Here is a 62,574-nt window from a genome sequence, read left to right on the forward strand (position 1 = left end):
CTCTCTCTCTCTCTCTCTCTTTCTTGCTCTCTCTCTTTATTGCTCTCTCTCTCTCTCTCTCTTTCTTGCTCTCTCTCTCTCTCTCTCTCTCTCTCTCTCTCTCTCTCTCTCTATATATATATATATATATATATATATATACATACATAAATATATATATATGATATATATATATATATACATATGTACATACATACATATATATATATATGTATGTATGTATGTATGTATGTATGTGGTGTGTGTATATGTATATGTGTATTAGTTATGGTCGTATGGCAGTGACTATATATGTGTGTATGTATATGCATATATGTACGCGTTTGTGTATATACGGATGTATACTTTAGTATGTGTATAAAGACTTTTATCTATAGATACACATATGTTTATAGGTACAGATGTGTCTACGTATATGTGAATGGATCACCATTGCTTGTGAGTTATGCATACACACATGTACATGTGTATGTACATGTACGAGAAGACACATTTAGATGTACACATGTACATGTGTATAAATATGTAACGATAAGAATTTGTTGTTATAACGGCACGTTGTAGAATGCGAAAGATGAACAATGCATGGAGTTTTAAGAAAGTATTTATTTATCGTTACGTTACAATACCTTGCCTCGACGGGCAGGTTATGATAAATCCAAAAGCATGCGAAGTAAAGTTTGTGTTTGTGTCCTCTTCATTGTTTAGTAGTAATTACAGAGAGAGATAGAATGATGTTGTAAGAGAACCGAATTAGAGCTAGTGAAAGTTGTAAGGTTGTTTTCTCACAGTTGTTGACAGTAAACTTCATTTCTCCCTCTGACCAAGGTTCTAGCTGGTTAGCTAGACTTCGTTCTCATTGAGTCGTCACCGACTGGTGACTAATTAACTTTTTGCTTGGGGTTTATGCTTTTATAACAATCCAGGATAGACATATCATTGAGAACAATAGATTTAGTTGGTGGTCTTGTTATCTCTATTCTAGCTTTTGGTGAAGTAGAAGAGGTTAGAAAGGGTCAAGTGGTGAAGACATTATTTCGGCCTAGTTAAAGGCAATCTGGCGAATGTCAAACTGCTGTCACAGAAAAACCATTGTTCGACCGTAGGAAAAGTTCTGTTGCAGTGTTAATTTAAATTTGGCTATGGTGGATCGAATCCACTTCATGCATGCAAGATCCACTACAAATATATAAGTGTATATCGTTATACACACATGCATCCCCTACAACAACAACAACAACAACAAGCAGCCCATTCTGAAATAATTCTGTTGATGTAATAATAATTACATTAGGCCGGGTTTATGTAATTCGGCCTTCATTCATCACCGAAACACATGTGGGGATGCTATGAATGAATAATTTCAAAACGAACTCGTCAGTCTTGTTTTCACTACATGCATACATATATACATACATACCTGCGAATGCACACACACACACACACACACACACACACACACACACACACACACGGGCAAAATGAATGTGCGGTGTCACGATCAAACTGGAGTAAAATTGATTATGGACAAACCATTCCTTCTAGTCAGCTGTTGACTGAAGATCAAGGTTATTTCGGCATGTTATCAATAGGATTTCTCATTTTAATGTGCCTAGGAATGGTGTGGAAAACAGGACAATAATTATGCGAAAATATAGGAAAAATTAGGTATAACAAATATTTAAGTCTGTTTATTTAACAGAAGATCAGCTCTTATGATTGAGACAGAGGGAACACACGACGAAGTGACAAAGAACGTCTTTCGACTAGAATGAAAAAAGGCAACAGACCAGAGACGATCGTGCATGCAGCAACGCTTACAACCTTTTAAGTAGGAATTTTTTGAAATCTTGTGCAGTCTGATGGTTGTAGTTTTCCATACTGGAAGCTGGAGATCCTTGATGTGTTGTTGTATATGAGAGAGGAGAGTTCGTAGAAGGGTTCGGGGTGTTGATTTGCTTTAAGGAGACAAAGAATCTAATGTTTCGGTATTCAGTGAGAGAAAATATGTAAAAAAATTTCCTGCCTTGCAGAACCGTCTGAAAAGTATTACAGGCCCCGGATAAATCAATGCATTGGACCCTAAAGTGTTTCACTAACAGAAATCCACAGCATACATAAATCAGAATTGGTCCCAAGGCTCGTGAGGCCCCCGAGCAATTGGCCAGTGTACCCATACCTTAAGACCACTGCTGCTTTGGTCATCAGATTGCGAGTGAAAAATTGAATAAAGTAAAAGAATGCTGTAAAAGGGTTGGTGTTAGGAGAGAGTGAGGGAAAACCAGAAATTGTGGTGGGAAGACTCCTGTAGGTGTACGATCAGTAAAAAAGTAAAAAGTGAAAGAAGAATAGAGTGAGGTGAAATTTGTAGCAAGATCCATTTCAGCTGAAATGAAAGCGGAATGGTGAGTTTCATGTCAAGTGAGGTAGGATAGTCATGAGTGGGAATGCAAGGCACATGCAAACAAAGTGGGCGTGGAAAGGAAATGATCGGGCGAACTGGTAGAGAACTGAGATCAGTAAATAGTGAACGGGAATGTAAAAAATTAAGAAGCTATAAGGAGTGGTCGGAATATAAAGACATAAAATGTCAAACTTCTGGAAAGGGAATGAGTCCACGTTGGCAAAAACTGCACACAGCTTATGAAACCACGCAGTACATCGACGTACATACATTTATTCTTTATTTTGATGCAATTATTGGTTTCTTATGTACGAAGAGGCTTTGTTCATAGCCTTCGTAGTTGCGTGACTAGAGTGGGAGAGGTCCATTCTGGACTACATTTTATAGAGTCGGTACTTTTGGGTCTGCTGTATAAGCCTGTATTAATTTGTGTCCCGGTGTGGGTGGTAAACTCAAGAGCTGCCCCGGGTGGCACACACTGACCGACCTATATACATTGGTTTTTCAAATGTACTGCTGGATTCGTAAAAATAATGATAAATCGATAAATTTGCTAGGTTTGTAATTTATATTATATGCAACTAGATCCACACTAGCGTAATCCGACTTGGTTATAGTGACACATGGGCAGAACAATGCGAATACATAAGCACCGTACAACAAAGAGTAGTTTTTGAGGGTTGATGGGTATTGAGTAGGTTGAAGGTTGAAAGCAGAATCAAATGAAATTAAGGTATGTATTTAAGGTCTTACGGCAGTGTTTTCCAAACTGTGTGTAACGACACATTAGTGTGCCGCCAGCAGGGTGTCGGTGTGTCGCAAACGTACGGGAAACCAATATATAAAATACCCAATACCAATTTGTTTCAGCTTTTCAGAATCTGCTTTTCTTTTTTAGCATAGCGAACATGTCAATGCACGTACCTACCGGTTATCGTTTCCCACTTAATGTTTGGAGGCGAGATTTAAAAAAGGAAAAAAAGGCACAAATAATCTTCATTATATAACGCTCATTTTCATTGTATCTTATTTAGTGTAAAAGAATTAACATATTGCAAGCGCTATTCTCTTGCCCAGAGTAAATGGAAAATCGATTAAGAATTTTCAAATTCGCACCTGTTTTAGTGAGCGAAGCACACTGGAACTGCTTTCAAATTACCTAAAGTTATTGCTCACCTATACGCATTACTGAGGGTGAACTAATAATTATGAAATCACATTAAACTCATGTCACACTTGCTCCTTGTTCGTCAGTCTCGCAGGCTTAGCCTTAGGAACCGAGTGTTCTAATTTTATCGTACTTAGTGGTGGTGATACTAATTACGTGTTTAGTTATCATAACTTTATAATAAATCAGCTTTGTCTTATTCATAAATTGTAATTAAATTACTCATAAAATGAATAAATTTTTAATTAAGAAAAGAAAAGTTGCAGAAGATGGCATTTCCAATGAACAAAATTTAACAGCTATGAAGGAAACAACTCAAACAACTGTTGAACGACCTGCATCAGTGAGTGAGAAGGGCACAGGAAATTTTTTTAAATCTCGTTTATACAACAAAGACTATATAAAACTGGGCTTCAGATTTTCTGGAAATGAAAATAACGCTAGTCCCCAGCATTTAGTTTGTGGGGATATACTTGCAAACGAAAGTATGGTACCAAACAAATTACAGCGTCATTTCAACACTAGGCACGGAAATTTCTCTATAAAACCAGTGGAATACTTCACCGAACTTGCAAAATCTCTCTAAAAAAAGAAAAAAGAAAAAAGCAGGTTTCAATGTTCACAAAGAGAATAAAGATATCTGACAAAGCTCAAGAGGCAAGTTACTTGGTTGCTCAAATAATTGCCAAAAACAAGGAACGACATAGTATTGCTGAAAGTACTATAAAGGAATCTTGCTGTGCTATTGTTCGAACAATGTTTGGACCCGAATTTGAGAGAGAAGTTAGATATGCCTGATGATATTAAACTGCAAATGAAGGATACTTTTCAAGATAATAACATGATGTTTGCATTGCAGTTTTGAGCAGGCCTATGAGCAAAGGCATTCCAGTTCGAGCTGCTAGAAATAGCAGTAAAATCTGGTTCAAATCACACAACTACGGTCTTTGGAAAGGAAGAACACATTAGATAATGTAGTCTTAGATTGTCAGATAAAGACACTCCAGCTGCTGAATCCAAGATTCAACGGCTGGAATACCTTTCATCATTGGTCTATTCGATTAAACTTAGTCCAGAACTAAAGAGCAACAATTATATGAGCAATTAGTCAGTGCAGGAAGTCTCAAAATTTTGATACTAGTATTGAATATCATCTTTAAAATATTCCTGCAGGATATGATGAAATTATATTGGTCTGATGAGCCACAGCTTAATGGTGGACAACCTCAACTAAAATGCTGCAGAAAGCTAATAGTCATGCTACATATTCTATGCATGCAATAAAACATTTGCTTTGTAGCAATTATATTCCGTAGTTAATTAAAATTGTAAGCTAGTATATTTGATGAATGATCAGGACGAGTTAGTAAATTATTGGGAACTGTCTATACATATGATGAGTTGTAATAAAAAAAAACTAGATAATTATGCTGCTTTGTTCTATAAATTATTTCTGTCACTAAATATAATCGATCTCTTAAAAAAAAAAATCAATTAAAAACAACGAAGAGCCAAGTAAAATAATCTTCATCTCCGGAAGTCTTTATTTGGTCTAATTATTTACTGCAACACCGGGTGACGGCTAGACGCCATGTTACACACAGTACAGTGTGTGTTCGTAGATAAGGAAATATAATAGCCGCCCAGTAAGGTTTGATTTATTGTAATCGACAGATCGTCTTTCAAGTAAGCATTGTTTAATTATATCCCTGGCAGATTTTAGATTTTAAAAATAAAAATCTAAACTGAAACCAGAAATTTCAACTTTTCCCCTCGATGAACACACCTCATTTATAAATGTGCATGTGTGTATATATATATATATATATATATATATATATATATATATATATATATGTGTGTGTGTGTATTTGTGAATAATATATCCTCTGTTTACAATATTTCATAGCTTGTAATTAACTTTTGAATGGTCTATATATATACACACACACAAATAGAAAAGAAAGAGTACTTATTGCACTGGGGTACAGTGTTTATACATGTTTTTATTTGAAGCTTTAGTTTTGTATATAAGATCACTTGTCGAACGTGTGTGTACAGGAAAAATAATATGCGAAGCTGGGGCCCATCGTAAAGTTGTTGTTTTCCTTGCTTTATAAATAAGCCCTTGGAAGTTGTTACTGTTTGCAAATATATTTTCGTAATTGTTCTTCGTTTCCTGTTATTCTTGCTCTTTCCTCTGCCTTTTTTTTTTTTTTGTTATGCTTTCTTTTAAAACTATATTCTTCTTAGAATTATCTCATCCTTGCCCACTCCTCTATGTTTCTCTCTGTGATGTTATATATATAGCCTTCTCGATTCTTGGCTACTATTTTACTATTCGCTTTGCAAACATTGAATTAAAACGCTATCTTTTCCAATCTAGTACAGTTCGATTGTAATTCAATGACTTTATATTCTATATTCGATTGCCAAAATTCTACCTATCATAGTGCTATTAATACTGTCATTATTTTCTCATAAATCTCAATAAACATCATCTACATAGAAAGTAATCCACTATTGTATGCAACTCCGGGTAGATGTTTACTCTGGATGCTGGAGTTTTAATGTGGGTTCATTTTTGGAACCTTGGTTTTTTTGTTTTTTTTTTAGATTTCTTTTGTGTATGACACGAAAATTGTTTTTCGTTTACAAATTTCACTAAGTTTTGTTTAAAAATGGAAGAATTTGACATACAGCTATTAGCTATTTTGAGTAAATTTATATATAATCTTAATTCTACCCGCAAAGTTTGCTACCTATTAACTGTGATACTACAGTCTTAATTTAGTTTATTACTGGTACATTTCAAATTTTGTTTATCTATAATGTATATGTACGTGTTAGTCACTGGAAATATCTCACAGGAACCTGTTAGCAACAAACTTAATGCTTATATATATGTGTGTGTGTGTGTGTGTGTGTGAGTAGATACACATATACGCGTATTATATATATATATTAAAAATGGGTAAGTCCTGTTTATGGTATTACCTTAGGTTCCAGTCCACAAAGGGTTTAGCTTTATGAACGGGAACTTAAGGTAATGGCATAAACAGGCCTTCCCTATTTTGAACATATACTGGTCTACATTTTAAAGTGTGCCTCTTTTTTCGGATTTATGTTTTCTGCAAACGTTATATATATATATATATATATATATATATATATATGCATGCATGCATGCATATGTTTTTAATTTGTATTGAACTATGTTTCAAGTAAGCATTGTTTAATTATATCCCTGGCAGATTTTAGATTTTTAAAATAAAAATCTAAACTGAAACCAGAAATTTCAACTTTTCCCCTCGATGAACACACCTCATTTATAAATGTGCATGTGTGTGTGTGTATTTGTGAATAATATATCCTCTGTTTACAATATTTCATAGCTTGTAATTAACTTTTGAATGGTCTATATATATATATATACACACACACAAATAGAAAAGAAAGAGTATTGTTAGATAATGAAATAAATATATATTCAAGAAACTTCAGCTTGTAAAATACACAAACTCTACGTATTCATTATTCTTTTCATCAATCCATGTGTGTGTGTATAATATCCAGTAAAATGAGATTTATTCCATTTTCAACAGCTGACATTTCTCAGGAAATCAAATGCGATAGAATAAATGTTTGTTACTTTCATATCAGCATAAAATAAATTAGAGGCTAATATATTCTTTGTATTTATCCTCTAAAACTGCTTTCTTTTACATTTCCTCGCTCGAGGTAAGCAGAGTACTTATCTAAGTTTGGCTGGCGTTCAATTCCCAATGTCATGTGTAGGCTAATTTGTCGGAAACTTTGTTTAACGTCTGCCTAAAACTTCTGCTAATTCTATACAAAGTTTCTGAAATACAGTAACCTTGTAACTAGTCGTGGCTCAATTTCTGCGTGGCGGCATTTTAAAGCACTTAAATGACTTAAGTTAGTTTTAAATGTCAACACTACATCACTAATCGAAAAAAAGTTTTTCTTTTTTTCTCCTGCAGTTTCTCGCAGCTACGATTAACTTTCTAAAAGCCATTAAGCATCGTAACTTTTCACCCAGTTTTCGGGACAGTCGGGTTTTGAAAATGCAAAACTACTGAACCAGCAAGTGTTAAATCATTGTCGCTTATTAGCGTTGTCATCATTTATTGGCATTATTATTGTTATGGATCTTTTCGTTTATTGTTATAACGGGTGCAATAAATAAGAAGTTTTCTGTCTGCAAACCGATTCTATGAGTTGATTTTGATTTATTTTCCTATAAATTTCAGATATGTATATGTGCAAGAAGTACTGCATTTATTTTTTGCTAAGTGCTTGAGTTAAGATTTTGAAGAACCCGATTCCGTTGCTAATTTCCTTGAGAAGCATGAATATTACAGACTGTATTTCTTTTCCCCTAAATTTATCTTATTTCATATGTATATTAATTATTATTGATGTTTTTAGTGTGAGGTCAGAAGGAAGCTTTATGTTATTTTGCATTTTGCTGAGTTAAACTTTTCTTCGTATTTCATTTCATTACAACTGTAATACTTTGGTACTATATAGTCAGTTAAACTTTGAAAACTTTCTGACTCTCGGGAGAAATGTACTGGCATTGTGGGATTTAGATTCCCACCTTTTTAGTTTTAAGTCTAAATCTCACCGCAATCTTGACCATAGTTCAGTTCTAATCCTCATCCTGGTTCTATTTTTGGTAGGGAAAAAGACAAATTACTAGTATTCAATAAGGAAAATAAGTCATTGGAACCTGTTGCAATTTTACCTATACACATATTTATACATAACTTGAGACAACACAGCAATAGTTCCTTCTTTCGAATATCCAAATACTGAGCAATAATTATTAAGATATATATTCAAATCTGGTTTAATAAATATGTGCAGATCCAATTGCTTGATGTAAATTCTGCTGGGGTTGTCTTTCCCTTTCTCCATTCCGGTATCGGTAAAATTATTACCAAGAAGGACGAGGCAATTCAATCGACTATAATGTGTAAATATTTACAAACGCCTAGTATTTCTACATTCTGAAACTTTACTATGTATAAGCTGTTGGTGTCTTTCTGGAAGTAACTGTATCATTCCAGTTCAGTTACAAATGAAATGATGGACACATTTGTTATTTAGAAATAAATCGAATTAGCTACTTGCATATGACACTCAATATTACACTATTAATAATTAAGACAGTTATGTAAAATTTATACAGGTGTGTTCTATTATCATTTGCTTTAAAATTTTGTCTAAGAAATTTAAATATCCAATCAAGCAGATATGTATGTCACTATCACCGTTGTTTTTAATATCTGTTTTTCCATCTATACATTATGTCACCATTCATCTTGATCTTTTGTCATCTCATCTGTGAAGTCTAGCTTCCTGAGATTTTACGCCACAACTTCTTGTCATACTTTCTTGTGGTACCCTCACCTGACAGTCTCACTCAGCACTCATCGTCCATCACATTAGATGTCTATTACCACTTCTGTTAGCTCTCTTTAGCTATGCAGCACTTATTTCCACAAATATATCTTGAGAAGCAACTGTTGTATCTCCTGCCAAAACATGGAATCTGAGCCATATTTTATTATCTTATATTACAGTGATATATTACACAACTCTAAAGAATTTCATTCAAGCTAGAGATATACATTAATGAACAAGCTACGTATGTTATCTTTCACATGTACTAAATATGTTAGAGCATAACTTTTACAGTTGTTTTTTATGGTCACTCGATTTGCCATATCTACATATTTTAGCTACTGCTGAGGTATAAGATTTTTACTAAAACAAATTATAAAAATTTACTGTTGCAGTAATGCTTGATTTAAAAAACTTTTTCTTGTCATATCTGACAAAGATTGGGGGGGAAAAAAAAAAGAGTTTGACAGTTTGTGAGGAACATTAATAAAATGAAAAATTCAAGCATGGAAGATACATATTAGCCATTCAGAAACACACAATGACTGTTAACCTCACTTAAACATTATTATTTGGTGTCAAAATTTTCGCCCAGCGTCGCCTTTCTGGCACTTGTGCCCGCAGCATGTGTAAGGACTTTCGAGCGAGATCGTTGCCAGTGCCCCTAGACTGGCTTTTGTGTGGGTGGCACATAAAATACACCATTTTGAGCGTGGCCGTTGCCAGTACCGCCTGACTGGCCTTCGTGCCAATGACACGTAAAAGCACCCACTACACTCTCTGAGTGGTTGGCATTTAGGAAGGGCATCCAGCTGTAGAAACTCTGCCAAATGCTGTGTGTGAGAAGACCCGGCAAGCCAAGTGAGACCTAAATCTAAGGCCTCAGCCAGTCCACTTAGGCGTACCTTCCTTCATTGGACACTAAACTCCACTTGTGAAGACCTGTTGAGGCAAGTGAAATCGAAATCGAGTTATTCGACGACTGGCACCCATGCCAACATCGTCTCCTTCATTGGACACGAAACTCAGCTTGCGAAGACTTATTGGGGCAAGCGAAAGCGAAATTGTGATGGCACCTGTGCCCAGCATTGCTTTTCTAGCATTTGTGCCCGCGGCATGTGTAAGGACTTTCGAGCGAGATCGTTGCCAGTGCCCCTGGACTGGCTCTTGTGCGGGTGGCACATAAAATACACCATTTTGAGCGTGGCCGTTGCCAGTACCGCCTGACTGGCCTTCGTGCTGGTGGCACGTAAAAGCACCCTCTCCACTCTCTGAGTGGTTGGCGTTAGGAAGGGCATCCAGCTGTAGAAACTCTGCCAAATCAGATTGGAGCCTGGTGTAGCCATCTGGTTTCACCAGTCCTCAGTCAAATCGTCCAACCTATGCTAGCATGGAAAGCGGACGTTAAACGACGACAATGATGATGATGATAGTACTTCTGCAACTTTCTAATACAATGCCTTTGGTCAGTATAGATAGGTCCCAGGGTTATAAATATGACCCTGAGACCCATACCTCAGTTGTAGTAGTTGTCATTGCCTGGGGCTTATAGTTGGATCTCTGTCAGTTTTCATGATCAATATCTCAGTTGTTTAAAGATAAGGCTGATTGAATTAATATATAAGTAGCTTAGTTATCAGTGGACCTACTGAGAGAATCGGTGTGATATAGGTCCAGCATATCCATTACAAGCAATTTCCATCTACCCAGTTTTACTCTCAAAGCTTGGCTTGACTTATCATCATCATCATCATCATTTAGCTTCTGTTTTCCATGCTGGCATGGGTTGGACAGTGCTTTTTAAACACTCAGGGAATGGCAAAAAGATTCTTACCCAAAATGTCCCACACATTGGGATTTAAAATGGAACCTTGTGATTGTGAAGACATGATACTCACCAAACAGAAACCTTCATTATGCCAAGTTCATTGTGCAGAATATTCGCAACTCTCAATGCTAATAGCATTGGCTATTTGATTTATAATCAATCACCTGTCATCCATCAGCATGTGGTGAACACGATCAATGGTTTCCTTGCTGATGGTTGTTGCAGGATATCCAGACCTTGGATCATCTTCAGGACTTTCTCTCCCCTCCTAAATTCAGCCACCCACTTTTGCACTGTTGATAAAGCTGGAGTGTCATCCCCTAATGTAGCAACCACGTCAGCATGTTGTTGGGAGCTAAAGCTTTTTACTGCAGGTACTAGAGGTTGCTACCAGTTACTTTTGAAGTCTGCTTTGAACAGCCAGTTGTCAGTTCACCTGGAAAGAAACAATGCAGTTATTAATAAGAAGAGCTGGAAATAGTGTATGCAAGATTTCACAGCTCTCCCATTATTTCTTCATAGTTAGCCTATGAACTTTTCAGCCCACTTTCATATATGACGAGCTTCTACATAGTCTCCCTCTACTAGATTCACTCACAAGGCTTTGATCTGCCTAGGCTATAGTAAAAAAAAAACTCTTACCCAAGGTAATGCACAATAGAACTGAACCTGAAATCATGTACTTCCTAAGTGAGCTTCTTAACCACACATCCATGCCTATAGTTTAATTTTTTCATAAATATTTAACCCATTAGTATCCAAATTTTTTAAATTTAATTTATTACCAAAAATCTTTTTTATATATAACTTTATCTGATACTAAATATATAAAAAAGTTTTTATTACGATATTTGAAAGACATTCCAGTCTTGAATGACTAACTAAAGATTTCTCAGAAAAATACAGGTTTTGCAGAAATATGATGGATTAGCCTTCTGGTCCTAAAAAATGAACCATGGGCACTAATGGCTTAATGTTAATATGCCTTTTCTAAGTTTGTATGTAAAGTGCATCAGTATTTTTTTTATTTCTGCAGTACAAAGTCAAAAAGATTGAGAACCACTAACCCAGAAGCTCCTTCTTTGCTCATTTGTTGATTCAAGGTCTAATTATTACCTCTCCCTGATCAGTTGATAAGTTGTTATCATTGTAGAAAATTAATCTTTATCTCCCACTTTCCTCATTCTCACTCCATTGTACCCACATTGGTTTAAGTTCAAGTGTTTTCTTTCTGGTTTCTCATTGTTTACATGATAGTTATCTGTTTCCATTTTACTAACCAGAATTACTGTGGATTTCGATTTAGTTTGTAAGTATCTGAATACTTGTATGACTTTATTTCATGAAATTAGGACAACTCCAGTATATATAAGCTATTACAGATAAAGTACACAAGGAAGTCTCTATGCAGTCAGTCAATCTACTAGAAAAAGCAGCTAAATATCAGCCGATATTACAACTTTTCACTGTCTTGAGCAAAAAAAAAACAAAAAAACTATAAATTAGATCATGTAGTTCCTGATATACAAAGAGATAGGACTGTAATTCCTGGAACACCTGATTATGTGCCTGCTTGATTAGGATTGTCTTGGTACCAAACAATAGATAGTTGTTATCTCTGTTCATTTCAAACATTTTTATTTATTTAACCCATGGAAGATTTGGTGAGCTTAATATATAAATGACCTTTAATCTATGAAAAGTTGTTGTGCCTAAAAAAATTATTCAGTCAAAAGTAAACATTTTCATCTATTTACATCCATTTTTCCATGTTTGTATGATGGATATTTTACTTGTTGGAGCAGTTGTTCTTATAACTGGATGTTCTTTCCTTTCCATTAATGTATTCTGTCTAAGTCACTCAAGTCAAAAATATTGCTGTTCGTGTAGCTGAAAATAGGTACCATAGAGTAGGAGCCAACTGATATTCCAAAAATTGCATAAAAATACTTTGCTAGTATTGAGTTCAGCATCTGTTGTGATTATATTAAAGGATGAACTCACCCAAGCTGAAAGGATGAAAGGACTGCTTGATTAGGGTTGGCCTGGAGCGACACAGTGAAAACAGCCACAATACTGTTGACAAAATTCTTAAACCACTGCTATAGAAGCACCACTGAACATACTTTATGTGGTATATTACTCACAAATCAGCTTGGATGAGTTCATCCTTTAATATAATCACAACAGATGCTGAACTCAATACTAGCAAAGTATTTTTATGCAATTTTTGGAATATCAGTTGGCTCCTACTCTATGGTACCTATTTTCAGCTACACGAACAGCAATATTTTTGACTTGAGTGACTTAGACAGAATACATTAATGGAAAGGAAAGAACATCCAGTTATAAGAACAACTGCTCCAACAAGTAAAATATCCATCATACAAACATAGAAAAATGGATGTAAATAGATGAAAGGTCGACTTTGCCTTTCATCCTTTCAGGGTCGATAAATTAAATACCAGTTATGCACTGGGGGTCGATATAATCGACTTAATCCGTTTATCTGTCCTTGTTTGTCCCCTCTGTGTGTAGCCCCTTGTGGGCAGTAAAGAAATAAGAAGCATGGTATAACAGGGAATATGATTTGTGGGTCATATCTCAACTACCTATGCCCCATAGGACTGCTTGATTAGGGTTGGCCTGGAGCGACACAGTGAAAACAGCCACAATACTGTTGACAAAATTCTTAAACCACTGCTATAGAAGCACCACTGCAAAGTCGACCTTGGCAGAATTTGAACTCAGAACGTAGTGGCAGACAAAATACCGCTTCTGCTTAGCTGTGGACTATACTGAACATATCGGCTGAGCTGAGGACATAATAACTCCATGAGGTGCAGTCTGACAGTCTAGATATGTTACATTATCTCTACTAAACAGTCTGATCTTGAATGTCTGTAGATTTTGATGGTGGCCATAGTGGAGGTAGGCAAAACAGACTCAGCACAACAGTTGTTATCTGCACTTTGTTGGTGATGCACATCTCAGGAGAATCTCTAGCCGCTGAGGTTACTGATATTGCAAACACAGTGGTACCTTGACATATGAGTTTAATTCGTTCCATGATGGAGCTTGTTACTCAAATTATTTGTATGTCAAATCAAATTCCCCAAAACGCTACAATTTTTTTTTGCTATTTGTTTTTAAATAAGAAAAATGTACTTATAAATAATGAACATTGTATAAAAAACAATACAATAGAATGTACTGCAAAAAACTGGTTTATTTGGAGATCAGATGACTTGAAGATGTTGATGGAAGGGGAGGAAAAAGACTGAACTGAATAACTGAAACTTATTCACTGATTTTTGCCCATTTCACTACACTTTCCTCACTTTCATCTGTAGGAGTTTTTGATAAAAACCTGTCCAATAAGGTCTGTTTCATCCTCACTTTCAGAGTGTTTCTGAGTTAGGCAAGTATCATTAAATAGCGTCATCATTCCCCCAGTTGCAACTTTGGGCGTTTCTTTTGAATAAAGTCTGAAAGTTTTTCATGCATTCCCAACGTTTCCTTTATCGCACTGGTAGAGATAACCTCCTCCTCAGTCTCCTCCACATCACCTATTTCGTGCTGCTGCATCTGTTGTTCCTTTAGCTCTTCCATTGTCAGTTCTGAGTGCTCCTCGATGAGCTCATTGATGTCACCTTCATCTATGTCCAGGCCCATGGACTTGCCAAGGATACAATCTCCTCCACTGCTTCTTTGGGTTCAAGTCTTTCAAAGTCTGTTTCAAACACAACCTCAGGCCACAACTTCTTTCATGCAAAGGCCAAGTCCTCTTTGTAACACCCTCCCAGGCCATATCGATAATTCTGAGGCATATCACGATGTTATAGTGGTCCTTCCATGAGGTTGAGGTTTGTACTCTCCATCACCTCAAAGCAGCGGTGGAACAGGTGCTTGGTGAAGAGCTTTTTGAAATTAGAAATCTCCTGTTGGTCCATGGGTTGCAGGATAGTGATGGTGTTGGATGGAAGGTAGAGAACCTTTATAAACTTGAACCCTTCAAGGATGTTATCTTCAAGGTTAGGTGGGTAAGCAGGTGCATTGTCCAGGACAAGAATGGCCTGCAGAGGAAGGTTATTTTCATGGAGATATTTAACGTCAGGACCAAAGACCAAATTCACCCAGTTCACAAAGAACCACCTGGTGACCTACTCCCTTGGATTTGCCCTCCACATAACCTACAGATGTTCTTTCAGAATCTTATGTGACTTAAAGTTTGTGGGGTTTTCTGAATGAGAAATGAACAGTGGCTTAATGTTGCAGTCGCTGCTTGCATTGGCACACAGTGTGAGGGTTAGCCTATCTTTCATGGGTTTGTGGCCTGCCATCCTCTTCTCCTCTGCTGTTATATAAGTCCTCCTTGGCATCTTCTTCCAAAAAAGTCCTGTCTCATCACAGTTGAAGACATGCTGGGGGATGTATCTTTCAGCTACTATAATTCCAGCAAAAGTTTTGAAGTAATGCTCAGCTGCCTTCATATCCACTCTTACTGCCTCACCATGCCTGAAAAGGGGGTGAATACTTTTTAAAATTCTCGAACCAGCCCTGATTATCTATAAATGGCTTGTCTGATGCTTTGTCCGTATGTACCTGAGGTCTTCTGCAGCAAATCAGCGTAAATAGCTTGTGCCTTCTCGCAGATTATAACCTCTGTTATGGTATCTTCTCTGAGCTGCTTCTCCATCAGTCACACCATCAGCAACTTCTCTGTATTTTCATAGACAGATGTACACTATTTAAAAATTATTTTAATGCCCTTGGCTGACATTATAGTCTTTATTGACTCCTGCTTCAATATGGTGCAGATCGTAGAAGTGCTACGCTCATACTGCTTCACCATGTTGACTACATACACACACCTTGGTCATGTTTTCCGATGTTTTCTTTCTTTAATTCAATGCACATCATCCACTTCTCACCACTGTCCTTCACACTCACTTTCTTTGAATCCAGAGTTGGAAAAACGAAGTTTTGCAAAACAATTGTGAGCACAAACTGATGCTTCTGTAGCCTGCAATGACTAAGTAAGCATTTTACCACTTGTCTAGCTAACAATCCACTAATGACCTTTGCACTTGCTAATGTGCATGTCTATCTTGCTATCAATCTACTAATGATCTTCGCACTTACTAATGTACATATCTTTCTAGCTATTGAGTGAGACACGAGATGCAGGGCAGATGTTACGGCATTCACTGTGGTGTTTGCTATGCCAGCTTGCAGTGGGGTATCTGAAACTGGCTCATAACTCGAATTTTTGCTCGCAACTCAAAGCAAAAAATTGGTCAAAAGATGGCTCATATTTCGAAAAACTCGTTAGTTGGGGCACTCTTAAGTCAAGTTACCACTTTATTCCCAAGTGTATGTATTCATAATGCTTGTCTGGGCTGAGTGGGTGAGTTAGTGTTTTTAAAATGTAATAGTATTCCAGAGTGTTGCGTATGTGCTTGGGCATTTGGTACTTTTCCATGTAATAACGTGGACTTTGAGGAGTGAAGCCTGCTTTGGCAATAAACTGTTGTAGGTCATCTTTCAGTTTTGTGTTTTTGTTTTGTCACGTAGGTGTTGGTATGAAATGTATACAACCTGTTATGATGCATAGGGCTGTGTTTTGTATTCTTTGTTGTTTATTGTCGAGAGATTGGGAGTGCTGGTAAGACAGGCACAGTTCATAATGGATCTTATGAGTTATTTGTACACCATTGTTGTTTCTTTCTATTGGACTGCTAAGTGCTCCCAGTTTGTTTGGTTTGTTTTCCTTACTATGCCATCCATATGCTGTGAATATTATGGATAAGTTTTACCTAACACCTAGCATTTTCATCTTCTGTAACTATGTGCATGTGTGTGTGTGTGATATGTTGTTAAGCCAAGGTTAATACCTCAGATTTCAGATAGCAAAATCTCAGAAAAATAGCAAAGGATATGACTCTAGGCTTTATTAGACTGCAAAACTGGAAATATTTCACTAAAATGTGGACATTATCCTTGTGTAGTTGGGCATTGTTGTAAAATCAACCATTTCCAGCATGTTTTGTGTTTTTATCAAAATGACATCTCTGACTATGAGTAGCAATCTTTAGGTCATGTTATCTCCGAGAATAATTGATGTAATAGGCTGAAATTTTGTATGTGTATTACTTTGATACTTGCCTAGATACTGTTATAGTGTAATTAGATGCACTTCATTTGTTCATCTTCCAGAGACACATGAATGCTACTACCCAGGGGTCAAAAATGCTTGAACTGCTGCATATGGCTATGAGCAACCCCTCAACAAAATCTAGGCCAACTTCATCAATGTCTTTGATTCAGCATCTAGTCTGTACCCCAATCTGTTGGTATTCCAAGCTAGAGCATATTATCTTTGATAGTTTGGTAAAAAAAATTGTTTGCCTTGTCAGTCATTTTGAATTTATAATTAGGTCATGAATAGATAATGTGGAAATTTCAATATTTTTTGATGGAACTAACATTGTTCTTGATGTATGTCATATTTGGTTTGCCTGGGTTTTGTTCCCACTGAGTAACAGCATCTTCAATTTAGGAGTGTTTTCCTACATCTGAGGTGTTAGTCTTGCTTTAAACATGAAGGTTATGGTTGTATTTGGTGTTCTCTGATTTTTCTGATAAGAAAGGAGACAATAGATTTGGCAGGTGCTACTTTTAAGCCTTTTGTTTCAAGGTAATTTCGTTAGGGTTTGGAGTAATTGTGTTGCAGTATCTGGAGAATGGTAGAAAGATGTGTTTGATGTTATTTGCACATGAGGCTGTCTGAATGTATTGTGGAGCTGTGGAAGGTCGTGTAGCTTTAGGTTGAAGAGTGTGGATGAGAGGTTGTCATTTATTTTATTTCGTATTATGCTCTATAGTCAATAAACACTTTATTCTAAAGTGAGTTATTGCTATGCCTAAGTGAATTGTGTGTGTGTGTGTGTGTGTGTGTAGGGTCATCCCATAAATAATGCAGTTCTTTTATACTTCTTTTATTTTTCAAAATTTAGATAAATTTCTTTTTTAATCTAAAATATACACTCCTTCAATTTCTACAATGCTCTTCCATCTATCTAGTAGACTTGCAGTGCCCCTCTTCCAAAATTCACTTTTTTGTGACAAAAAATACTCCTCCAGTACTGTTCTGACCTTGTCTACAGAATTCATATTTTTTCCCTCCAAATGATTTTGAAGAGTGTGGAATAAATGATAATCAAATGGGGCAATGTCTGGCGAATATGATGAGTGGGGCATCGTTTCCCATTCAGACTGCTCCAGCCTTTGGAATGTCATCCTTGATGTATGTGGCTGAGTATTATCCTGATGGAGAAACACCTTTCGTCTTGAAACGAAAGATGATTGATTTTCTTCTAGCACTTGTTATCATTTGGTTTGGGTTTAAAAGTTCAAAGTGGACTAAACCTTTCAAATCCCAAACAGATAATGCACCTTATGTGGGTGAAGACCTTCTTTAGCCTGAGGTGCCGATGTTTCTCCTTTCCCTACTTACTGTCTTCGGCACTTGACATTTTTATAGAGAACCTATTTCACGTCACCAGTCAGTATTTGGTCCAAAAACAGTTCATTCGTGAGACATGACAGCAAATAAGAGCATACATTCACTCTCTGCATGTGATTGGACTCGGAAAGTTTGTGAGGAACCTGTTGACCCAATTTGCCAACTTTTCCAATGGCACACAGGTATCGATGAATGGTTGAATGACCAAATCCAAGCTTCTCAGCTAGTTCCTCAACAGTTACAATGCAATTTTATCCCACCAGGGTTTGCAGGATATCTTCGCTGAGCTCTACAAATCTTCCAGGAGGAGGCTCGTCTTCTAGGCTGTAGTTTCTGACTTGGAATTTCTGGAACCACCATTGATACTGGCTTACATTTATTGTCTGACCCCCATATACTGCATTAATATTCCTCACACTTTTCATTGTGTTGTTGCCTTTATTGAATTCATAAAGCTGAATATGCTCCTTTGTCATTTCCGTAGTAGCTTTGAAAAAAATGACTGTTGAAATCGAACTGCACTCTTCAAAACTTGTACTAAGAATAAGGAACAAGGTAAAATTACTACCTGCTCTTATTATGGGATTATTTATGGGATGTCCCAATATAGGTGTATGTGTGTGTGTGTAGTATACTTTTACAAGAAAATGGTTGACAGTGTCTTCAAAATTTCAGCTTGCTAGCTTTTGTAGGACTGTTCAACTGTGTTTGTGTGTGTATGTGTGCCTGTTACACACCCTTTTCTTGACGTCATGATTGTAGATGATCATCACTGTCATAGAAGCGATGTTATTTTCTTTCCAGTCTTCCATGAAGAACATATCTAGCCATGGGGAAATACTACCTTGCTTGGAAGCAGATTAGGGTTGGGGAAAAGAAGAGCATCTAGCCATAGACAAATCTTCCACAATGAATTCAGTCTGATCCATGCAAGCATGAAAAAGTGACTATTAAATGATGATGATGATGGTTATGTTGCTGTTGAAAGTTGTAGAACAGATTTTAATTTTAGTTTTTACTCAGTTCCTTTTATCTTTGCTTCCTCAATTCTCAGCCTTGATTCACCTGACTCGTTTCTTAGTTGACTGCCCACTTCTCTCTTCTTGGTTACTCTTACCTATTTTTTTTACAGTAGTCATTGTTGCCAGGTGATGTTCCATGACTGCTTACTCTTCCAGGCAACACTAATACAATTCTTTGTAATACTGTTTCTCACACAGACATAGGAATATTTATGTTGTTAGATGGAGAAATGGCGAAATTTTAATTGTAATTTACAATGAGACCATAAACTGAGAAGTTGACACCAAATCATGCCAACCACCGTTGACTCATCAATATAATTAGTCTTCATTTCTATTTCTGTGATCATGGAATTTATGCTTGCATTCAGTTTTTAGAGGTTGAGTAGGAGGAAGCAAGATGGCTAAAGAGATAAAGAAAAGTCATTGTGTCTGTGGTATGTCACTCTATGTAGTTTTCCTGTTGATGATTTATCAGTGTTTGTGGTTCTGTTGTTGATAGCCGGTTACTGTGTGTCATATTCTCTCAGCATTAATAGGTCGGCTGTCTCATATTTCAGTGTTAATAGATAAATTGTCTTACATATAGATAAACTGTCTCACATATGTGTGTTAATAGCCCAACTCTCATCCCAGTATTAATACATCAAGTGTATCATATTCTTCCAGTGTTAATAGGTCAACTGTCTCACATACTCCAGTGCTAATATTGTCCGTCTTACATATCTCTGTGTTAACAGGTCACTGTGTCTCACATATCACTATGTAATACACTTCCATACATGCAGTGTCAAATGATTACTGTCTCATTACCACCCTAGTGTCTTTATTTTATTTCTGTTATCCTATCATAATGTATCGACTTTCAATTGTTGAGGTGATTTGAGATTTCTCTATTAAAGAAACACACTGAGTAATGTGATATATTAGTGGCTTATTTGGTGTGAGAACTGAGTATACTCAATTCCATATACAAAGTCTGCAAAAAAAAATGTATGTACACTTCAGGAAAGGAAAAATCTGTATGAATATTTTAATTCAGTGTTATTGGAATTTATTCAGATACACTAGAAAGGAACTTACATGCATCCAGAGCAAGTGCAGCCGGACAGAGGACAAGGTGACCCACAACACACGCTTCCTAGAGATATTGAAAACTAATGGATACCCTATATCCATTGTAAATCAGCTTAAGTACCCAAGATGACAAACATGCCGAACACACAGAAAACCCAGCAACACATGCTTCCTCCAAATACCCCATTTTAGTGAGAGGATAACTAGACCCATAAGAAGAGATGGATTAGACATACAACTAGCCCACTCCAGCCCCTCTCTGAGAAGACACCTAGCAAAGAAATGAGCAAGGGACAGCAATCAATACACACTAGCTAACTGCCCCATCCGTGACACAGATTTATGCCAATAGATAAATGTTGTGTATAGAATATAATGTAACAAATGCAACAAGTTCTATGTGGGTAGCACAACAAGACTGTTACACATTCGCATCAAAGAACATTCAGACATGCAAGCCGCCTCCTTGAGAAAACATCTAGACCGATGCTGGAACACCGACAAAAGCATAACAGTTGCAATTGAGGCCAATGACAGAAATTTGGGAAATCTAAGAACTAAGGAAGCTATCCTCATAGACAAACTAGGGCCCCAAATTAACAGGCTGGAAATTAGCAATCATTAGCTACATTTGGATGCATGTAAGTTCATTTCTGGTAACATGCTCATGTTTTATTAAAAAAAAAAAACTGCATGTATAATATATAACTTAAATGCAGTGCTGCGGGTATGCCAACACACACAAGCTTGAGACATGGTCGCCCTCACGCACTTCTCATGAGGAATTCCAGAAGGAGCTTCATGAGACCACTGCAGAGTCGCTTCCAAAAAAAAAAAAATTTCAGTAACTGTTGGGAAACTGATTATAGCAGTGACTCGATCAATTCCTAGCAATATCTGAAGAAGGAATTTTTATATTCCGAAATATTATATCAGACTATGAATAATAAAATTATAACAGTTATTATAGTCTACTCTGCATTGTTGTGCCATTCAAGACACATTATATTTCACAATTTATTCAATGTTATTGCAATTTGATAAAACATCGAAAGAGATATTTATATTTGTAGGGGTACTCATACAAGTTAAATATTTATACAGATTTTTCCTTTCCTGAAGTGTGTATACATTTTTTTGGTGGACTCTGTATGTGCACATAGAAACCAAGTTAACTCGTTTTTAATTGTAGGGTACTTTTGGGGATTCTCCACATTTCACATGTAGTACACACATTTTATTTTGTGCTGGACAATAGATAATGACTGAGAACTGATTTACATATGGTTAACATGTTGCATCACCAACAAAACTTTAATCAGCACTGTGAAGGTCAAATCCAACACTTGTTCAGTTGGAAAATAGATAGAACTTATGTCATACTTCTGAGTTTGTTTAGTTGTATATCCAGGAAATCATTTGTCTATTATTTGGTTAATACTATAAAACTGTGGAAGCACAATGGCCCAGTGGTTAGGGCAGCGGACTCGTGGTCATAGGATCGCGGTTTCGATTCCCAGACCGGGCTTGCGAGTGTTTATTGAGCGAAAACACCTAAAGCTCCATGAGGCTCCGGCAAGGGATGGTGGCGAATCCTGCTGTACTCTTTCACCACAACTTTCTCTCACTCTTACTTCCTGCTTCTGTTGTGCCTGTGTCACGCTGAATATCCTCGAGCACTACGTTAAGGGTACACGTCTCTGTGGAGTGCTCAGCCACTTGCACGTTAATTTCATGAGCAGGCTGTTCCGTTGATCGGATCAACTGGAACCCTCGACGTTGTAAGCAACGGAGTGCCAACAACAACAACTATAAAACTGTAACTAAGAAAGCCATCTTACCAATACCTTAGGGTATTTATATTTAAATTATACCCCCTATTTCTGCTACTCTTTACTTTGATTATAATGATTATTTCAGATTTTGGCACAAGGCCAGCAATTTTAGCGAGAGGGAATAGTTGATTACATCATCCCCAGTACTTGGCTGGTACTTATTTTATTGACCCCCAAAAGGATGAAAGGCAAAGTCAACTGCTGTAGAATTTATCCTTGATTATAGTGATAAAAAAAAAAAAATGATTGCTAATAGAGCCACAAAGCCATGGATTTTAAGATGTTAATTTAACCGAACCCATTGCTTAGTGGTAAGAAGTCATAAATTTTGGTGTGAGGTTTTTGGTTGATCAAATTAACTCTAGAAACTAACTTATTTTATTGATCCTGACAAAATGAAATGTAAAGTTGACTTCATTTGTATTGATCTTCACCTTTCATCCTTCTGTGATGAATATGGTAAATTCAAATTTCTGACTTTGTGTACCAGCATAGTAAATCATTATTGTTGTTGTCATTGTTGTTATTATCATTGTTGTTGTTGTTGTTGTTGTTGTTGTTGTTGTTGTTCTTGTTATTATTATTATGGCAGTGAGCTGGCAGAATCGTTAGCATGCTAGGCAAAATGCTTAGCAGTATTTCATCTGCCACTATAGTAGAAAGGATTATTATTATTATTATTATGGTGGTGAGCTGGCAGAATTGTTAGCACGCTGGGCGAAATGCTTAATGGTATTTTGTCTGTCAGTAGTTTGTCTGAGTTCAAATTTCAGTAGAAAGGATTGTTGTTGTTGTTATTCTGGTAAGCATTTAAGAACAGGGTTAAGCAGCTGGTGAAACCTAGTTTCACTATTCCACTTCCTTTATGAACATAAAGGGTGCATGTGTGGCTATGTGGTTGAGGTTGCTTCCCAAATATGTGGTCTAGGGTTCAGTACCACTTTGTGGCACTTCAGCGAGTATCTTCTACTATAGCTTTGGTCTGACCAAAACTTTGTGAGTTGATTTGGTAGACAGATACTAAAAGAATCCCATTGTACATGTGTGTGTATGTATGTACATACATATGTGTTATATATATATGTGTGTGTGTTAGGGTGTACTCTTGCCCAGGCATCGCATAATGGTTGTAAATGAGCATCAATTTCATACAAGCAAAGCTGCTTGTGAGGGTTGGTGGCAGGAAGGGCTGGTTGTAGAAAATCTGCCTCAACAAATTCAGTTGAAACTGCAAGCATGGAATAGTGGATGTTAAATGATGATGATGACAGATGGCCACAAATTTGTAAGAAAACGCCATTTTCAATTTAACTAGCACCAATAGTGTATCACTGGTAGTTATTTTGTTGGTCTTAACAGGATGAAAGGTAAAATCTGTGCAGGGTGAATAGTAATGATAATAGAAGTGGTATTTTCTTTCTCCAATAATGTATATTGTTTTATTTCCATAATAAACTTTGTATATCAGATGAAAGTATTTTGTCTGCTATGTAAATTGATTTCCATCATGATATGGCTAGCAATTTCCTTTCTTAATGCTTTACTCCAAATTATCATAATTTCTTGCTCTGATATATATATTTTTGCCTTTCTTGGCTGACAATGATAAGTGTTCATCAAAGTATAATGGAGTTGGCAGTGATGGTAAAAAACCAGACCATATACTGTATGGGATCATCTCATTCACTGTTTCCTATTCTGTTCAAATCCCTCTGGGGGTTGTTGAAATAAGAGTACTTCTCATGATATATATTCAAGTTAATTTGATTATCACTACCCCAACCCCACCACCTTACAGAGTTAGCATTGTATCTTATAAAGAGATTATGTGCTCATTAGATCTTTGAAAGAAAAAATGTCATTAATAGTCTGTGAACTGAAAGCTAGTTGAATATATTGCCAAAATTGAAACAGCAGCTTGATATTATTCCAAATTGGTTTCAGTACAAAATAGATGTTCATCAACATTAATTTTGTAATGGTTGTATTTTTTTTTGTTTACAATTGATAAACCATTTTTTAAAAAATAAGGCAATTTTTTTCATTTTCTCTATAGTATTCTTTCTTTTTAAAAAAAATTTTGATAAAGGTTGGGGCTTCTGTGGTTGTATTGTGATAATTATTGATGGATTTTCAAATTTACCTTGTCCTTCTTTTGCTTCCTAGTTCCATACCTAGTCAGTTAATTATATACCTATCCACAGTTTCCTTTTTTTTTTTCATTTGTTTGGTCAGACTTAGTTTTCTCTACTAGGTTCTGTGTCTAATCTCCTAATTCTGTACTTAACTACATACTTTTCTATCTAATCCTTTATTCTGTACCTAACTACTTAGTTCTATATTTAAACGCTCAATTCTGTACTTAGCCACTTAGTTCTGTACCTAGTCACTAGGTTCTGTATCTAACCACATAGTTCTAGTCATAGCTATATAGTTCTGTACCAAGCCACTTAGTTCTGACCTAACCATTTAAGTTTGTACCTTGTTGCTTACTTCTTTCCATGGTCACTACAGTAGTAATTTAGTTCTGTACCTGACCACTTAAGTCTGTATCCTGTCATTTTGTTTTGTAGTAAAAATAAAAAGTAGAAACTGGTGAAGTCTTTTGTCAACAAAAAGTGACAGTAGAATGTGTAATACTCTGGACTTCTGTCTTTTGTCAGTAAGAGAGTAAAAATGTAGATCTTGTCATTGTTAGGCTGCAAAACTGTGGATGAGAAAATGAAGAGGAGTGATGCTGAGGGATAAGTGTAGAGAGAGAGAGTGGCTGTGTGGCAACAAGTTTGTTTCCCAGCTACATGGTCTTGGGTTCAGTTACACAGTGTGGTACCCTGGGCAAGTGTTTTCTTCTGTAGCCCTGGGCCAATCAAAGCCTTGTGAGTGGATTTGGTAGACAGGAACTGAAAAAGGCCTGTTTGTGTGTGTATGTGGTTGCATGCTTGTATGTCTTTATTGTCACCTTACCTTGATTTCACTTGATAGTTGTAAATGAATGTTACTGTTATGCAAATGGTATTGTTCATTTCCAATCTTCCATGAAAACATGTCTAGTTATGGGAAATGTTATGTTACTTAGAAACAGGAGTATGTGTGTGTGTGTGTATATATATATATATCATCATCATCATCATCATCGTTTAACGTCCGCTTTCCATGCTAGCATGGGTTGGACGATTTGACTGAGGACTGGTGAAACCGGATGGCAACACCAGGCTCCAGTCTGATTTGGCAGAGTTTCTACAGCTGGATGCCCTTCCTAACGCCAACCACTCAGAGAGTGTAGTGGGTGCTTTTACGTGTCACCCGCACGAAAACGGCCACGCTCGAAATGGTGTCTTTTATGTGCCACCCGCACAAGCCAGTCCAGGGGCACTGGCAACGATCTCGCTCGAAAATCCTACAGGAGCCAGTCAGGCGGTACTGGCAACGGCCACGCTCAAAATGGTGCATCTCATGTGCCAACCGCACAAGAACCAGTCCAGGGGCACTGGCAACGATCTTACTTGGCTTGCCGGGTCTTCTCACGCACAGCCCATTTCCAAAGGTCTCGGTCCGTAGTCATCGCCTCGGTGAGGCCCAATGTACGAAGGTCTTGCCTCACCACCTCAGCCCAGGTCTTCCTGGGCCTACCTCTTCCACGGGTTCCCTCAACTGTTAGGGTGTGGCACTTTTTCACGCAGCTATCCTCCTCCATTCTCACCACATGTCCATACCAGCGCAATCGTCTCTCTTGCACGCCACAACTGATGCTTATATATATATATATATATATATATACCAGCTCTTGGGCCAGGCATTGCTTGTGTTTTCCGTGTTGAAGTTAAGCCCACCTCTGACCTTGTATTGAAATCTTCTACGTTCCTCGTGCCAACTATTACCCATTAAGATGTTATATCTGGTTTGGCAGGTTGTTGCAAGTGGAGGAAAAATGGTCAGAGCAGGTGACATAGTTTTGTTGACGGAGCAGAATTTTTGATGCTGCCGCCGACATGTTCAGTGGTGCAGCCATATACTGATATTAACTCACTGCCATGAGCCTCACTCACTTATCAATTTTCATCAAAATCAGACAAAAAATGCAAAAGCTGCAGGAAAAATAACATCATTATGGGAATTTACATTCAAACACCTGATTGAGCTCACAAAAATTGATGCCAACTGAGCATTATCAAGTTTTCAAAAAATTCCAGTCTTATTTGAACTCCAGGGCATGTGATCTACCTATGTGCCCCAAATCATTAAGATCAGTTGGACGGTGTGGGAGGAGTTAGAGTAACTTCAAACACACACACAGACAGACACCATTACACATTTATGTATATACACATAAGAGGCTTCTTTCAGTTTCAGTCTACCATATCTACTAACAAGACGTTGGTTGGCCTGGGGCTATAGTAGAAGTCACTTGCTCAAGGTACCACACAGCCATGCCTGCAAGTTAGTGAAAATGTTGATGGTCAAGTAGGTGAAGTCAGATGTAAGAAAGAAAGATGGGTATGGAGGTAAGGGACAAAAGAACATAGACACGATAATATGGTCACATTCATGCTGGAGGAAAAAGGAATGAGCTGATAGTTCTGCACCTAACCACTTAATTTTCTGCCTTATTACTCTGTTTTCTGTTGCCTTCTTTTTACATTTGTTTGGTCAAAATACATTACTTATTGAATTCTTTATAATTTTCAAAAGTAATTAAAATAAATTATAAAATTGTTGTTTGCAACATGTACAGCAATATGCAGATAATCATTTGTAAAGTAAATTAATTTGGAAAATTTTAGTAAAAAACTTTGTTTTTCAAACTGATTTTTGGGATATAAATTAATGTGAAATTTTGATGGAAAGTTTAAATTTAGATTACTAAAACATGGAAAGTTTGTGTTTTAGAACCAAAGTCAGTCTGAATGGATTGGTATCAAAAGGGCTAAGAGTGGCTTTGTCCAGCCTGTGTGTAGGACAACAGTAAACCCTGGTTGAACTGTGTCTCCATTCTGGTTACATCCCCATTATCCAGCAGTGTTTGCAGAATATTTTATGTTGCTGATCTGAAGAGCTTGTCATATTTGATGTAAGCAGTCTCTTAAGGACCATTAACCATTGTTAATGTATGCTTATTTTGCTCAGACCATATGCTACCTACATTAAATGGTTTTATAATGACATTATAAAATCATTTAATGCGGGTAGCATCTATCATCCATTACACAATCATTGACGATCTACAGAAGTCTAATCCCTCTTACTTTTATAGTTCCTTGTCAATAGGCACAATGAGGAATGAGACTATTCTTCCAGTTATCTTATTGTCATAGTTCTTATCTTCTACAGTATATGTTGGTCACAACTGTTATCTTATACATTATCATTGGTTATGCATCTTCCAATGAAAGCGATTATCTTGTGACAACAGATCTCATTCAATCTTACAAATGCTTAATTGTAACCTATTTTCTAGTATATCTCCCACATCATTCAATTTGGCATCTCATTACTTTATCCACTCATACTCAACTCTTTTGATACCAAACTGTCTGAGGCTGGCATTGTTTTAAAGTGATCTAAATTAACACCTTCCATCAAAATCTCATGTTAATTTATATTCCAAAGACAAGCTTGATAATGATAAAGTTATTTCGCTAAATTCTTCATTATTTTCAAAATTAATTGAAACAAAAGCAGTATATATTAGTAGAAATATTTTTTTTTAATGTTAAAACACTTTTCTATATATTTTTCATTAATGATCTTAATTTGTTATATGACACATAAGATAAGGTGTGAGTTTTATTTATTTATTTATTTATTTATTTCATGCTTTATAGTGGAGAAAGGTAGCACCTATGATCTTTTCAGGTGTCTGAGTTTAGCTGGGGAATAGGAAAAAGAAACCATGTTGCTATCCTTAGACCAGATATCTGGTTCAAATACATACAAGATAGTGGACTCGGCTTAATGTATCTAAAGATCAGGTGGTGGTTAAACTAGGCAATGGATTGGTGTTCTCTTGTCTCTTCAAGTTTTGAGAGAAGTGTGTCTCTGTGTGATGTGAGAAGTCAACATTTTTTTCTTTAGTTTTTCTTAGTTGTTGCTGTTTTGCCCCAGGTCAGCTTTGACTGAGTAGACCGATGATCAAAGACCTTCCAGCCATGATCATCTCATATTGTTTTTACAACAGTAGAGTGTGATTTAAGGGAAATTAAATTTGCTTGTTACTTTTTAGAACTTGAGTGATCATGTGGAAGCTATCGTTTAGTTGTGAAAGGAGAGGCAGAGGCCACGACCTTCACAGACCAAAGAATTATTCTTGATATGTACAATGGACCTTACATTGACCATAATTAAGTGTTCATGATTGATATTGCTCAATTATAAATAGGAATTGGCTGTGGATATTGTTGTTCCAGCTCTATACTAATTGAGTAGAACTATGTTCAAAGGCTGCCCAACTGTGCTTATCCTATATTTTTAGAGATGTTTCCAAAACTACATTATTGAACTTGTTTTTCCTTGATATACAGGTTTAATTTAAAGAAGCTTTGGTTGCTATTTTTAGCACGTTGAATGACCACATGGTGGTCACTTTGTCTCTGATAGTTAAAGGTGTTTCTCTCCACTATATCTAACTATATCTGCTCTGTATTAGCCATTTAATATTCAGATTACTTTGTCAAATGTAATGCTTATTTATTTGCATTGTTTTGAATTGATCATGTACTTGACTCATAGCTTTGAAATTTCAATATGTAATTGTTTATTTTTAAAAGGATAGGTGTGAGAGGCCAAATTTGGCTGATATGAAGATAAAGCTGATAGAATATTTGGGCTGGATATGGCCAAGTTAAATGTTAAAGGGTTAAAGAAATACTTGTGTCCGCACACAACTTTTCACAGTAATTGACTATTCCTAATCCCTCAGTTGCATCAAGACTAGAATTACTGTTGCTTACATTGTAAGTACAAGAACAATGTTAAAAACTTAGGATAAACAAAAGATAAGAGGGGGAGAAAGGGAATAATAGCAGTGAGAAGAGAAGGTATTAATGTAATCAACAGTTCAGGAGGAAATAGAAAGTTGTGATTATCTGAATATGTGTGTATTGTAGGTCTCTGTAGTGTATTTCTTTGAATGTGTATGTATATTTTCATTCATGTGTGTGTTCAAGCCATGGATGTGTGTATGTTTTCATCAAAGTATGAAGTGCTTAGAAAGTGTACAATGAATGTGTATTGTTTATGTGTTTATTAACAGTTTGTGACCGTTCATTGATTGGTTATATGTCATTATTGATATATGTTTTTATTGTTGCTGTTAAGCAGTGGTTTGTAGTTGTCCAAGTGGTCATATGGTGTTTTGGCTGTAGCAGCAATGGTAGTGGTCACACTAGTGGTGGTTGCATCCATCTCACTAGTAGAAGCAGTAGGTGCAGCTTAAGGAGTAGTAGTAGTTATGGTGGACATTGTAGCTGTAATGAGAGTGATTTATTCCTCTCCTTCAGTAGCAAGAATGGCCATAGTGGTAGTAGGTGTAGTGATAGCAATAGTAGTAGTAATATTTTCTCTTCCATAGTGGTTAAGATGTGGTGTTTGATTATGAATGCTGTTTCTTTATTGATGTCTTGTTGTTACCATGTAACACTGGTAAATTGATATAAAGAAAAGATCATAAGATTTGGTTGTTTCTGACTAGCAATTGTGTCTATATGTTCACTGAAACCTAATTGTCTGCATTCTGCTATTTGAATTTGAGATCTGTGCAGTCATGCATTGTCTTAAAGACATTCCAGATTGTCCTATGTAGGTTTCTCTGCATCCTGAGCATGTTAATTTAAATTAGGTTTTCCAAAAATCAATAACTGACCAGCTATGAATACCCAACTAGAATGACTGATCTCTCCAAAAAGTAAAACAAACTATCCCCCCCCCTCAAAGAAAACAATGAAAATATATCCCAGAGTCTTACAAAACTATGTTTATGTCACTATATAAGCCCATAATTTAGATGTGGTGCAACATTGTCAGTGACCAGATCACAGTTTCAATTGATGAAAATTCTAAACCATATTACCAACAATAAATGTTTAAGTGAAATTAACAATCTTTGTTTCTGAATGGCTAACATGTATCTCCCATGATACAATCATTACAGTAATACAAACTCAGCTGCATACTAGGAAGTCATATCATCAACTGCAAACCAACTTTATCCCCAACATTTAAAATTTTCTCTAGATTTATTTGTATTGTCTTCTTAGTTTGATGATTAATGAAACAGTAAGAGTTCGAAAGAGTTGATTTACTGGATTCACTTCAGTTTTCCCCAGATTAATCAGTTAACCACTCATTCAATTTCATGTGAATCACTTGCGATGATTTTGTAGATAAGTTTGATAGGTTAAGAATATATTGAAAATATTTACGGAAACAGTCTGACTGGTAAATTATTTGATATTATCTTTTTTTAAATGCTATGGATATTAAGTTAGCGATTGTAGGTGTCTTGGGGTTTTTCTTTTGTATTTTTTTTATTATTACTAAATAGACTGGAGAAATTTACTAAACCATGTCTTTGTTAATGATACCAGTTACTTTAATTTTTATTCATGGCTTTTTTAATTACTTTTTATTTGTGAACTTAAATCTGTGTTTTAACTAGATTTCAGCCCAACAATTTGTTTCCCAAGCAGTTTAACTTTTTGTTTTTGTAACCTTTTGTAAATTTTAATAAATTTGCATATCAGAATTGTTTTGCTTTTAACTAGGGAAATATTCCTTATGTCATATTGTTTATAGTAACTGCATAAAGTATTATTTTGAATGTAATCATTATCAGATATACTTGTTTTGTGAAGCCATAGCTTTCTATTGCTGCCATAATTACATTATTCAGCCCTTCAACTTCTTTTTTAGTTTAATCCATTTTGTGTGTATGTTTGCGCTTACATACATACATGTGTGTGTGTGTATACAGGCGCAGGCATGGCTGTGTGGTACAAAGCTTGTTTCCCAATCACATGGTTCCGGGTTCGGTCCCACTGTGTGGCATCTTGGGCAAATGTCTTCTACTATAGCCTCAGGCCAACCAAAGCCTTGTGAATGGATTTGGTAAATGGTAACTGACAGAATACTGTTGTGTGTGTGTGTGTGTATATCATCATCGTTTAACGTCCGCTTTCCATGCTAGCATGGGTTGGACGATTTGACTGTGAACTGGTGAAACCGGATGGCAACACCAGGCTCCAGTCTGATTTGGCAGAGTTTCTACAGCTGGATGCCCTTCCTAACGCCAACCACTCAGAGAGTGTAGTGGGTGCTTTTACGTGTCACCCGCACGAAAACGGCCACACTCGAAATGGTGTCTTTTATGTGCCACCCGCACAAGCCAGTCCAGGGGCACTGGCAACGATCTCGCTCAAATCCTACAGGAGCCAGTAAGGCGGTACTGGCAACGGCCACGCTCAAAATGGTGCATCTCATGTGCCACCCGCACAAGAACCAGTCCAGGGGCACTGGCAACGATCTTACTTGGCTTGCCGGGTCTTCTCACGCACAGCACATTTCCAAAGGTCTCGGTCAGTAGTCATCGCCTCGGTGAGGCCCAATGTACGAAGGTCTTGCCTCACCACCTCAGCCCAGGTCTTCCTGGGCCTACCTCTTCCACGGATTCCCTCAACTGTTAGGGTGTGGCACTTTTTCACGCAGCTATCCTCCTCCATTCTCACCACATGTCCATACCAGCGCAATCGTCTCTCTTGCACGCCACAATTGCGCTGGTATGGACATGTGGTGAGAATGGAGGAGGATAGCTGCGTGAAATAATAATAATAATATTAGGGAATAAAATCCCAAACTTACAGGGAAAAATTCAATTGAGCAAACTAAATCAAATTTCCCAACATAAAATATATGTATATAATTTAAAGAAAAACTATAATTCAATAATGAAGAATGTAATTCATACCCTCTAGAAAATAGATATATCATAAAAGCCTAATTCTAAAAATCAATAAAGTACATAAAAGAATAACTAGTAAATTGTCGAATTATTTAATAGTTTTTCTCTAAATTATATATATATATATATATATATCTTTACTCTTTTACTTGTTTCAGTCATTTGACTGCGGCCATGCTGGAGCACCGCCTTTTAGTCGAGCAAATCGACCCCAGGACTTATTCTTTGGAAGCCTAGTACTTATTCTTTCGGTCTCCTTTGCCGAACCGCTAAGTTATGGGGACGTAAACACACCAGCATCAGTTGTCAAACGATGCTGGGGAAACAAACATAGACGCATAAACATATACACACACATGCATATATATACATATATACGACGGGCTTCTTTCAGTTTCCGTCTACCAAATCCACTCACAAGGCTTTGGTCGGCCCGAGGCTGTAGAAGACACTTGCCCAAGGTGCCACACAGTGGGAATGAGGGGGTTGGACAAAAATAATGGAAACAACTAGCATCATAATTTTGAAATATCTATAAAAACGTCAAAAGCTTGTTTATTTTTATGTTTTTTGATTTATTATTAGTGTTGCTTAAAATGTTTTGCTAAAATTGCTGTTTCTTTTCAGATATCATCAGAAAAAGGTAATTAATATTCATTAAAATGACAGATCTATTGAACATTCAAAGAGGTCAAATTGTTGGTGCTCATATGGCAGGTGCTAGCATAACGAAAACAGACAAAATGTTAGGTGTATCAAGAAATACTGTCTCGAAAGTAATGACAGCCTTTGAGAAAGAGGGAAAAACCTCGTTGAAACAAGACTCCGGAAGAAAACCAAAACTTTCAGATAGGGACTGTCAGACTCTTATGTTAATTGTTTGAAAGGATCACAAAAGTACAGCTCCTAAGATTATGTGTCTTGCTATAGAGGAGGTACATGGTTATCCAGTGAGAGAGAGAGAGAGAGAGAGGTACAGAAAGAGACCAGAAACAAGTGTGCTGGTGTAAAGGTGATACTTGGTTACCTAGTCAGAAGAAAAACAAGATAAGGAGAGAATGAGTGATCTAAGGGAAAGTGAGAGAGAGGGAGTGAGAGAGTGATCAAAGGGAAAGAAAGAGAGAGGGAGAGGAAGACTTAGGAAACAACAAAAGTGTGTAAGAGAGAGCAGAAGAGAGATGGTGTAGTGCTAGGGTTTACTCACAAGTAACAAAAATATGAGCATAGAACCTGGTTAGAAAAATAGGGAGTGGGTGGTGGGTTGTGTGGGGAGCAGTGATACAGTGAGGGCAAGAAAGGGGATTGGAAAACAATTACAATGTATGAGGACATGTGTAAGCTCGCAAGAAATGAAGCCAGTATGCTCTGATGGATGTGTAATGTCAGTGTGCATACTCGACAGAGTGTAAGTACCTTGAGAGAAAAGTTGGACCTAAGAAGCATCAGCTGTGGTGTGCAAGAGAGACGATTGCGCTAGTATGGTCATGTGGCGAGAATGGATGAGGATAGCTGTGTGAAAAAGTGCCACACCCTAGCGGCTGAGGGAAATTGTGGAAGAGGTAGACCCAGGAAGACCTGGGATGAGGTGGTGAAGCACGACCTTCGAACATTAGGCCTCACCGAGGCAATGACTTGTGACCGAGACCTTTGGAAATATGCTGTGCATAAGAAGACCTGGCAAGCCAAGTGAGACCATAATCCGTGGCCTCTGCCAGGGATGTAGCCAGCCCACTTATTCATACCTTTACTTCATTGGACACTAAACTCCACTTGCGAAGACCTGTTGGGGCAAGTGAAATTGAAATCGTAATTGAACCAAATTCAATGACTGGCACCTGTGCCAGTGGAGCGCTAACAGCACCATCCGAGCGTGATCATTGCCAGAGCAGCTGTCTGGCTTCCATACTGGTGGCACGTAAATAGCACCATTTACTGGCACTTCTGCTGGTAGTACATGGAAAAACATTCAAGCGAGGTCATTGCCAGTGCCGCTGGACTGGCTCCTGTGTAGGTGGCACATAAAGAACACCATTTGAGCGTGGCCGTTGCCAGTACCGCCTGACTGACCCTCGTGCCGGTGGCACATAAAAGCACCCACTACACTCTCAGAGTGGTTGGCGTTAGGAAGGGCATCCAGCTGTAGAAACTCTGCCAGATCAGATCGGAGCTTGGTGTAGCCATCTGGTTCACCAGTCCTCAGTTAAATCGTCCAACCCATGCTAGCATGGAAAGCAGATGTTAAACGATTATGATGATGATGAGGAGGAGGAGGAGGAAATGTGTGGAAGAGAAAGGAGTTGCAATTTGATTTCTTAGGGCGGAAAGTGTGTTGTTACATGTGGGTGTGATACAACACTTCTAGCACTCAGTTTCTTGGAAGGGTCTTCCCTAAGACCTCATATTGCCAAACATCTTGGTCTACCGTCATTTCTACCATGAGCCCCAACATCCTAAGATCAGTCCTCATCACTTCATCCCATTTCTTCCTGGGTCTCCCTTTTCCACAGGCACCATCCACTTTCAGTGGCAGCTACTTCTGTATACAGCTGTCTTTACTCATATGCATCACTTGTCCAAACCAATGCAGTCTCCTCTCCTGCATGCCACATCAATCCCTCTTATGCCGAACTTTTCTCTCAACACAGTTGTATTTTGTCGATCATGCACACTGATGTTGCAAATCTAATGGAGCATACTACCTTCATTCCTCTCCAACCTACGCGTCATCAGCAGTCAGAGCCCATGTCTCACAACCATGTAACGTAGCTGTTCTCACACAAGCATCATACAACCTACCTTTCACTCTGAGAGAGTTTTACTGTCAACAGAGGTAGTAGTTCTCTGAACTTCCTCCACTCTATTCTTATTCTAGAAACAATACTTTCAGAGCATCCACTGCTGTTACTAATTTGGTCACCTACATAGCAGAAATTATCTACTACCTCAAGAGAGCCTCCTAGGCATTTGAGAGAGTTGAAGTCCCTCTTAGTACTTACTGTTCCTGCGCACCTGCCACACGAAAGTGACCTTATCTCATAATCTTCCTATGATTCCACTGCATCTCTTATGCATCCATAGATTACACTTGGTGCAGCGAATGGAATTACATCCCACTCTTTTCCTACATATTGAACAGAGCCATTTGCCAACCAGAATGAGTGTCTTATTTCCTTTCTCGATAACAACTATGGATGCAAGCTGAGCTGTAGAACCTTTGCTATCGAGAGAAGCCTCAAGATACATCAGGGAAAGACTTGTTAGAAGAGGACAGAGTAGTGTGAATCATCTAATCGGAAAACATGTGGCAAATTTTCCCCAGACACAAATCACAGCGTATCAGTAAATGCTACAGCAAAAACCTCTTTCCAACCGGAAACTACAGGTTATGAGACTGATGCATGCACTTGCAAGAAACCGAGGGTTCTGTTGCCTGCTGCTACTGAAAAAGTAAGATATAAAGAATTTGAGAACAAGGTATGTAAATCTCTATATAAAATGACAGGATCTACAATGGAGAAACTAGGGAAGTTAGCAAGCTGAAGACAGGAATGAAATTATTTGGAGTAAAAAATCATGATCCCTGATTGGCAAAAGGGAAGAGTGGACCAAGCAGGAGGAACAGAAAATGCAGTTGAGGATGCAAAAGAACAACTTAAGAAAGTGATGAAAATTTGTTTTGCATCTATGGTAAGAGATCCCTTACTAGAAAAAAAAAGCATAGGTTAGTGACAGGAAAGGCATCCAACTGAAAACAATGCTTCAACAATATATCTAAGCCATGCTAGTATAGGAAAATGAACATTAAAAACAAATGAGCAAAGAAAAACTTCCTTTCAAGAATAATATTACAATCTCAATCAACTTATGAAACTGCTGTTACTACATCCTTAGTTCTTTTAGCAGCCATTCTCTTCTAACTTTCAATAGTTCAATAATTATGTCACAAAGCAGCAAAGCCTTTACATAATTTGCCACCACCTATTCCTCTGTGGATCAACATAACCTTTTGTTGTGGACAGTTGAATTGTAAAGTTTGCAAATGCTGGCATTTGAAAGAACACAAAGAATAACAAGCCACAACACAAAACATTTTATTACTATTGGCAGAATAATGTGTTAAAACTGCATTGTCAACATATGTCTGATGTATTCCGACTATTGTACAAAACGTGGAGGCGCAATGGCCCAGTGGTTAGGCCAGCGGACTCGCGGTCTTAGGAACGCGGTTTCGATTCCCAGACTGGGCGTTGTGAGTGTTTATTGAGCGAAAACACCCAAAGTTCCACAAGGCTCTGGCAGGGGTTGGTGGCGAACCCTGCTGTACTCTTTCACCACAACTTTCTCTCACTCTTACTTCCTGTTTCTGTTGTGCCTGTAATTCAAAGGGCCAGCCTTGTCATACTCTGTCACACTGAATCTCCCTGAAAACTACATTAAAGGTACACGTGTCTGTGGAGTGCTCAGCCGCTTGCACGTTAATTTCACAAGCAGGCTGTTCCGCTGATTGGATCAACTGGAGCCCTCATCGTTGTTACCGACGAAGTGCCAACTACCATTGTACAAAACAAAAAAAAAACATTTTTCTTTGCCTCTATCTGTGTGCTTACTGCAATACTGTTTCTGTGCTGCATCCATAGAAATGAATACTGCACCTTATATTGAATTTGACAAATGTAAGGTGTCAATGTAGCTGAGGTTGTTTAGGTTCACACTACAGCATTGCGGCTACTCTGATGTTAACACATTCACTCAGTAACCACATGGTCCTGGGTTCTATATTACTGCGTGGAACCTTTGGCAAACATCTTCTACCATCTTTCTTAGGTCGACAAGTACTTTGTGGGTTTAATTTCAAAGGGAAAAACTATTTAGAAGTCTGTCACATGCACGCACACACACACACAGACGTGTGTGTGTCTTTGTGTGTAAAATGTACAAGAACAAGTCAGACATAGGCTCTACAAGTTACATTGCAGGCTGATCATCTAGGCATGCAGTAACTTCAAATAAGGTAGAAGAAACTTTTTGATCCTCTCACATGGGACTTTTTCAGTACATGTGACACAAAATAATACACACTATAAAGCACAAGACTACAAAGTTGGCTTGTTTTCTCTGTTACTATTATGTACCTTCTACTGCAGCACACTATCAGATATCTCCTTCTTCCCCACTCACTTCTGACACCTCTGCCCCACTAATTCCTACCCAGCTCCACTATTCTCACCCACTTTTCTAAAATGTGAATAATCATGTCTCTTCTACAAGAAACTTGTTCTGCTCCAGCAGCTTTTCTCTCACACTTTGCCTCTCTCTCTCTCTACTCTTTATTCTTCTAGCATAAAGGCTCCCCACCTCCTTGGGGTTCATTGTCTGGCAAGCTGCATGGTGACCTCAGTAGTGCCGGTGGCATAAAAAAAAGGTGCTCAGTACACACTGTAAAGTGGTTGGCATTAGGAATGGTATCCAGCTGTGAAAATCATGCCAAAGCAGATAGTGGAGCACATTGCAGTTCTTAAGCACTTCAGATCTATCCTGATCGACACATGCCTGAATGGAACATGGATGTTAAATGATGATGATAATAATATTGATGGTGATGTAGACCATGAGAAATGATTGCAAGATAATGATAATGATACTTGTTGAGATATATTGATTTGGAAATCTCAAGTAAAGTACAAGTCAACTGGTTTTGTTACATTGTAAGCGAATGAAGTTGTGGGTATGATATTATGTTGAAATTTGATGAATTAAATGAGTGTATGAACTGTTTAATTGACTTGTTAACTTTATTCTGTTGTGGTAAAATGGAAAATGGATGAATATTTGGTTTAGAAATAGTTTCTACAGAATTTGTTTAGGATTTCTTCTATAACATTTCTGTTTTCAAAATGTAGGGTTTTGATGGGTGTTAGTGGTTGTTGCTGTTGTTTGGCACCTAGTCAGACTTGATTGAGCAAGTAAAGTATATTTCAGGGAATCATTCTCTTATCTTAATAACAACCAATACATCTTTCATAAAGACAAATCTACTGGAGACCCATTGTTCACCAATGGACTCTCAACCTCAAGAAATTTTACAAATGCCATATTATTGCACTTGTCATCAATAGAAATTTTGGATGTGCTTGCCTGTTGTCTCCATGTTTCTTATTCCTTGGATTTAAGGCAGATTGTTTCATCATGACATACTATAGGAGCTTTTTTTACCCATATTCTATGGGTCCCCCTCGTTCTTTATGAACTTCAGTGTACCCCAAAGTTTGGCTTTGTCTCCCATACGCTTCTTTCTTACCTACTTGCCATCATCTCCAACAATGTCCATTCTTATACAGAAAATACAGTCCATCATTCCTCTTGGAGCTTAGCATAATCCATATGCAACCTAAGTGTCTCATGTCAGACTGTCCTGATTCCATGAACATAGACCGTAAAAACAGTCTGCAATGGGATCATGTCAGTATTGTCTCACTAAGACAGTCACATAAAAAATAATAATAAAGTACTCCAAACATGAACAACATGCAATTAGACCCCTCAAAATCACTATAAATTTTAGGCCTTACCATTATTGGAGGATATCTCCTCACAATCTCATCTCCTCAACAGCAATGATTGCATCACAAAACCTGACCTTTCTCTTCAGGGTCAGAAAATACTTCACACCCTTTGCCTAGGAAATACCCTTTCACCCTTGCAAGTAAGAGATCTACAGTGGAATGCTGCTCCTACGTATTGGACAATGTTGCTGTTACACTCAGACATTCTAGACTGCAATAGAAAAATGGTCATATAACTAGTTAGCATGAAACAACTTTCTAATGCACTCCAACTTCTGGTCCACAGTTGTACTATCCCTATACTGTTTTTCTTTTCCTTGAGGACACCTGTATAGAGAAGTGTGCTTAATGTGGTTGGAACTTGCAGAAGAGGGAGACCCAGGAAAACTATGATGAAGGCTGACCTCAGTTTCCTTCATGCTAATTTAATTTAATTTAATATCAACTTTAGTAGCCTATGGCTTATTATGCAACAGATCAAGATAAGCTTATTGGTATTATGGAAAAAAAAAGCCAAGTGCAGTTTTTTTCTCCTTTTTTTGTAATTTATCCAAGTTGAGTAAAATTGGAAAATATTAAGATCTTGATGAAATTCTTTTAAGAAATAAATAGCAGCTTGGTTTGTGTCAAACAACAAATCGATCTTATTAAAAAAATTTTTTTTGTTAGATCTTTTGAAATAATTTGTTTAGTTGCATTTTGCTATTAACCAATTATTGACTTTGTTTCTTCTTTTGCAGATACCAACCAGTTTTCAAATGGCGTAGTACTTCTGCATCCTGCTAAAATTGTCTTGAACAGCCACTTAAACATCTGTCAAAATGGTTTCATTACAAGCACTGCGCAAAGACAAAAATGGATTATATTTATTCAGTTTTATTATCTTTGTTTATTTTGGAATTATGGATATAATTTTGTACATCACACTTCAAAAGTCTGTTCTAAATGAGAAGAAAAACGGCAGTTTCTCCCCTTTCCGGCCACTTACAGTGAAACTGTTAATGACAGATCCTGTTGATCACTACATTCTCTCTCCTGTTGCTGAATACTTTGATGAAATCACGCAATTCAGTCATGTCTTTTACTTTATTACCCCAAATATGATTAGTTTTTCCCACGTTTTCATTGCTATTATTGCTGGCAAGCTGATATCTTCGGACTCTCTCTACAACCGTCGAATGGGTGTTCTTATCTACCAGTTTCGTTGCTTCCTTGATGCCTTTGATGGTGTTGTCTATAGAGCACATGTTGGTGCTGGCCATATCTACAAATCTCACCGTTCATCGTTAGGTTACCTGGTGGATTCTGTCTGTGATATAAGCGGTGGTACTGCTTTGTGTATAGGAATGGCTGTCTATGTCTGTAGATACCCACCTTTGAAAAATCAGCAGGATATATTACCATGGACAAAACCCGTTGAAAACGGGACTGGAAATACTAAAAAAAATGGTCATGTAAGCAGTTGGATGGCCTTTTGGAGAACTTTCAGTTTTGGCATGCTGCTTGCAATGTCTGCATTTTCATGGGACAAAACTGTTGAGAGGTTCTCAGGTATTCTTCAAGTGCCTATTTCAGATGCTCAGGACAAAGTAAGTACAATTTTACATTCTCTTTTACATTGTTGTCCATATGTAACTACATCTCTACAAGTCTTTATCTTTTTCTATCTCTATCTTGCTGCATCTCTGCTTGTCTTTATCTCACTACCACAGCCCAATCTTTATCTCATAACATTTTATATACCATTTTCTCAATACATTTTGTTTTAAAAAATTGTACATCAAGAATTAATAGTACTGGTGTCCTTTGCAAGCTCTCTTTCTCTCTCTCTCTCTCTCTCTCTCTCCTCTCTTTTATCTCTCTCTCTTTTCTCTCTCTCTCTTTTCTCTCTCTCTTTCTCTGCTCTCTCTCTTTCTCTCTCTCTCTCTCTCTCTTTCTGAACTTCTGTGATTGATGTCTGTTGGATTAACAAAGATAGAGTAAGAATTTTTTACTATCACATTCAAGAAAAATGTTTAACTTTTTTGCTTTTGTGGCAAGTTTTGTTTAATTTCTGGATAAACAGAGTGGTCATGGTAAATGTATCTTTGTCTGTAGGTTGATTTATTTTAACTGAATAAATTGATAAGAAACAGTTACTGAGAATCAAGTTGTTTTATTCAGCTGTAACATTCAACTTCAGTATACAAAGCACATATCCATTTTTATATCAAATGACTGGCTACCAACCTTCAACTAAAGTATGCCATAATGCTCCTAAATTAGAAGTTGTGAAAAATTATGTCAGAGGTATTTAACTTGAGTTCATCAAAAATTTTGTGATGTGAGGTTATTAACTAATGTGACAATTACATTTTAGTGTGGGGTATATATTTTAGTGTGGGTGCTGTGGATGGAGAGAATTTTGAGTTGGATCTTGGAAAGTACATGAAATGGAAGGTGGCACAATATTTTGTTATCTAGGAGACATGTTGAATGGAGAAGGTGGATCAGGCATGGCTATGGTGGCTAAAGTGAGATGCACATGAAAATTCCATGAACCAAGCAGTGTGCTACTGAGGAGGAAAGTGTTAATGACACTGAAGGGAACGGTATATACTGCATGTATAAGAAGTGCTAAGCTTTCTTGGAATAAGACATAGGTAACAAATACAGGGCAGTAGATAAGGCTACAAAGAGCAGAATGAGAATGGTTCAATGGATGAGTGGAAATATCATTGAGTAAGAGGAAGACAGACAATGAATTGCAGAGTATGGTGGGAGTAAAGCCACTGATGAATGTTGTGAAAAGAAATTGGATGAGATGGCTGGATCATATGCTGAGGAAGAATGTGTAACGACCGTGCGACCAGGAGATGGTGACGAAGGAATGGCTCCTTTAGTGCATCGCATGGTTGGCACAAATATAAAAAACAAAGGACGTTAGTAGAAAGTCCAGACACAAAGATGGGAAATACCAGTTCATAGCTAAGGTACACAGTAGTTGAAGTGCTGTACCAAGAGGTTGTGGCGTTGAAAGCAGAGCCGAAGTAAGACACATGTCGTGTAAGAAGTTGAGGCTTTAACGCTGTTGTTGGTTACTTGGTACAGGAGTTCTTGCAGGTTGAATTTGCTGTTAACCTTGGTGAAGCATTTCACAAACAGCGTGAAGAAAGTTATGTTAGCGTTGCTGGTTTAGTGTGTACTTAGAGAAGTTGGTGTAGACACTGGCGACAAAGAAGCTTGTAGTAAACAGTTAATTGAACGAAGTGTTGGATCTCCAGTGAAGCGGAGTCATGTTGTTGCTGGAAATGGCTGGTGCTCTGTGGTCAGCGGCTAGACCTCAGAAGGTCTAAAGCCGAGACAAACTTTAGCGCAGACAAGCTAGCTATTTATGAGAAATAATCGGCTCAAACAGGGGTTCAGAAAACTGTCGAACGCGACCTTATCTGAAGGCGGTGATTGGTTGGGTTGCACCCTGGCACGAGACAGAATAAGAAAGAAAAATACGCCAATACCAACCAATCAGAGTGGTGGACATAAGGTCCAAAGAAGTGGCTGAAGGCTAGCTGTTATCTGCTACGTCTGCTTTCATATATATATAATAGAGAGAGAGAGAGCAGCTTCGCTACAAATGCAAGTGACTGGGAGGAGTGATAGAAATGAATGTAAAAGGAAGTAGAAGAAAAGAAAGACTAAGATTACAGGGTTAAAGATGATGGAGAAGGAAATGAGGGCAAGGGGGTTGGTGTGGAGGCATGTATAAGATAGGGCAAAATAGAGAAGACCGTCATGTGGTCCACATAGTTAACCCATTATTGAACAGGGAAATTATTTTAAAATGCTTGTTGTTATTGTATGTACTTCGCTACATTCAACCAATGTAGTTGCAGATGAAAATGCAGAGAGATAAAGTAACACATCCATAATCCTGTGGGTATAGTACTATGGTGAGTGAATATTTGCTAATTAGCTGGATAGCCTCTTTTATGTGATCTAGAATGTTTTTAGTTTTGTAATAGCAGCACTGTCTTGAATATGTGCACAGTGCTCCAATGTGGAGTGCATTCTAGTTTTTGGAAAGGTCAGTCCCTGGCCTTTCAAAAGTTCTTTTGTGATTTTGAGACATAGAATTTTATACCATTTTATTGATGTTATTTAGTGCAAGACTTTTTCTCTCTGATGTTTTTAATGATTATATCATGAAGAAGTCTTTGTACATAGGAATGCAAGTCTGGTGTGAAGTGTTTATCATGCATGTATATGGCATCTGTATGTGGTAGGTTAAGGTTGAAGGGTGGTGTTATCTGAGTAGGAATATGTGGATAAAACAGAAAAAAAGTTAGTGTATAGAAAGGAAGTGTGTGGGAAGATAGTTAAGCAGTGAGATACAAACTGATGTGATGAGGTTAGCTGATAAAAAACTTCTGATCGAAGATATAAGAGAGATAGATGATTTAACATTAACTCGAATTTGCTATCTTAACTAGGTTGTTCACACACTATACATGGTTGATGGCTTTACTCACATAAAGGGAAACAACATTACTTCCCTTGAAGCTGGCTGTGGGAGTAAGTTTCTTATAGATCTGCCTGTACAAAACTGTGCAGAGGGTTACTGAGAGAAGAACGAAAGGGAATGAAAGTAGTGATTGGTGATAACTGTTTCCATCACCTTTGAAATGTTGGAAGTGAGGTTCATAGAGTGGCGTCTGGCAGGGATCTGAAAGGTTCTTATGAATGACATTTGGTTGTATGTTTCCATAGACTAAATCCCTTTACAGAAAGCTTGAAGAGTTTGATAAGAAAAGGAGCTAACTCTGGAGTGCACAGTTTGAGAGTAATGGAAGGGACACAAACAGGGCTGGTCACTTAGTTGTATTGGAGATATCAGAGATTTACTGGCGAAGAGTGCAGTTTTATTGTCCGTGTGTGTGTGCAGGTTCCATGTGTGGTGACTATCTGTAGGAGTATTACAAAATTGTCTTGGTTGAAACATAGTGGGAGGAGAATAATAAAAATTCTGTTGGCTACAATTCAAAAGAAAAGAGGGTTGGTTGACTACTTTTTGTATGAAAGTATCCTTTCTTAATGGTTATTTTGTAAGCATTTCAGTGTTGGGCGAACATTCCTATGTTGTTTTGTAGCCTCAAGTGAGTGCTGATTAAGCGGATCTGTTCCAGTTGTAACCATTATGTCTTCTTTTCAAGCATAATATATCTAAGATTACCTTTGTACTTTTATTTTGTTATACGTTAAACATATTTAAGAAAAATATTGGGAAGGAAAAAGCAAAATGTTTGTCCATTGTTGAATGAAGTGCATAATGCCCTTAATCTCTTGATTTGGAAACAGCTATTGGACAAACTAGATTTGTTGGCATTAGACTGTTGTCATTGTCATCAAATACTTTTGTTATGGTTATGGAGCCATGGTCAGTCCATACTTTTTGGTTTAGAGGAAGGGGCAATGTCCAAGGCCTTCACAAGCCCTTTTAGAAAGGTGAAATCGATGTCAATAATCTATTAATGCTCATCGTGGATGTATGTTACTCAACACATGTAAGGAAAGGTATGAGCAGGGAGGGGATTCCAGGAGGCTGATGTTCTGTGAAAGAAGGACTGGTCATTGTAATTAGTGCAGTACCTGGGTAGGACTGGACATAAGGGTGATGGGAGGAGGAGAGACAAGAAAGATGGGAATGCATTAGTGGAGGAAGTATGAGCAGAGACAGTTGATAACTATATTCCATAGACCCAGTGTTTTAGATACATAATGTTGCCACAGCTTGCGAACACTAATATGCAGGTAATTATATTCTGAAGTGCAGTATAACAGTCTGCCTGCCTGCCTTTTTTTCTCTATTTTTTCTCCCATCCTTATTTATCAAGTTCAGGTAGTTGTTCAGTCTTAAGTCAGCTCTTAATCCTTGTGTCTGGTATTCCAGTCATGACTAGCTTATCTTTTTTTTTTTTCAGACTTAATATATCTAGGTTCACATTATTCAGTGTGACCTATCTTTTTGAAGATAGTAAAGTGTGCTTTGGGGGAGATTTGTCTGCTAGACCTAACAGGTCTCATGACTAGATGCTTTCTTGTTTGGTTCAAAATTCCTCAACAATCCCTATTGAAGTGGTTTTTAACCTATGACATAGTATCCTCTGGTGTTGTTGCAAGTTGCCTAATTAGATGCCAGTCATCTTTCAATATCAAAATTACATTAAACAAACGTCTTTCATTATAACTGTATATAGTTATTATTTACAATAATATACCTGACATCAAAATTGATGTCATAAATGTATTGAAAATAAACTGAAAATGGTATTTAATAAATGTGTTGACATAACATACATTCCATTTATTTGATACAGACTTGTATAGTAAAAATAATTAAACTTTTATTGAAAACATTTTGAAGGATTTGATAGAAAAAAGTGAACTAAATATAAGGGAGAGTTTTATATAAATTGTTTTGATATTTTTTGAGGTTAAAACAATGAAAATCTCTTTATTTAATGATTGAAAATTGTTCTAAATATTTTATTAAATTATTGGTGAGTCTGTACCATGGAAAATGACAGCGATTAACATGTATATTAAAAATTTATTCACAAAGGCACAGGAGTGGCTGTGTGGTAAGTAGCTTGCTTACCAACCACATGGTTCTGGGTTCAGTCCCACTGCATGGCATCTTCTACTATAGCCTCGGGCTGACCAAAGCCTTGTGAGTGGATTTGATAGACGGAAACTGAAAGAAGCCTGTCGTATATGTATATATATATATATATATGTGTGTGTGTGTCTGTGTTTGTCCCCCTAGCATTGCTTGACAACCGATGCTGGCATGTTTATGTCCCCGTCACTTAGCGGTTCAGCAAAAGAGACTGATAGAATAAGTACTAGGCTTATAAAGAATAAGTCCCGGGGTCGATTTGCTTAACTAAAGGCAGTGCTCCAGCATGGCCGCAGTCAAATGACTGAAACAAGTAAATGAGTATGCATGATTTATGGCAAGGAATACTGAAAAAGGCTTTGGAGTTTACTTACCACAATTTAGTTACTTTGATACATTTGTGAATGATATTGCTGACAAAATTCCCTGACAAATTTCATCCCTAAAAGTTGAAATCATGGCCCACTTTATGAGTTTTCTTACAGAACCACATGAACACACTTTTCACCCACTCTACCCTAGAAACCGAACTACAACCCTTCTTCTAACTGCATCTTTCTTTTCCTCACATTTTCTCTTCATAAATTACCATTGTTTTCCAATCTTCTTTCTTGCTCTCACTGCCTTGCTCACAGTATCCTACCCCCTGCAACACCCACACTCTATTTTTCTACCCAGGTTCTATGCTCAGATTATTGTTACCTGTGAATATACCCTAGCACTACACCATCTCTCTTCTACTCTCTCTTACACTTTTGCTGTTTCCTACTCTTTCTCTCTCTCTCTCTCTCTCTCTCCCTATGATCACTCATTACACACACACACACATATATATATATATTTGAGATGGTAATTTTTTTTCTTGCCAAATAAACACAAACATTATATATTCATTCTTCATTTATTATTGTTCTTGTCTTTATTTCCCATTGTCTGTAATTCTTTCATCACACACCTGTGACCTCTTCAGTGACTTTTCCACCCCATGTGTCTCTTCCTGCTCTGTTTAGTACATTCTCACAATTTTACATCAGGAATCTTGCAAAACAAATTCATAAACACACACACACACACACACACACACACACACACACACACACACACACACACACACACACACACACACACACACACACACACACACACACACACACACACACACACACACACACATTGTATTTCGGGATGGTCATGGCTGTGTTCTTGTGGACAAGGTATTTAGAGGCCATGGGTTTGGTATAATAGGAGTGAAGGATCTGGACCTTATTGTTCTTGATTTCTAACCAGAGTTCCATGTCTAAAACTGGTAGCCTATAGTTGGGGTGCTTGTTAGAGTAGTCTGTTGTTACTTTGATACTCTGGTGGATGTAGTTAGCTATTTGTGGGATGCTCTCCATAGTGTTAGCTCCTAGATCAACATTGTCTTGTAGGGGTGCTTTGGCTACTATCTTGATATCATCCATATAGCGGGAGTACATGGTTAGGGTTATGGAGCTCTCTGCTAATTTCTCTTTGAGTCTCCTAACCCACAATACCATAAATAAGTTAGCCACATCACCAGCGATACTGACACCAATGGCTGCACCTTCCTCTTGGGCGTATATCTTGTTACTAAACTTAAATATGTGGCCCTTGAGTGTGATCTTGGTACTCTCACCCACTATGTGCGAGGAGATGGGGCTGAGGAGAGGGTCATTATGCTACTGAGAATAATCACACACACACACACTAACACAGATGCAGGCGCATATAAGGATACACATCATAGAAGAACAGAATGGAATAAGCTGAGCAAGAGCACACACAAAGACAGAAAGTGTCACTGAGGCGGTCACAGATGTGTGACGAAAGATTTCTGGTCAATGGACATTAGTTTGAATAAAAACAGTAATAAATAAGTGAAGAACGAATATATAGTGCATGTGTTTATTAAGCAAAAAAAAAAAAAAGAAATGACCACCCCGTAAAACAACAATATCTGTTTCAACTTATGACTTCACATCAGGAATCTTGCAACACAAATTCATAAACGTGTGTGTGTGTGTATATATATATATATATATATATATATATATATATATATATACACACTAGCAGAGATACCCGGCGTTGCCCGTGTTACATGCAAATGAAGAATGAGACTATTCTCTTATATTTCGTGTAAGGAACTGGAATACATATGATTCGAATTTCATCAAAATTGCACATGAGGGTTCTTTCCTTCTTTACACACCCTAAAAAAATTCTAATCATGAGACATACTATTGATCTTTATGCGCATATTCCAAAATTTCAGTCTTCTGGAATCTGTAAAAAGGATTTTGCTTCTAAAAAATGGAGCTCATGGAGCTGTAAAATGTGGGAATGAAGACCCCTATTGGGGGTGGGGGTGTTAATGTCAACCGGAGAAGTTGAATTGTTGGGAATGTTTTTAACTTGGGTCTTAGAGTATGCCTGTATATATGTGAGAGTATAGTTTCAGTATGAAATTGAAAGTATTAAAGTGAAAGTATTTGAAATTACAGTAGCGACATGTTATTGTTTCACTTTTGACATGTAATACTGAAATAGTGGAATAGTTTCAGTATTAAAGTGAAAGTCTCTGACATTACAGTAGAGTGATGTTATTGTTTCAGTTTTGACACGTAATACTGAAATAGTGGAGGAGATATGATATTGCTGTGAGCTCGAACTATGCAAGAAGTTAAAATTTTTTTTGGCCTAAGACACTACATGGACCCTAAGTAAGGCATGTTTTAATTTGGAATGAAATTGGTTGTGTAGTTCTCGAGTTTTAGGGATTCACACAGAAACACATTCTGATATTTATGCGCACATTCCAAAATTCCAGTGTTATGGACCCTGTAAAAAGGATTTTGCTCCTGAAAAATGGAGCTCATGGAGCTGAAAAATGTGGGAGTTAAGGCCCCTATTGAGGATGGGTGTGTTAATGTCAACCAGAGAAGATGAATTGTTGGGAATGTTTTTAACTTGGGTCTTATATGTATTGTTTGAATTTCTTTGAAATAGGAAATGTATGTATGTTCACTGGGTTTGTAAAATAGAGCAAAGCTACAGGAAACCAAAAGACGAATGATCACGATAATCAGTCAGCTACTCTAACCTAGTCGTTACTACTCCCCAATGTAGGATTCCTCACCATACAGGTGACAGGCACAGCTGTAAGATGCATTACGGATCTATAGCAATTGGAAGGGCATGACCCAATTGAAATAACGTGTGACGTTTGGAGTAAAGAGAAATGAAAGTGTCGCCTCTGGAGTTTGCAAATGACCACTATACCGATAGGTAACTGTGCAGAAAAAATTTACAATCAATAAATGTCATAGAACAACCAGTCACTCATCTGGGAAGGCCTTGAAATCAATATTACCAACTGGGGACTATGTGACCCAGTGATAATAAAAAGACTCAAAGGAGGTCTGCAACGAAATAATTTTACTCAACACTTTGCAAGTGAATCAGTGGAGACAAAGATGCGTCTCATTTACTTGACAATTTATGCACCACTTTGCAGAAATCACAATGTAACTCTATCTGAAAGGATAGTCTTACACTGTTGTACCGTTGAATTAGAAATAATGCTCATCTGTTATGTTCAAGTGACCCTATATCTTCCAGTAGTACAACTGTATTTGTCTTTGCTTAGGAAAAATGACTAAATTGTGGGTGTGAAGTCCCCATAAAGGGGTCTTTGTAACTTCTAAGAAGAAGAATATTAGAAATATTACTTTATTTGTGTGTAATACGTATGGTTAAAATTTCATCAACATCAAAAATATATGAATTTTCATGGGGGTTATGGCCGTTATGCATAGACTATAATTTCAAAATTTCATAAAGATCCATTCAGTACTTTTGACGTAGTTTTGGATAAAAAAAACAAATGACTAATGTGTGTGTGTATGGGTGTATATATGTATAGATATCTGTATGCATGTATATATGTGTACATATTACATGTACATCTATATATATACATCTACACATATGTATACATATACATGTATGCATATAGATGTATATCTATATATATCCATACATATACGTGTGCATAAACATCTATATGTATACATGTATCTTTCTCTCTCTTTCTCTCTCTCTCTCTCTCTGTATATATATATATATATATATATATATATATATGTGTTTCAGCCAAGTGGCTGCGGTCATGCTGATATATATATATACACACACACACACACACACACACACACACACACACACACACACACACACACACACACACACATATATATATGTACATGTATATGGATACATTTGTGCAGATATATATATATGCATGTATGTATGTATATATGTATGCCTGTATAGTTTCACTGTTGTAGATCCAGTATGAAAATGAAACCATTAAAGTGAAAGTATCTGTCATTACAGCATCGAAATGTGATTGTTTCAGTTTTGATACTGAAATAGTGGAAAAGTTTCATTATCAAAGTGAAAGTATTTGACATGAGTATTTTTGTTTCACTTTTGACACAGACACAGAGAGAGAGAGAGAGAGACAAACAGACAGACAGACACACACACACACACACAGACACACACAGACACACACACACACACACATTTTTATATATATATAGATATATAAATCCAAATTGAGGGAGTGGAGATCCAAATTGAGGGAGTGGAGCAGGTAAAATTCAGGCTACATATGTTTCCTATATTTTCAAACAGTTTTTCTTTTTTTTATCTGTTTTTTTATTTGGTTTTTCTATTCTTATCTTCCAGCTTTGCCACACATTTCAAATTATATCTTTGGCAAGTTAACTTGAGATTTCTTAACAACAATGTAACCTTCATATAATTACAATATCCTCGGCCTGATGAGTAGCTAGCGGAATACCCCTCATTGAGTAATTATTACATCAGAGAATCTGCTAGCTAGAAAACATATGTAGCCTGAATTTTACTTGCCTCACTCTCTCAATTTGGATATTTATTTGCATTCATATAGCAACCCAAGTTGCTAAGCTTATCAAATTTCAATATGGGAAAAGCCTACAGCCTTGGATGCCAATAAATTATTATCTTTCCTGAACGTTGTTTTTTATACCTACCATGTACTGCTCAAAGCTTACAAACTTCCTACACTTAGATCCTTGGATCTTATAATTACATATATATCTTTCAGTTTGAATCAGAAAAGTTAAACTTTTATAGCATGAGATATTTCCATTTTTTTTTTCAATGCTTCAGCATGCCATTTATGTATGTTAGTGTGTCTACATTTGATTGAGAACAGATATCAGAGTTACAGGAGAACATTTCAGGATTTTATTTACTTCATACCTTAAAATGTAATTTATTATGTTTGTATTCAGGTGGTTGTGTGTGTGTGTGTGTGTGTGTGTGTGTGTGTGTGTGCTAGTACGTGTGTGAGTGAAATTGTCTCACCTCCTTCTGTCAGTTAGTGAAACATGGGCTGTAACTGCTGAGGACATACGTAAGCTCGCAAGGAATGAAGCCAGTATGCTCCGTTGGATGTGTAATGTCAATGTGAATACCCGTCAGAGTGTAAGTATCTTGAGAGAAAAGCTGAACATTAGAAGCATCAGTTGTGGCGTGCAAGAGAGACGATTGCGCTGGTATGGACATGTGGTGAGAATGGAGGAGGATAGCTGCGTGAAAAAGTGCCACACCCTAACAGTTGAGGGAACCCGTGGAAGAGGTAGGCCCAGGAAGACCTGGGCTGAGGTGGTGAGGCAAGACCTTCGTACATTGGGCCTCACCGAGGCGATGACTACGGACCGAGACCTTTGGAAATGGGCTGTGCGTGAGAAGACCCGGCAAGCCAAGTAAGATCGTTGCCAGTGCCCCTGGACTGGTTCTTGTGCGGGTGGCACATGAGATGCACCATTTTGAGCGTGGCCGTTGCCAGTACCGCCTGACTGGCTCCCGTAGGATTTTCGAGCGAGATCGTTGCCAGTGCCCTGGACTGGCTTGTGCGGGTGGCACATAAAAGACACCATTTCGAGCGTGGCCGTTTTCGTGCGGGTGACACGTAAAAGCACCCACTACACTCTCTGAGTGGTTGGCGTTAGGAAGGGCATCCAGCTGTAGAAACTCTGCCAAATCAGACTGGAGCCTGGTGTTGCCATCCGGTTTCACCAGTCCTCAGTCAAATCGTCCAACCCATGCTAGCATGGAAAGCGGACGTTAAACGATGATGATGATGATGATGATGTTTCTTCTCCTTTCTCACCTCTTCTTCTTTCATGGCCTATTTGTGTCAGTCTTCATTCTACCTCACCTAGCACAACCATGCTTTTCACTCTCTTCCTCCTATCATATTTTAGCAGGGTAGAAAAGATATGTGTGTGTTTGTTTGTTTGTGTGTTTATGCGTGTGTCGAAAAACAAAAAATGACCATCCTGAAATACAATATATATATATATATATATATATATATATATATATTTTTTTTTTAAGCAAAATTTATTATTGTAGATACTTAGCAACTAAGTTATGCAAAGGTGTGCAAGCTCCTAAATATGTAAAAAAACATTTATTTATTTATTTTTTATCATATAATCAAATGAGGAAGGGCAGCACATCTGACCTGTTTTCAGGTTGTCCAAGACAGGTGTGAGTTGGTGGGGAAGGGAGAAGAAAAAACAACAACAACATATGCATTGCTATCGAATGAAGCAGCACATTAGGATATTAAATTTGCATGCTTGCAACAGAATGGACCTTTCTAATGGCACACAAAGGCCAGGTGGTGTTGTTGATTAAGTCTACCACTCAAGAATGGGTACAGTCTGTCCCTAGTCCTACATAGTGGAATCAAACTGAGAATCACAAGATTGTAAAGCTAACTTCCTTAGAACTAGTTAGCCTTCTGTTTTTGGCCATTCCTGTACTCCTAGCTATATGTGACCCATGGTTGTATTTACACCTATATCTATTACTGTACTCATAGTGATAACTGTACCCACAGCCATATCTGTAACCATGGCTTTGCCCATCTATTTCTTTGCTGCATGTTTTTCTTCCACCAACATAAAAAGTATTTATTTTCTAAGATAGATTTATGATAACAAATGTCCTAAAATTTAAAGTGGAAGACACTGGGTCAATTTCTACCAAGAAGGTCTTTAATCAAAGGCATCAAACTATAGTCATTGTCATTTTTTTTATAGCTATGTAAGACTATATTATCTAATGTATCTTTTACTTTTTTAAAGATGGTAGTGTGATTTGAAAGAAATTTAGTTGCCTTTTCTACAGGTTGAGAAACAACACATTCCCTTGTCAGCTTGTCTCATAACTCTGTGTCTTATACTGTAGCAATGCCCCCTATATACAAATAACCAACTATCAACATAATTTGACCATCACTTAGAAACTTAAATATTCACATAAAATGTATTACTCCATACCCTCCTAATTTTAATAATGCTCTAACCAAAATCATCAAAGTAGAAAATAGCCTCTACATGAGCTTAGATAATCATAAATGAAAAAATAAATTGGTAATTTAACAAAATTTGCTTTCTTTCACCCCTCCTTGATTCTCCTTGTAATTATGTATGATGATTTATAATCAAAGTCAGATGTATGTTTGCTATTTTAGCTGTGATGCATGTGTATTGTTATTATTGTAGGCACATCAGACCGAGGCATTGCATTTAACCAGTACCTGGTGCATTATCTGGCTGTGGAGGATTGTTGATGGACAAGCACTCATGCAGATGGTGCTAATTGCAGTTTTTATAGATAAAATTTGGGTGTGTATACATTTAATTTGTTATTTTGTAACTGCTGTAGATTTTGGTAACCTGTTATCTTAATGTATTTCTTTTGATCTCTAACCTTCATAGTGGTAAAGATGGCACTTTCTGAATATTTTTTTATCTATACAGTTTTAATTAGCATTTTCTCTAATCATTTTTGGATACTATTGGTGTATTTTACTTCATATAAAATATTTCCAAGCTCAAATCAACCAGATCAGTTTTGCCTTTCTTCCTTACGGTGTTAATTGTTGTATTCTTCAACAGGTTTAAAATCAATGACTGCATACTGGAGCTTTAATATAACTCTTACTTTTCTTTAGTCTCACTTCGAAATGTCTCTCACTGTCAGTTCCAAGCACCTTTTATACCTTTTCTCTGCTGGAGAGTTACATAGATAGCCAGACACCTAATACTGGAGTTGTTTCCCTGCTTTTGTGTTCATGTCAGTACAACATCTCCAACCAGTAATTAGTGTTTTTCTCACATGTAATTGTTAAACCTGAAGGGAAGCTGGTGTCTCCAACTTGACTCACAAACTTCAGGGCTAGCTGGTGCTTCTTGGACATCCTCTGTGGCATAGAGAAGAGGAAACTTGCATGCCAAAACAACTGCTATCCTTCCTTAAAAAATAAAAAAATAAATAAATAAAAACAATCCCTTACCCAGAGTTACACGAGATATGTCTTGAGTGCAGATCCATTGTCTCCTGAAACATTAGAAGTCCCACATGTATAATGATTGTGTTGTGGGGCTTTTGGGGAAGACTCAGTTATTGTATCCTCATTGAAGGATGTTTTATTGATGATGTTTCACTCTTAGTTTGTGTGGTACTCTTCCTATTATTCATATTTCTTTACTCTGACTTTTATTGATAATGAACTAGCATTGTTGGATCTTCCAGGTGTTTTATGCAAGTCTATCATTTGACCCTGTAACAAGACTACATATATTGCATTTGTGTGCTAACTTGCTGGTATTAAAACATCTCGTGTTTTTGTACTGGTTTATTGTTCAATAGATTCATGCTGGACATGTCCATAGTTTCAATTTCTGTTTAAAAGTCAGTATTCACACCTTGTCTCTTGTACTGCTTTCTGCTCATATTTAACAGTATCTGCCCCAATCCACCTAGCTTTGAATAAGTACTATAAGTATAATCCATTGTTGTGAACGGTGGGAATACTGTTTAATTAACAAATGTTTTTTCGTAGTACTGATTTTGAAACCTCATCCTTAAGGAGCTAGCCAGGTCATGGTAAAAATATTCACACAGGTGTAGACATGACTGTGTGGTAAGAAGCTTGCTTCTCAACCACATGGTTCCAGGTTCAGTCCCACTGCATGCACCTTGGGCAAGTGTCTTCTACTATAGCCTTGGGCTGACCAAAGCCTTGTGAGTGGATTTGGTAGACAGAAACTGAAAGAAGTCCATTCTGTATATATATATATATATATATATATATATATACATACATACATACATACATGTGTGTGTGTGTTTGTCCCCCACCACCATTTGACAACAGGTGTTGGTGTGTTTACGTTCTTGTAACTTAACAGTTCAGCAAAACCTACTGATAAAATAAGTACTAGGCATAAAAAGTCCTGGGATGGATCTGTTCCACTACAACCCTTCAAGGTGGTGCCCCAGCATGGTCTCAGTCAAAATGACTGAAAGAAGTAAAGGATAAAAGTAAAAGACAGTAGAACACTATCAATCATTTCTACCATCACTCCATGGCTAAAACACTGAGAACATTGAATTTTCCTGATGTCACACACACGCACGCACGCACGCACACACACACTCTTTCTCTCTCTCTCTTTCTCTCTCTCTCTTTCTCTCTCTCTCTGCAATAACAAAATATGGTAGTAAATTTTCATTTTGTGTTTCAGGAATTTTTGACGTTTATGCTTTACGTGGGCTGGGCTGTACTCATAGGGATGCTCATTCTGAGTGAAATTCAAATTCGATATGTAAGTATTTATTCTCTTGTTTTATTTATAGACAGTCATCTAAGCATTTTGAAGTTACTTCATTACATATAGCACAGGCATGAAGTAGTTCTTTCATCATCAATTAACATCCATGTTCCATGCTGGCATGGGTTGGACTTCATTTTATATATATAATTTATGGGTTACTTCTCTATATTATATATAAATAAGTTTATATATGATAGGCACATATGTGGCTGTGTGAATGAGAAACTTGCTTCCCAGCCATGTGGTCTCATGTTCAGTCCCACTGCATGACACTTTGGGTAAGTGTTTTCTATCATAGTCCTGGGCCAACCAAAACCTTGTGACTGGATTTGGTAGACAGAATCTGAAAGAAACCTGTCACACATATCCTTCCCTCCTTCATTTGTTATTTATTTATATGTTACTCACCTATTTCAGAATGTGCCCTTCGCATATTCTGAAGTTTATTATGGACTGTGCATTTAATAAAGTGTACACCTCTGGATAGCTCAAGAGTGGATTGTATACTCAGTTGAATCTAATTTTCTTCAAGCACTACAGGGATTTGTTTCTGCTGGTACTTATATACCAAGATTGATATTTGCAAATTATTGTTGTGTGTGTATTTTACACCAACTTAACCAGGCGTAGCAACTTGAGTACCTTATTCAACTGAATCTTACATATATATATATAAGTCAAATATAAGGTTAAAGAATTAAGGTAAAGAAAATACATGTTAAACACAGTATTGAAACCTTATTTCTGAGTAAGTTCCAGGTCGTGTGTCTGCAAAGAACATTCACCACTTTTGGCTACCAGGCATCATCAGCGATAGTTAGCAAACATCATTGTAATAATTCCAGGATGGACGTTGGGCATATATTAAAGATAAAAAGAGAAGTCTGAATGTACCAATAAAATTTTTTTTATTACCACAACAATTGTTTCATCTTCAAGATGCACTGTTCCCCTGTGGGCATGGAATTATGCAATAACACCAGATGCAATGCACAGTACATAGAAGACTTCTCAGGTAGGATGATAAAGTTTTAAGCTGGGAGATTTACATTTGAGTTTTGCTGTTTGAGAGATTTTAACAGTTAGACAGTCACACAGACAAAGAGACACACATTCTTAATTTTAAATCAATGCAAAGACATAAAGATGCATACATTAATAACTATATCCATGGGCACATACCAGCACTCACCACATGTATGTCAGTCAATCTTACATGCACACAGCTATACATACATACAGAAACACACCGACACACATGGATACATCCCTCAGGGCACAAATATTCACCCACCCAAACACATACAGAGATCACATCAACACTTCCACCATGGAGCACATGCATGCGGACAGACACACTCACACCCTCATGCAATGCTTATAGACCCCTGCACGCACACACTCCATCACACCCACACCACAAGACATACAAATCCAAATGTACATTGACACCCACAGTCTCACATGTCTGCAGGCAAGTACACTTATAGTCTCACACAATTATACACACACACATTCATACAGACATCTGTAGAAAAGGCGTAGGTAGAAACTCCGTAAGATGTACCCGATGTAAGATATGGACACATAAGAGGTGCAGCAATATCAAAGAAGGCTAACTGGGAAGATAGTTTTTGTATGTGGCATATGCTCAGGTGCTATAAACACAGAAAATGTGCAGAAAACAACTTCCGTCACATGCCAGTGGGAAAAACTAGAAGTAGTTGATTGCTTCTATTACCTAGGTGACCAAGTCAGTAGTTGGGGTGGGTGCTCTGAGAGTGTAGCTGCTAGAATAAGAATAGCCTGGGCAAAGATCAGAGAGCTCTTACCTTTGCTGGTGACAAAGGACCTCTCGCTCAGAGTAAAAGGTAGACTGTATGACGCATGTGTGCGAACAGCCATGCTACATGGCAGTGAAACATGGGCCGTGGCTGCTGAGGACATGCGTAAGCTTGCAAGAAATGAAGCTAGTATGCTGAGAGAAAAGTTGGACATAAGAAGCATCAGATGTGGTGTGCAAGAGAGACAACTGTGCTGGTATGGTCATGTGTTGCGTTTGGATGAGGACAGCTATGTGAAAAAGTGTCACACCCTAGCATTAGAGGGAATCTGTGGAAGAGGAAGACCTGGGATGAGGTGGTGAAACATGACCTTCAAACGTCGGGCCTCACGGAGGCGATAACAAGTGACTGAGACCTTTAGAGATATGTTGTGCTTGAGAAGACCCGGCAAGCCAAGTGAGACCATAACCGTGGTCTATGCCAGTGCAGCTTAACTGGCCCATTTAAGAGTACCCTTCAATCATTGGGCAATAAACTGCGCTTGTGAAGACCTGTTGAGTCAAGTGAAGTCATTGCCGTGGCCAATGACAGTACCACCTGATTGGCACCCGTGTTGCTAGCATGTAAAAAGCACCATTTGAGTGTGATCGTTGCCAGTTCCGCCTGACTGGCTCCTGTGCCAGCGGCATGTAAAAAGTACCATTCAAGCGTGGTTGATGCCAGTGCTGGCTGACTGGTCCCATGCCAGTGGCACGTAAAAAGCACCATTTGAGGATGATTGTTGCCAGTGCTGCCTTACTGGTTCCTGTGTAAGAATGTGCATGTGCATGTGTCTTTGTCTGTCTAACTGTTAAAATCTCTTAATACAGCAAAACTCAAATATAAATCTCTCAGCTTAAAACTTTATTATCCCACCTGAGGAGTCTTCTTTTGATGACGGTTCTGAAGTTAGTTTTTGCTATTGTAATATTTCAAATTAGTTGTTTGAATTTCTAAACTCTTAGTAGCTCTGATCTTGAGAGTGGTAAATGTGCCTTTATATAGTTTTGTATGTCTTGTATAGGTAGTAAATCTGGTTGATATAATCGTCTTTGTTGTATTTATTCATATTTTGTCTATTTTTGCTTTCAGCTCCGTGAAAAGGTTCGAATATAGAAGCTGATGTAGGAAAACTAATCTCCAGACTGTTGAGGGCAGGAATCTGCCTCTTTATACACTCTCCACCTGAACCATTTCTCAGAAGCATGTCTTTAAAAAAAAAGAACCCAAAAGAAACACTGCTTTCTCTATGCCATCATTATTTTTTTTTTCTGTTTTGTTTTGTTTCTAAAAGATAAGGAAATATTATGCTAACCTACCTTTAACTGCATGGCTAAATACAAAAGCAGTCTAGGTTGACATATTTATTTTTCCTTGAATGATGATGTAGTATTATAAAATCTTCATTGTACTTGTTAGCATCAATTATCTCACCCTTTAATTCTATCCTAAATTTTTTTTTCTTTGTTGCTACAACAGTTATAAAATATGTTGTATTATATGCTATAATTGATTTTTTTGAATGTTACCAAGGTTCATCAAAGTCCTTTTGTTATTTAATGTATTTTTTGTGGGTGTGGGGATTGAGAGGGGTGTGTTCATTTTTTTTCTTTTTTTAAATATATTTTGAGAGAAGAGTTTTCACAATGTAAATTGATATTTAATTGCTGGTTATGATTGTGGTTTGGAGCTTATTTGACATTGATATTCATTGAGGTGAGAGTGAAGGTAGTGCAGTGCTGAGAAGGGAAATAGATGGTATAGGGAACAAGAAAGGAAATGGTTGAGAAAAAAGGGAAGAAATATAATTTAAGATTATAAAGCCAAATTAAACAAACTTGACCTACTTACCTCTCTGCCTCTTCTGCTCAGTATATGTCCTGCTCTCTTTTATAAATAATACATTATATATGGTTTAGTAAACATAGAAAATGAAAGCAAACAAAGAAAATTTGTTGATTTGTCCCTTTCACCAAAATTGGGTTCTGAAATGTCTTCTTTCACTGTCATAATATTTGATGTGAAGAATGACATCTCAATAGTTCCTTATTTGTGACAGTATGATGAATTGATTTGCATCCCTTTACAGTCTCAATTCAAATCCCACCAAGGTCAACTTTGCCTTTTGCCCTTTTGATGTGTATAAAATAAGTATTGTTTGAGTACTGGAGTTGGCTATACCCAAACCCCAAATTTGAGGCTTTGTGCAAAAGTTAGAAATCACTATGAGAAAATGATTTGGCCAGGTCTTAGCAAAATACAAATATCAGCTACTCTCTTAATACTAGTGATCCCTAAAACAGTTTTTATTTTATTAATTAATTTTGTTTTCTAGTGTGTGTGTGTGTGTGTGTGTGTAAATCACCAAATTCTGCTGACTGAAACAATCTCTTCATGTGCTTCCAAAAATCAAGACTATTTTTCAGCAAACCTGAAGCTCTTCATTAAACCACTTATTTTACTTCCCATTTTGTACTGACCAAAACCCAGTACTATCCCTACCTCTTTATCATGTATTTCCCTTGCTATTTCAAATTTTTGTTATTTTCTTCAGTTTGTCTTAGGTACAACATTCACCACCACCACTACTACTACTTGCAGATAAGCTACAAATTCTATTTTTTGAGAGCAACTGATTTGACAGCTCTCTACCTTTAAAGCTTTCTATCTGTACAAGCTAAGTCTCTGGTTCCAAGACATGCTCTTCACTAATGTGGACAAGTAGCTATCAACTAACCTGGACATGTAAAAATTATGCCAGGTCAGAATATCAGTTGACTAAAGAAAATAATAACAAATCCATATATTCCCATTTATGTAGATTACTTTTATTTGAGGTTTCCTAATATCCATGAAAAATCATCTTTATCATAAATTTGACAGAAATGGTAGAATGCTGAACGAATACCTTCCCCTATACTCAGTATTTAGCTCTATCCCTCTACATAATGAGTTTGAAATCTGCTACTTAATATTTCTGTGATTCATTAAGTCATTTATATTCCTCTTCCTCCCTTACGAATTTGTAGTTTTGTGACTGAGAAATTGTGATTATATAAAAAAGAGATGGTGATTTGGCAGAAAGGGTGTGGAGATGGGTGAAGGTATTAGACCACAAATTTAAATACCCCTGCAACCATTTTGTTATGTTTCTGGAGAAGAACACTTTTGTCTGAGCTTTCACTTAGCTGCTCAGAATGTGTACCAAATTGTTTCAGTTTACCCAGCTGTTCAGAATGGGTACCAGATTGTCTGGAAAAGGTTCAATAGACTGGGTCATCCATTAAAAGTTACTTCCTATCTTGAAACTGTCAAGTAGGCGACCCTTTTTATCACACTAGTGCAATAAATACTAAATCTGGATTTTTTTTTCTCCAAGTTTGTGTCTCTTTGTGGTTAACTTGACATCACACTGAGATCAAAGCTGATATTCAATCAACAATGCAGTATTTGTTCAGGTTCTTTATGTTCTGAGTTCAAATCCTGCTGTGGTTATCTTTACTTTTCATCCTTTTTGGAGTCAACAAACTAAAATACTAGTCAAATACTGAGGTCAATGTAGTTAATGAACCTCCTCCCTTCAAATTTCAGATTTTGTGCTGATGTTATTTTATTTTATTTTATGTTATTTATTAAACTTAACCATATTTAGGTTTGTATCTGCTATCTTCAGTTCAAATTACATCAGGGTCTGTTTCACCTTTCTTACATCTCCTAGAGAGGTGGTGGGGTAAAATAAGCACCAAATAATCAATTAAATTCACTCTTTCCTACCTTAGCAAGTTTTTAGTCTTGTACCAATGTGAGAAATTATTATTATTATTATGATTATTATTATTATTATTATTATATAAGATGGCGAGCTGGCAGAGTCATTAGCACACCAGACAAAATGCTTGGCAACATTTTTTATGTCTTTACGTTCTGAGCTCAAATTCCACTGATGTTGACTTTGCCTTTCACCCTTTTGGGGACAATAAAATAAGTATCAGTCAAATATTGTTGTTGATGCAATTGATTCTCCCTCTCCCTTTGAAAACTGCTGGCCAAAATTTGAAACTATTATTATTATTATTGGGATTACATCAACCCCAGTACTTGACTGATACTTATTTTACTGACCCTGGAAGGATGACTGGCTGAGGCTAATTTTGAAATTCATCCTTTCAGGGTTGCCCTCCCACTAAAATTTCAGGTCTTGTGCTAAAATTTGAAACCATTATTATAAATTTATTTATTTCAAAATTTTTGTATCTCATCCCTATGATGGAATTTAGGTGGGTTTACTCTTGGGATATTAGTATTCTGGTTCATGTTATGTGTGCTGCTTTACATCACTGTTTGGATCTTTTTTAAAACGGGGGCCACATTTTTCATTAATGTTTTACGTAGTGTTTTTGGTACAGAAAGACTTTCAAACTTCGTATACTTATCTATTTTGTGTTATAGAACAGAAAAATATTTTTGTATTCGAATTTATTTCATGTAAAAAATTGTCTTATTTCGATAATTTCAACCAATCACTGACGTCCTCTCAGCCGATATACATTAAGTGCCGACTACATAAACAAACGATTCTTCGTTTTATTTGCTTTTTTTATTTTAAATTTGCTTTAACCCTAACCCTAAGCCTAACCCTAACCCTAACTCTAACCCTAGGGTTAGGGTTAGAGTTAGGGTTAGGGTTAGAGTTAGGGTTAGGGTTAATTGTTTCAGAATCGTTTGTTTATGTAGTCGGCACTTAATGTATATCGGCTGAATGGACGTCAGTGATTGGTTGAAATTACAGAAATACGACAACTTTAACATGGAATAATTTATGGATTTCTTTTTTTTTTTAAGAAGACTAAGAGAAAAAGATGTTTTATATGACACATTCTACCAGTGTTCCAAGTTTCAAAGTGTTTCGTTAATGAAAAATGTGGCCCCCGTTTTAAAAAAGATCCCACTGTTTTGTTATTAAAAAAAAAGAAGGAAAGAAAAAAAAAAAAAACAACTGCTGCCTCCTAATAGTCAAAGCTGTTTACCTCTTGTGATGCTGAAATCAATTTTTACACGCTTCACTCTAACTGCTGTATTTTAAGTATCTTCTTTCTTTTTTGTCATTGTTTATTTTAGTCTCTGTCAATCTTTAAAAGCCCCAGAATTTTCTCTTTTTTTTCTCTTTCTCTACTAAAGTTAACGATGACATATTTTTCCTTCTAACCTATGTATTCTTTTTTTATTTGTCTTTTACTGGTCTTCAGTCTTAACCCCCAAAACTTATATAGTCATTCCAAAAACCATAAAGATCATATATGATATGATATGGACTGTGAGCCTATTGTTTGTGAATAATCAGATAATATTCTAATATGTATTAGTATTATTTATTGCGTACCTTGTTGCGCATTGAAATGTTAAAGATATTCAAATATCCTGATTTAAGGTTTAGCTGTTTTACCAGATTGATTTCCTTACTGGTTGTGTTAGAAAAGTTTATTAGCAAAGTGAAATTAAGTTGCAAAGAAAGA

The 62,574-nt window shown here is 37.1% G+C and overlaps 1 protein-coding gene across 2 annotated transcripts; it reads left to right on the forward strand.

Annotated features, from left to right (window-relative positions):
• Positions 1-5,094: 5,094 nt before the first annotated feature.
• On the forward strand, positions 5,095-59,920 carry LOC106883106 (ceramide phosphoethanolamine synthase). 2 transcript variants are annotated; one of them, XM_052977882.2, is made up of 6 exons: positions 5,142-5,258; positions 15,802-15,872; positions 39,551-40,399; positions 53,121-53,243; positions 55,149-55,229; positions 58,154-59,920. In XM_052977882.2, the coding sequence occupies exons 3-6, from the start codon at positions 39,632-39,634 to the stop codon at positions 58,175-58,177; spliced, it is 996 nt and encodes a 331-aa protein (XP_052833842.1). In that variant the 5' UTR covers positions 5,142-5,258; positions 15,802-15,872; positions 39,551-39,631; the 3' UTR covers positions 58,178-59,920. The 2 variants fall into 2 exon arrangements, with proteins under 2 accessions (XP_052833849.1, XP_052833842.1); XM_052977889.2 differs by lacking the exon at positions 15,802-15,872 and having other exon boundaries at positions 5,095-5,258.
• The last annotated feature ends 2,654 nt before the right edge of the window (positions 59,921-62,574 follow it).

Source organism: Octopus bimaculoides, chromosome 2 (assembly GCF_046866305.1).
Source record: "Octopus bimaculoides isolate indiv1 chromosome 2, ASM4686630v1, whole genome shotgun sequence".
NCBI classification, from domain to species: Eukaryota; Metazoa; Mollusca; class Cephalopoda; order Octopoda; family Octopodidae; genus Octopus; species Octopus bimaculoides.

Bases quoted from the DNA above. Each gene is read 5' to 3' on its own strand.
- LOC106883106 (XM_052977889.2), top strand. From the start codon at position 39,632: ATGGTTTCATTACAAGCACTGCGCAAAGACAAAAATGGATTATATTTA. The intron at 53,244-55,148 runs GTGTGTATACAT...TTTGTGTTTCAG, and splicing joins TTTTTATAGATAAAATTTGG to GAATTTTTGACGTTTATGCT. The intron at 55,230-58,153 runs GTAAGTATTTAT...TTTTGCTTTCAG, and splicing joins GTGAAATTCAAATTCGATAT to CTCCGTGAAAAGGTTCGAAT.